Source organism: Anabrus simplex, chromosome 13, assembly GCF_040414725.1.
Source record: "Anabrus simplex isolate iqAnaSimp1 chromosome 13, ASM4041472v1, whole genome shotgun sequence".
Classification (NCBI taxonomy): domain Eukaryota; kingdom Metazoa; phylum Arthropoda; class Insecta; order Orthoptera; family Tettigoniidae; genus Anabrus; species Anabrus simplex.
Window position 1 is genome coordinate 35,582,076 of NC_090277.1, and position 72,089 is coordinate 35,654,164.

Genomic DNA, 72,089 nt, shown 5'->3' on the forward strand with positions numbered 1-72,089 from the left:
ACGGCTTCACTGGACCACTTCAGTCAATCATTCGCTGGTCATCATCTTTAATGGATTTTGTTTCCAAGTTGCCCAGCAGCTTTTGATTCGTTCTGATCTTTTCTGTCGTTTCACATCTGTAAATAAATTTTTTATTGTATGTCATTTGTCTCTTTTTGGCTTAAATCTTATTTGTATGTTTTTCAGTTTCTTTATATTTTCAGTTTTGTTTTACAAATCATCAAGTGTTATTTGTAGTTCTTCCATATCCTCTTTAATTTCCTTAATCCATCCTACTTGTTGCTTGAGATTCCAGAGTTTCTCCATAAAATTTCTTGGTAATCTGCTTTCTAATGTCAAAAGCTAATACAAGATTAAGAAAAACTAGGAAATACCTTACAACCTATTTCATATTTCTATTTATAGTATATAGAATAAAGTACTGTATACACTCTTTATATTCGGTGTTCTCCTATCCGTCCAAAATTAATCCAAGATAAAGAAAAACTAGAGTACCCGACATTAATAACATACGTAAATACCGTAGATTTCAAATCACTTTTTAACTTACCGTATATATGTGGAATTTTTTTATGTAAGGTCAAATTGCCAGTGATTACGAGTCGGTGATATGCCGTTGCCTCCCTGGCAGCTTGCCAAAGAGTAGAACTTGTTGGTAGAGGGTAGCTAGGGGAAAGATGCGTATGTGTGTGGCACTGTTTAACCAAGCAGGAGAGAGAGGCGATGTGTGGTTATAGACTCTGTCTTTACGTGTAGTAGAAAATTAATACACAGAGAACAATTCCGGAATAACTTCATGTGCGGTAATGAATTAAAAATGAGTACTGTACTTTGTATAACTTTGTTTAATGATAGAATCATGCCCTGCTTAACGGTCCTGCCCGGCATTAATACCGGGTGCCAGTGCCCAAATTCAAAGAATTCCAGACATTTAAGTCAGAGATTACATCCAGTGGGATTCATTAAAAGCTAAAGTTTACAAGAATGAAGAAATAATCGTCCTCTCCTTTATTAATGAGGATGCTTGCTGCTTATTGTTTAAATGGGCCTAACATCTAGGCCACAGTCATAGTCATTTCCTCTAGAGACTATTGTACTGGCTGCAGTGTTAATTGCTTCTGGCATAGTCAGTGCCTTTGAAGTTTCTTTTTAACTTTAAATTTCTACCTTGTGCATTGAATGCGCCTCTGAAGTTCAGTTTTCTTACTAACATTGCTCTTGTTCTGTGGTAAAGTTGGAATATGCTGTTCAGAAGCATTCAGAAGAGGAACTAACCGTTTCAGACTTTGGCTGCAGATATTGTATTGTTATACATTATTAACTTTAAGGAGAACATTATTAAAGTGCTGAGTCAAGTCTGCTCTTAATACGGCAGTATCGACCACAGCAGGCCTAGTTATTAATTCACCCTTCCCAACTTTGTTTAAAATTGCATTTCTTTCGGCAGCTGCAATATGTTCTTCGCCCATATTAGCATTTCCTGATGACTGTATGATACGTTCAGAAGCTGCAAATATACGACATAACAGGTGTATATGCTTGCAAATGTTCCACTTAATACTTGCATCAATGCAAGTGAAACTAAATTTGTGTATGATAGCCTTACAGTGTGTACATGTATTGGAACAATTGCAGTCTAGTTGCTAGAGCCTCACAGTATAATATATCTGCGCAAAATTTGACGATGCAATAGATTGTGGTTGCACAATCTCCATTTTCCGATACCAAATTGGACCTCAATTGTAATGATTGCTTATGACGATCCCTAAGATCCTTTAACTTTGCAGTCATTTTTTCTTTCTCTATAACAACCAGACGTTGAAGCAATTTAGTTTTACGTCGCACCGACACAGATAGGTCTTATGGCGACGATGGGATAGGAAAGGCCTAGGAGTTGGAAGGAAGCGGCTTTATACCATATTACTATGCTAAATACTAATTTTCAGTTATTACAGGTCAATACATATATTGGTAATTGTAGAATCGGTATATTCGTGTGGTTTTTTGATTCTTTGGAATTTTTGTGTTAATTTACAACAATAAATTTTTATTTGTTTCAAAAGTACGTGTTACATAATCATGTCATTATAATTTAAATATATCAATGCTAAAAACGATTTTGTATGTGTGTATCAGTATATTGTAAAACCAGTTCGTGGTTTCGGGGTGACCTTTTTCAAACGCCAATTAGCGCTAATGACTCGTTTTATACTTTTGATCGAAAGTTCATCAATCAATAGCACAGGAACATGGGGTTAAAAGTCATAACCCTGGCAGACATACAGGTAGAACACCACGCTCAAATGGGAGTTGAATTTGTAGCATTAGAGTAGAAGAATTAGAGGTGTGAGCAGTGTAGGGGGTGTCTGGGTTGGCGACATGTCGACGTCATATCAGAGAGGACACTTGCTCGATGTGTGATCCGTAATGAAAGTGATATAGATCGAACATGGATGGACGCGGTACGGGGAGACAGAAACTAGTCTGCCCTCAAAGAAATTTGTATATCACATTTGACAACTTTACATGAATGAAAAAAATTTATTTATATGGGGTTCAGTGAAATGAAAACTGAACACTTGTTGCAACGTGACCATGGAATGGTTTATTGAAAAGCAATTTCCAAAAGCGTTAACACATTTATCCCTATAAGAGACGAGTCTATCAATGTCAGTTTTGTAGAAAGAGGTATGTGGCTCATGAATCCACAATCGCATCTACTCTTACACTTCATCGTCCGAGTGAAACCGACGTACACGAATATCTTTCTTAACGCCGCCATAAATGTATCACAAGACGAAAGATCCAGGCTGTGCGGAGGATGTTGAAGTGTCTCTCAACTAAATCATTGAAGCGTAGAGTTCGCCAGATTGGAACTATGGGGGATGAACATTATCAAGCAACAGGATGATCCCGTCGACAGCATTCCAGGGAGTTCTGACTTGATAGCGCATCGCAGCTTCTGCAAAGTGTCTTCGTAGCGTTGCGCATTGATTGTGATTGCACGCTCGAGGAAGTCGACAAGCACAGGGCCCCTGCAGTCAGAGATAAAGGTCATCATGACTTTACCGGAAATTGTGTGAACAGCTTTGGATTTCTTTCTCGCGGGAGAATTGCTATGTTTACACTATCCGCTTTGCCGTATGCTCTCGTACTCGAAATGCTGGCACCACGTTTCTTCCCTTGTGACGATACGGAATAGAAACGCACACTCTTTCTCGTAGTACCGCTGTATATAAATGAGACATGACGCCATTCTGCCAGTCTTTTGTCCCTCGGTCAGTTGATGCGGAATCTAGACACAGCAGACATTGAAATTGTAATTTATTGAACATTACGGGCTTTATGCCCAGATACATGTTCACAATGCCAGCTTGCATAACACAGAAACAACCATTAAAACCCACAAAACTGAACACTTATAGACAGAACTAAAACTATATCTACTAAGAGGCCCTTACATGGGCAGATGACCAGTCCACATATAATGGCCAACCCTACTACCCTATATCTTACCACTAACTAGGTGGCCCCTCACATGGGCGAATACCAATCTCCGTGCAAGGCACTATCCTTAAACTAAATCCACTAAGCTGCCACTAACATGGGCGGATGACCAGTCCACATGTTACGGCAACCCCTACATCTAAATTAAACCTATAATTCTAAAATTAATTTGTTGGCCCCCTACACGGGTGAACCACATCATGAGTTTATGTTTAAATGCTTGACAACTCGAAATATACATTGTTCTTGTTAGTGACTTCGTTCGTGATAACCATGTCGCTCAAGTAACATGAACCATAATATCGAAAATGCCTATGATAAATTAAAGACGTCACAACCAAACAACCACTCAACGAGATTGAGGCTGAATCACCATTGAGGAGTAAAATAGTTTGGACCTACATTACCTTAAAAAGCTAGTGGACAGTAGGACAAGATGAACTGAAGCATGCATCAATTGTAGTTACTCAACTCTTCAGCAAGGTTTACATGGCATGGATATGAATAGTATTTTTTAGGTAATTTGTATCTCCTGATTACAAATATTGTCGTGGGAAATGCCCTACGCGTCATTTTTATACTCATATTTTAGTTAGCGAATCGTATAAAAATGCGTTACATCCTACACACTTTTAAAGGCGGTATGTCCTTTAACATAGATATTTTTAAAGAAATACGTATAATTTCTGTTCCTTTAAAGCCCATTTGAAGCACACTTTCTCTTTTGTGGTTTGAATGAGTGTTACCCTTCACTGTGATTTATTATTTTATTACCCTTATTATGCTTCTGTGCGGAGGGTTGGCACATCCTGCTATAACTGACTAATGGAAAGAAAAAATGGTTGCTTGCCGTTGTATTGGGGAAATACGATTGCTGTCTGTAGTATTGTGAGACTAGAAACGTTCAGTTGTGTTTGTGGAATTGTTGTGGGCAGTACTAGTTATTCTGAAATAGTGTTACCTGGATTGCAATCGACGTCATGTAAAAATACTCCAAATAGTTTCTGCTATGTTTGTGGCAAATTAACTTCGAAATCATGTCAATCAAATAGGCACATTACTTTATTTTGGCTGTAAAGTAAGGCCATGATGATAAAAATTGGGCAGCACAGGTTTGTTCTGTAACGTGTTATGTGAATTTAACAGAGTCGTTGCGGGTGAAAAATGTTTACTTCTGTATTACCAAAACAGTGGTATTTTCAAGGTAAAGTGTGACATACCGCATCCTAATCTGCCGTCAGCCACAAGACCCGCGCCATACTGTCCAGTTTCCCGCCCCTGTCCACCCCCCCCCCACAGAGGGAAATACTATGTCATTCCATAGGAATTAGTATCTTCAGACCACCCTTCAACTTCTGGTGATCCTACCTACAAACACATTCAACACCTCATCTGATACAACAGGCAGAACTTAATGATCTATTTAGGGATTTAGGTCTTTTCAAGCAACATGCTGAAGTATTAGGTTGTAGATTACAAGAATGGAACTTAATAGCAAGTGATACCAATATTTCACTGCTCAGAGAATGAAATGAAATTTTGCAATGGAAATTTCTGTTTATATGTGCAAAAATATGATTGGGCTGATGAATTAGATATTGAATACAATCCACAAAATGGGGACTGTTCATTGATTCATCAAAACCAATCATAAAAGCAGTTTATTTACACAATGGCAATACAAAACCTTCCACTCCAGTGCTTCTTTCAGTGTTTATGAAAGAAACTTACGAAAACATGTCATTAATTTTGAATGCAATAAAATTTAATGAATATTGCTGGGCAATCTGGGCGATTTGAAAGTAATAGCTTTATTCCTTGGATTACGAGGTTGGTTTACTATGTTTGCTGCTTTTTATGTTTGTGGGACAGTCGACCAACAACACAGCATTATGCGGAGGACTGGTCTAACAGGAATGGTTATATACCTGCTGAACACAAACTTAAATATCCTCCACTATTGCAACGTGAAAAAAGTCCTTACACCTCTGCATATAAAACTCGGGCTTATTGAAATTTTTCTGAAAGCCCTAGATAAGAGTGGAGAAGCCCTTCAATACTTAAAAGACTCTGTTCCCTAAAATCAGTGATGCTAAATTAAAAAGGCGGCATATTTGTCGGTCCATAAATTAGAAAAGTATAGGACACCATTTTTAGAAAAACCGTAACCCTAAGGAAATTTTTTGCATCTCAGGTAAAAGGATTTTTAGGGAATCACAATGATGATTATCATCGCCAATCAATACAGACGTTACTAAGAAACTACAAAGAAATGGGCTGCCGTATATCACCGAATATCCACTTCCTACATTCATTTATGGACTTCTTTCCTGAAAACTTCTAACACAATCATTACAATAACGTCAACACAGTACATGTATGAGTGATTAGCTATCATTCAAGATTACACTTAAGAGAAAATGTGTTAACAAATGCACAAGTCAGTTCAACCGGATTGCGTAATGTGTACGCAGGTGTTTAGCAAGCGTACCCTTTACACGAAACATTTTACCACATTCGTTACACCCATGCGGAGATTGTGTACTATGAGTTTCCAGGTGTCTAATTAACGTGGTTCCATGACGAAATCCCTTCCCACATTCCTTACAACTATGCGGTCTCACTTCACTATGAATGACCATGTGCATCCTAAGATTGTACTTTCGGCAAAATGTTTTACCACAATGGGTGCATCCATACGGACGGAGTTCAGTATGTGTGATAAGATGTTCCTTAAGCGTACCCTTCAACGGAAACCTCTTGCCGCACTCACGACAGACGTGCGGACGGTCTCCAGTATCTGTGACGTGTGCTAGGAAATTGCTCCTGTGGCGAAATCGTTTGCCACAATCGTTACAACGGAAGGGAAGTTCTCCACTATGAATGAGCAGGTGATCTTTAAGCGTGTCCTTCTTGCGAAACCTTTTACCACAATCTTTACAGAAATACAGACGGACTCCACTATGAGTAAGCATGTGTGCTTTGAGTGTGTCATTTACACGAAAACGTTCACCACATTCCCTGCAAAAGTATGGTCGTGCCCCAGTATGGATAAGGAGGTGTCTATTGAGTTGCCCCTTATCTGGAAACTTTTTCGCACACACGATACAAACATGTGTTGGTTCGTCAGTATGAGTGAGCAGGTGTTTTCGAAGATGAGATTTAATCGAAAACTTCCTACCGCATTCATTACAACAGAGCAACAACTCTCTAATAGGATGGTTTCGCCTTTCCCTAGGCCGGGGCAACATCAGCATATCATGTTCATTATGAGTTGGCAATTCGCACAACAGATCACTTCCTTTTTCCAATATCCTGCAGTTACTATCATAAACTGTATCCACTGGTACCCTAGAATAAAGAAAACTAAAAACTAATACTTTTTTAAGAAGACAAGGTCATATAGGGCATTCAAAAGCAAACTCTATTCTTGTCTTCAAATTTCAAGGCAACTCTTTCACAAACAGGAAATCTAAATAGCCTTACACCACCATGGGTAGAGAGATACACATGAAGACGAGGTTTTCTTGGAAGCATACTTCAAATATTGTACAAAGCTACAATAATATTAAATTTCCTAAAATATAGTAGTATAAAACTTACAGTAATCATTTTTCCTTTAAACACAGAGTTCATTCTTTATAAATTTATATTATTCACAAAATTCTACTCATAATACCCACTGTACTTACACATAATCAACTCATATACAGTATGTAGAATAACATCGAGTAAACTATACAATGGCTATAAGATTTAAATTACATTACTTCTTATCCAAATTTGGTACCCATCATGCATAACGAGCTGCTGTGTCTTAACCAGAACCAATTTTTCACCCCGTTTCAGAGTCCTGAAGGGCTTTTACAGCTAGCGTACAGGTCCCAGAGCCCTTAAAAAGTCACTGTATTTCACTCCTGTGGGCAGTCCCCTACTGAAGCTGTTCAATCTCGATAGACTAAGGAATGGAATTAATTTACTAACAAAAATTATTTATATACAATAACATGCAGAGGTCGGATGACCTCAAATGTTTCATTTCATTTCTTAGTTGCAGATTATTCCTTTCTTGAATATCTGCACAGATTTTGGAGAACAATCAAACACTTAACCTGGTCAACTGTACCACACATTCAAACACTTCCTAATCAATGAAAATTTACCTCAATCACTTGTGCTGAAACACCATGTAGTTTTATACTCTTGGAGAGCCATGCTGACATAATTAATTTCCAACTGAAGAATCTCGTGGATATCACCCCCTCATCTACTCTTCTGTGTAGGATCCATATAATTCTTTAAGACTAGTTCTCTTTCTTCACTTACTTAATTCTTCCCACTCAGTTTAATTCAATTTTCTCATACATCACTTTTTCTCCTGAAATCCACTGTCACAAATCTCGCTGCTTTTCCCTGCACACCATCTATTTATTTTATTAGGTATTCCTAGTTAGAACAGAAAACACTGTTTGCATATCTTAATAATGGACAAACCATATTTATGTAACTTCAGCTGCAGGTCCATTTCATTCAACTTCAAGCAAGATTAGATCTCCCCAATTATTACCATCATCATCATTATTATTATTGCTTTTATGAGTAAAATCTGTTAGTTTCTCGAACATTTCCATGTCTCTTTTCTCTCCTCCAGGCCTATATATTCCAATAATTCGCAACTCCATCATATTACCTCAAAACTACTTTTCTCCTTAATATTTCATCACTTCATTAGTAAAACATTCATGTAAGTAATAAGTTTCTTTTGCCAGAATAAACATCCCCTCTAATATCTTATATCCTCAGTCACTGTGATAGAGAGTATAAACTTCTGAAAATAAATATTTTATCACCCCTTCACTCAACAACGATCTATGATTCCACTCCTGTCACATGAATCTCATCAGATTCCACCAACATACTGAATTTTGATGGCTTATTTACTATGCTTTGACAGTTTACAAACAGCAAAATCAGAAGGCCTCCCTCCCTAAAGACTGACTGTGGCAATTGGGTAATTCAAAGTTTCTTACTTTTCTGGTTTGCTTCTTCAGTTTCACAACTCTGTCCTTCTGTATTTCTTTCAGTGCCTTCAATTAGCTTGTAAGAGTATGGAAGTGCAGTCATATTCTGTGGTATGGTAAACTCTTTAATACTGGGATATAGTACCTTAACCAAGCCCTACTGCAGATATAGATACGCATGGCATGCCTTCATATTATTAAAGTGCTTACAGATACTAATAATTTGTTTTTGAGTTTTGCTAATTTCCTTATTCACACAACACCATTCTGGAAGATCCTGCCTATGGGGAAATTTCATATCTAAGAAATTTGTTGAATCTAAGAGGGTCAGATTTAATTTCAGATGTTTAATACTTATTGTAAAGAATCACCCTCATCACAGATGCAGTAGCCCTAAGATATACACTACCTTGAATTGCCCGGACATTACATTCCCACTCAATTTTTACAGCAAGTACTCTGCCGTGACTCCCATTATAAATATCCACTAAAGGCCTTACTAGTTTCTTTCCTATAACACTATTTTCACTAGGCCTATTGAGAACTACATCACTATCAATAAAAAATCTCTGCTAGCTAACACGCTCCATATGTCTCCCGAAGCAGATGCCATCGCTTACAGGGAACACTTAATAACACACTGCTTCAAGATACTAGGTCCCGTCAATCAATCAATCAATCAATCAATCAATCAATCAATCAATCAATCAATCAATCAATCAATCAATCAATCACCAGTGATATGCATTTAGGGCAGTCACCCTTATAACTTTAGTAATGTTTGACAAATCCCGTGTACAAACCTTTTGGACTGATGTGTAAACTTTGAAATTTGCACCTCTCAGCTTCTTGCCAATGAACTCCTTTATTCTATTTAATGTGGTCTATCTTTCTACATTCACATCATCTTTGTGTGTATTGGAGTGCCGTGTCTGGTCGCTGCTGCGCCCCAGGACCCAGCACTGTAAATTCTGGTGGCTGTTCCTCTCTACTGTCTCAGCGAATCAATACACAGCTTGTATGCCACCTGGGGTACGCTATGTAGCTGGCGTGGGGAAGCCGCTGATTCTGAGTTGAACTACCATGGAGTGTAGACGTAGTGCGTGGCCTCGCAGCAGGTTGGCTTGGGCCCGAGACATGGAAGCTGGCTAGATCTACTGTTTCACATGGGCATGTTAGCCCATCCCACTTGTGAACTTGTCCTTGTGTCTCTGAATTCTTACTATTGGTGAAGTATTTTGATTCTCATCTTATTTCATTGAGTCGAAAGTACTGTACCTCATAACCATGTGGCTTCGCTGGTAAACCAAAGTGGCTGTAAGTGTATCCATTCCTCTTTTAATTTGTTGAGAATTTATTTCAAACTCTGATCCAATTTCTAGTGGTGTGTTTTTAAAGAAGGAAAGAAAGGTTACTTCACCGTGAAAGAACGAGGAATGACGCCATGACTTTGAATCTATCATTGATATCCGTCTTGGTATATATAACTGTCTCCCACTGGCTTGATGACCATTCCATTAAAAAATTCTGATTTAATTCAATGAAATAAGGAAAATGCACAGTTTCGACAATTCTTCAAATTTTATACTTAAATATTATTATTACTGATATGTAAACCCAAGGTAAAAGCTTAGTTTGTGAACCAAGGAGGTTCATGCAAGGTTTCCTAATCTTGTCTGATCCTTATCCAACTTAATTTATTCACGTAGAATTTTAAATTTGTTTCCTCTGTAATTCTTTTCTGTTTATTTATGCCCATTATATTGTGCTGGATCTGTTTGAATTTTGTTTTTTTGGACATAGTGTTGTTGTTGTTGTTGTTGTTGTGGTTTCCCTAGCAATGTGTTGTTTGCTGGGATGTTGTGTAATAGGGTGATTGCCTTGGCCAAGGCATTCAATGTATATCTACAAGATGGTGAATTTTGGATTGAGTTACAATGACACTGTGTGTATTAAAATATACTCCTCTCACCGTCTATTAACTCATTGGGCCCGAGCCACGGAACCGTTCCGTGCTTCGTCTCGGTGGACGAAATGCCGGACCACGGAACTGTTCCATTGTCTCATTTTACTACGTAATTCAACTTTTCCTCAAGAGAAGGCAGAATTAATTAAATTTGTGATTTGTGTAGGGACTCTTTCTTTGCAATGCTATATGCTCTTTGCTAATATATATCGATAGTGTGCTTGGTAATATTAGTTTGAAGTGGGCTATCTCTAGCTTTGAGATTCGCTTGTAAACAAGATGGCTGCCAGTATAGAACTGATATTTACTGATATATAACCCCATTTAGGAAGTAATGATGATTAGGAATGTAATTTTTTCAGTGAAATTAGTAGTAATATTAGTAATAGTGTGAGCAACACTCCTGAAGAACAAATAGATGTGGAAATCGAAGATGAAGTACAAAGAGAAGACTGTGTTACAGCTCAGCAGGCAGACTGAGCACGGTCCCATGATGCTAATAAAATGAAATGTTTTACTGTATTCCTTGTTCCGCAGTTTGTGGTATGAAAGCCTTTTGTTTTCATGTATATTTAAATTTTTAATTGTCTTGTAAGTAAGAAATTTCTCATGATATGAAGCGACACTATATTTCCGCCAAAATAATCCCAGTGCCAATGCAGTTTCAATCCAACAAATATGCAGGGCTCAATGGGTTAATCTTCTGTGTTGGTAATTTTGGGTGTTACTGATTTCTTATTGTCTGCTGATTAATTTAGCATCGTTGTGTTGACCCCTTGGTGGGTAATCAGTAAACTTAATCATTTAAAGGTTTTAATGAACTCGATGGAATATTACTCCTGTAAGATGAACAGTCTTGTAATGATTTCAAATTAGGAGTAGGGATTTTCAAACATACAATCTGTGACAATAAAGTTCGGTGAATGAAGTCAAAACGGTCGATCCGGCAATACTAGCGACACACAAAGCTGCAGGTTTTGACCACCTGCTCCCAATGTTGTTCAGTTGAGCATCGTGCATGTGCCGCGTAAGACCTGTTTGACACAATGCGTGTTTAGTGCATTGGTCCTGAACTGCGAACAGAAGTAAGAATGAACAAAAGATCAATGTACAATTTTGTTTTAAGCTTGGCAAGACACCGAAAGATATGCATGCAATGCTGGTACATGTTTATGAAGATCAAGCACTGTCCTTGAAGTGTGTGTATGAGAGGTTCGCCCGTTTTCGAGAGGACCGGGAAAGTTGTTTCTGAAAACCCCCGTTGTGGAAGACCGGTGGCCGCTGTCATTGATGAAAACATTGAGAAGGTGAAGACATTAATCATGAACGATCGGCTATTAACTGTGCTCATGATAGCGGATGAACTGCAGATTAATCGGAATTTGTGCAACAAATCATTACCCAGAACTTAGGGAAGAGGAAAACGTGTTCACTTGACTGATGATCAGAAGCAGGCACGTTTAGAGGCTTCACAGGATTTTGTCGAAACAGCGAATGTGACACCAAATTTGTTGAACTGTATTGTCACTGAGGATGAAACCTGGTGTCCCATGTACACTCTCAAACGAAATGGCAAAGTATGGAATGGCATTCTCCGGGATACCCTCGTCGGAAAAAGGTCAGAGCCACAAGGTCACGCATCAAAACGATGCTCATCATCAAACTCAAATTGAAAGGAAAGAGTTTGACAATATTCCTGACATCCAACAAAACATGACGAGGCTTTTGAACACCATCCCAAAGGAAGCCTTCCTGCAAAGTTTCCAGGAAATTTATCGCTGATCTCAGCAGTACATTGTTATGGGAGGGGACTATTTCGAAGGATAGTAAGGTCACTGTCGTGCATTGTTCATCTATGTTGATAGTACAGGACTATTCACTGAAATTTACTGTCACAGGTTGTATTTCAATCTAGGCAACCGGTTGTATTTTACGAGCTTTGATAATTTTCTTTGAAACTTGGAAAGAGCTTATCTTAAGTTTCAATTTGAGGGGAACCTATTTTCTTTTCTTTTGTTCTTGTTATCATAATTAAGATTTGATGTAAGAATTAAAGTTATCTTGTGTTACCTAAATGGTGTTGGGTCTCATTTCTTTGAATTGATTCAATACTGTCACTGTTTTGGTTTATTCTCTAAGGCCTTTGATCCCTTGCGTGCTTTTCCATGGTGATTTATTTTTCACCTCTGTTATGTGGTGTTATATTTGTTATCTGTGTTTTAACCTTATTTTCTTGTGTATCTCTGAATTGCTAGCTTTAACATCTTTCTGGGGCTAGTACACTATGAACCTTCCTTGGTTGTAGGTTCCTTACAGGTCAGTAAGGTTAATGCTGACCATTTGTGGGGTTATGAGTTTACCCTGTGGGTGGTGCACACTGGTGCCTAGCCTTTTCTTAAAAGATTGCAAAAGTTTGGAGTCAACAAAAAAATAATGTAAACAATAATTTGAACTTACTGTAAATTTGATAGGCTGATAAACTGTTGATACCAATCCACATCACTGGTGGATCAATTTAATCACAGTGTTGAAAACTCTAGAATTATCAACATAAACAACTGAATGTTGGTTGAGTAACCAAACTTCATAACACACACATTCTTGATGATAGCTGGAGTTTCCGAACACCAGGAATCACTAAAAAATTGATGCTAGAATCATCTTGTCCGAGAAAATAAAACATTTAGGACAACATATAGTTAGGTGATTTTTAATTAGATGAGAGCATAGTTGCGAAAAGAAGCAGTTTGAATTAACGGATAGTCCATGCCCCTGGTACAATAATAATGTTATTTGCTTTATGTCCCAAAAATACTATTACAGTTTTCAGAGATGTGGAGGTACCAGAATTTATTTCTGCATGACTTCTTTTACATGTGAGTAAATCTACCAATATGAGACTGATGTATTTGAGCACATTGAAATATCACCAAACTCAGCCTGGATAGAGCCTGCCAAGTTGGGGTTAGAAGACTAGCGCTTCAACTGTCTGAGCCACTCAGTAGGCCCCAAGGAATTAAAATCAAAGGAATTTACTTCAAGCTTCGTGTCACCCACTGAAATATATGACTTCAACCAATTCAATTGCCTGAAAAAAGTTGTGTCAAAGTACTCCTGCATGACAGAGAAATGTGAGTGTCGCACAATCATGAAGGAACAAGACACCTCTTAGTATGTGCAGAGAAACATCATTGAGAACCTCAGGCATCATTTCAATTATGAACTGCAAGTACTGTTGGCCTGTCAAATACAGTGGGAGTATGAATGGCCAATGATTCTATCCCTGCTGTCTGCTGAGAAACTATGCTGAACATGACTGAACAACACGATGAGGATTTTCATCACTGCAGATATCAGTGTTAAGAAAATTATGAAATCCATAATGTGTAAAAGATGATTCATCAGCAGGAATAATCCTCGGGAGAAAATCCATTTGTCCTTTCAAGAAACATTGATAAAACCAATCAATATCATTGAAAGAAGATATTTGCAAAGTGTCACTAATAAAAAGAAGTAGTAAATGAAATGGCGTATGGCTTTTAGTGCCGGGAGTGTCTGAGGACATGTTTGGGTCGCCAGGTGCAGGTCGTTTGATTTGATGCCCGAAGGCGACCTGCATGTCATGATGAGGATGAAATGATGATGTGGACGACATATACACCCAGCCCCTGAAATTAACCAATGAAGGCAAAAATTCCCAACCCTGCCAAGAATCGAACCCGGGACGCCTGTGACCAAAGGCCATCATGCTAACCATTTAATCATGGAGCTGGACAAAAGAAGTGGTTCAACGGAAGAATGCAGAGATGTACAGAGATGTGAAAGAGACAAAATCACATGTCTAAATCACGGCAGGTTGATTCACTGGACTGGACAAGTAGCAAAACACTTATTGCAATATGGAGAACAGATCTGTGATGGTAATATTAATAACCTTTTTACTGACTCAGGTACCAATTGGTGACATCTACGCGGCCTCCTAATCACTAGATACTTTTTGTAGAGTTACTTCAATTTTGTGGAATTTTCTATCACGCCACGATCAAACCAGTAAGTTAGTACCATGAGTTAAGTACAGGTGATAGAATTCAAGAATGATGTAGATTGACCTGTGCTGGCTTTGAAACCTCGATACTGGGTTCTCTATGTCTTCACTCACCCACATGTCTGAAGATGGAGCTACTGAACACATAAATAGCAAATTCAACATTGTTGAGGGTTAGGGGTGTAAAATCGAATGAAGCTTAAATGTACTTACTTGTCTTCTTCTTTGAGACAGGCAACCAGCTGACCAACTATAGGTTCATCTGTGCTTATTTCATGCTTAATATCAGTAGAAGGCTGTAAGGAACAAATATGCAAAGCAAAGTAAGAAATGTAGAGGAAGCAGATAACCAGATCAAAAGTTTAAAAAGTAAACATGACCTAGCTGACAATATAAATTTCATAGCTGCACAAGAAAACATCAACATATTCTCCCAATGTAAAAATGAAATGAACAACATGTGTCATGTCGTAATTATATGAAGAACAGGAGGCAGAAAAGGAACTCATAATAGGATAAAGAGGACAGTTCTGGAAGAGGGAGTAATAGAAGAAGACAAACTAGAAGTACAAGTGTAATCCCCACATCACTCCTTCTCACAACATCCTCTCATTCTATTCATCCTATTTAGTCTTCTTAAATGACTTGTTACTTGTTTGTGCATTGTGTTCCCACAGATGACTGATTGTCAGACATACATTGAATCTCAGTCTCTTGCCTACCATGTCCAAGTTTGGTTAACAAATTGTCAGTTGTCGGACTAAATACTGTAGAGCCATATAATATATTTCATTACCCAGAAAAAAGAGAATCTAAACTTTTAAGATGTGGATACGATGGTAAACGTAATTAATCTTGTGTGTTTTATTATAAGTTGATTTACGTCGCACTAATAGGGATAGGTCTTAGGGAGACAATGGGATGGGAAAGGACTAGGAGTGGAATGAAACAGGTGTGGCGTTAATTAAGGGCCAGCCCCAGAATTTGACTGGTGTAAAAAAGCTAAACCACAGAGAACCATCCTCATGGCTACCGGCAGTGGGGTTCAAACACACTGATATTGTGGTTGAAACATAATAAAAAATAAAAAAAAGAAGTCCTCCACACAAAGAACAGTTGACCTGAGTTCATTAAGACAATTAAAATGAAGAGGCTGGAATATATCAGTCACATTATGAGGACTCCCGAAAGGAACAGTCTGCTACAAATAATATTTCGAGGAAGAAGTTTAGATAAAAGAGGACCTGGCAATGGGTTGGATCTCTTCGACACGTGACAAAAGGAAGATAGCCATGCTTGTAGCCTACTGTAAATACAGTTAAGGTAAGGAAGCAGTAGCAGTGATTAAACCAGCTGCCATATGCCATGCAGTCGTTGAACGACATTATCTGCTATATACTACTCAGCATTAAATTTGGACTACATGAAGAAAATTAAGAGAGATCATCAAAAAATTAGATTACTTAAAATTTGTTCACCTGTGTTTGTCCTGGCTCTGCCAACTCTGATTTGGTTTCTTCCTTCAAATGAATCTCATCTAATGTCAGTTCATAATTGTCCTGTGGAAATTTAATATTTTAGGCACATTCTTCAGACACATTTATTTTCATATGATTGTGCTTAACAATTCATTATTACCTAGTGAATGAGTCAGCTTCAAATGCTCATTGTTTTTCAGAAAATTTCCATGTCAAGTATCGTTAAAATCATGACAACAAAGAGACCTTCAGGAGTGGAAATTGTCCTGTTTGAATGCTCAGGGATATTTTTGATGTAAGGAAAAATTATAGAACATAAAACCTTCTAGAGTAAAGTTATTTGTGTGCAATTTTTTCTTTCCTGTGTGTTGTACAGCGGTCATTATGGAAACTGAAATAGACATTGAGAACTTAATAACTGTAATGTCAGAAATACCAGTGGTCTTGTGTTTGAGAAAATGTGATATCATTTAGACCCATTATTGAGAGAATATCCTCAAAATTATACCCATCTTCTTCTCTAATGAAATGTGAAGGACACAGCATACATGAACTATTTTTGTATTTTCACAGGTATAAACAAAGACTATGATGGTCCATATTTATTACCACACTGAAAGGAGTGTTGAAAATGATCAGCTAGAAAGTGCAGGCAGTTTTTCACCACTTGACCTGTTATGTAACAGTCAGTGGAAGCAGTTGCACCCACTCATACACAAGGGCGCGTTTTACACCCGCACTATCGGAAAGAGGCCAGAGTGACTTGTGTATGAAAATAATGACTACTATATTTATGTGTGTAACAACATACAAATTAGGACTACTGTACTTATGCATAGTGGTTTGCAGGACATTAAGTTATGGGGAAGAAAAAAGCTAGACAAATTACAGATGATGTAGAATTAAAGTTTATTGAGAAAGTGGATGCTAAATGACACATGAAACTTGTGCTAATCGCCCAGATGTTGGACATTCCAGCGACAACTTTAAACATAACTGTAAGCGATGTGTACAGTTCATATGCTGGTGTTCATAAAATGTATTATTTATTTATTTCATTAATCAAAATTATAAACCCTTCTTTGTTTTTATCGCAATTATTTTTACGTTCAAACCTAACCTTAAATTTAACAGTGAAATTGTTTTTCATTTCTTTTTAGCACATTCCCTCTTGATGACTTATTTGTGGTCCCTCAAAAATGTACTAACCAGTTTTGGCTGCATTAGATTACTTCAGATGTGTTCACCTGTATTTGTCCTGGCTCTAGCAACTCTGGTTTGGTTTCTTCTTTCAAATGCATCTCATCTGATGTAAGTACATAGTTGTTCTGTGGAAGAGTAAATATATTAGGCACATTCTTCATACACATCAGGAAATTTGGTGATATATGAGTGAGTGTAACAATTCATAATTTCCTAGTAAATGAGTCAGTTCCAGTTTCAATTCTTCATTACCATTTCTTCAGAAAATTTCCATGTTGAGGATCCTTGAAAACATCCAGGAATGGAAAAATGTTCTGTCTGAAGTGTGGAGCAATTATATAATATAGAAACTTCTAAAATAATAATAAAAAATCTGGAAAACGTATAGATCTACTGATAAATATTCTGCTCATCATAAAGAAACCAATTCTGAAATATTCAGAACTTCAATATTTATCACTATCATCTTTCACCTGTTGTACCAGCAAGTAAGCTGAGCGCGAATTATGTATCATCCATATCTCCTGTTGTCTATGAAGTGTTCAGCCTGAAGGTAGGCAGGATACTCAACAGCTATACCATCAGCTGCCATAGAGAGCTAGGTGTCACTGAGGAGGCAAAGAAATGAAATGAAGAGTGTGGTAGTTTACCATTGCTTTCATTTCCTAGCTAGATAGTTCTGTTTCATACCAGTCTCTCATGTTTACTGAAATGTACCTACAGACCAACCATACGAACGTCAATTTTACACCCTTTCCTACAGGATGTGGCTATATTAGGTATGGTGTTACTAGCACTGCTCATATCTCAGTCACTTTCATATTGTCAGAGTCAAGGATAAGACTGAGACACAAAAGAGAAGTGAGAAACTTGTTCTGGGCCAATCCAGAAGACATCAGGCATTAAGCATGCAGTATTTCACCAGAGATGGATTAGGGTAGGCTGTGTCATATGAAATTTGGAAAGGAAGTCATCAGCAACATAAGCCCTAAACCACATGATCCATACAAACAATTATTCATATAGGTTATCTGAACCACACTGAACTACAGTAACATACAGGGGCTCTACGCCTGACATCAGCGCTCCTTATGCAGGCATGAGAAACATAATTATGATCAGCTGACAGGGAGATAGTGCATGGTGACTGGGCTTCATATGTTTTAAGAAGTGGAAAGTTTGATTTTCACCTTCGGGAATGCCAGCCCTATGTTCAGCATAAGGCTGCACTCATCAGTGTAACTAGACAAATATACATTTTGCTTTAACTAAACATTATTGAATTATATGATGATGATGCTAGTGGTTTAAAGGGGCTTAACATCTAGGTTATCGGCCCCGAATGGTACAAAATGAGGCGAGACGTTATGATAATTTAAAAATCCAGAATCCTCCACTGATCAGATTTGAAAACATGATGGTGTCGATGTTGATGTCTGTTGTTTAAAGGGGCCTAACATAGAGGTCATCGGCCCCTAATGGTATGAAATGAGATGAAATTGAATGACTACTTAAATTCCAAAATCCTGCACTGATCAGAATTCAAAACATGAGGATGAAGAATGAATGGATGGATGGATATGAATTTAAAACGATCAGTGGATCCGACCCATAGTGCCTCACATGCACAGAAGCTGGCACAAAACAATTGTATTACCGACCAAGGGACTGCTTCTACAGCACGATGCTGAATCGATTATGCCTATAGTCGAAACGAGTCCAAAATCCAGGTCGTCAGACCCCCATAATGGTATTTATTGCTAATAAAGTAGAATCATGGTATTTGTCATGCTGCGGTACTAATCAAAAGTAGCAGAGACTTGCGGTATTCCACACATTATGGTACTACTCACAGGTTATGAAATTCGACGTATACTACAGACCTATGGTTTTTCTCACATTGCCTCACCAATTACAGGCAACGCAGCCCTATGGTGTTCAGCACATAAGAGTACTAACCACAGAGACCTTCCCCTATCCCGTGGTGTTCTTCATATAGTGGGTACTAATCATAGGCAAGGCAGAACCACGGTAGCTACCATCCCATGGTCCCGCTCATATGGTGGTACAAATCACAGGTACTGCAAAAGCCGACCGCACGGTGCTCCTGTGTGCTACTAATTACAAACCTATTTGGTACCTAATATAGTGGTACTACTTGCAAGTACAGGCAACGTATGGTGTTCCCCGCGTGATGGTACGAATCAAAAGTAGTTTCATGGTTCTAATTCAATCATTCCTTGGTTGCCCCTTTTAGTCGCCTCTCACAACAGGCAGGGATACCGCGGGTGTATTCTACATGTGCGTCCGCCACCCGCAGGGGTAGTGTGTTTGGTACGCGAGAGGTATTTTATTTCCCTCAAGTCCGCCGGCAAGCCAGTTAGGACCCCCTATACACCACCTGGGACACGCCACATGGGAGTATCACCTCTCCCCCTGCCATGCCAGCATAGTAGATTTGTGGAGATTTGAAAATGTGAGGACTAAGAAGGAATGGATGGATATGAAGTTAAAACAATCAGTGGATCTGACCTGCAATGCCCCACATTCGCAGAAACTAGCGTTAAATGGTATTACTGACCAAGGGACTGCGTCTAAAGCACAATACTGAATCGATGATGCTTGTATTCGAAACGGGTCCAAAATCCATGTCATCAGCCCCTCAAAATGGTACTTATCACTAGGAAAATAGAACCATGCTATTTGTCATGTTGCAGTACTAATCGAAAGTAGCATAGACTTGCAGTATTCCACACATAATGGTACTACTCACAGGTAATGAATTTCACACATATAACACAGACCTATGGTGTTTCTCACACTGCAGCGCTATTTACAGGCAACAGAAACCTATACTGGGAATGCAAACCTATAGCGTTCCTCATATAAGTGGACTAACCACAGGGACCCGCACTATCCCGTGGTGTTCGTCACATAGTGAGTACTAAGCATAGGCAAGGCAGAACCATGGTGTTGCACATAGAGGGGTACGAATCAAAGGTACTGCAGAAGCTGCCAATGTACTCTATTGCTAATAATCACAAACCTATTTGGTACCTAACATAGTGCTACTACGCGCAAGTAAAAGCGACCCATACTGTTCCCCACATGGTAGTACTAATCACAAGTAGTCTTATGGTTCTCACTGGATCATCTCTTGGCCGCCCCTTTTAGTTGCCTGTTATGACAGGCAGGGGATACTGAGGGTGTATTCTTCATGTGCGTCCCCCACCCACAGGGGGTTGTGTGTTTGGTCCACGAGAGGTATTTGATTTCCCCCAAGTCCGCCGGCACGCCAGTTAGGACCCCTCCATCCGCACACCTGGGACGCGCCATGTGGGAGTATCACCTCTCTCTCTGCTATGCCAGTGTAATAGGTACGTGGTATTGAATTATAAGTGAGATTGTTTTTGTAATTCCTGTTTATAAATAAACCTATTTTAAGGTTTATTTCAGGTCAGGTAAATCCCGCTACCGTATGCAACATTAGACAGTACTACCTGCAGCTGTCTGGCCAAGGGATGTGCAGCCGTTACCCAACCTGGCAAACTAAGGGACAACCAATGGCTATGGGCAGATGAGTTCACCCTTAAGGGGCTTGTTGAAGCCATTGTGAAGGAAATGACACAAATTCAATTGGAAGCTGCTGCCTTGCAGATGTGACAGGGCACTGCTAAAGGATAAGGGAGATGACCCTGTCAGAAAATCTTCTCTAATGTTAGGCTTAGCAAGTCAATTGGAGAGTAACTGCAATCGCTTTCCATACTTATATGAGCCTCAGATGGAAAACGAGAACTCAGAGTAGATAACAGCACATGCAGACCCACGCCAGGTATGATGGCTTACAGCCTGATGATAGGCCAGGCTTTGCGATTGTGCAACAACACTGCAAAAAACAACACACTCGAATAAGAACAATCAATGTACTCAGTTTGACTGGGAAACGTGAGGAGATAGTGGACATCATGGGGAGAAAGAAATTATTAATCCTAAGACTGAATGAAACTACATGGTAAGGTAAAGGCAAGAAAGATTTGATAAAATGGCATACCCTCTACTGGAACGGTAAAAACAGAGAGATGAGAAATGGAGTAGGATTGATATTGTCAAAAGAGTTAGATGGAATTACAGAGTTCCAGTACATCAATGAGAGGATTATAAAGGCAAAGGTTCACCTTAGGAAAGAGAAGTTGTTACTGGTGCAAAAGTAAAACGGGTTGCAGTCAAGATGAAAAGAACAAATTTCTCAAATACCTAGAAGAGACTATCAGTGAAGAGAGGGCAATCATCATCAAAACCTCAATATACAGCTTGGGACAGACAGGAATGGCCATGAGAAGGTGATGGGACCACATGGCTATCATAGAAGGATTTCAAAAGGGGAAAATCTTCTAGACTTCTGCATAAGAAACTGCTTGGTAGTAAAAGGACAGTTGGTTCAACAAAAGAGTCAGTCACAAGATTGCCCACTACAGCTGGGATGGAAAGAGCAAGACGGTCATTGACTATGTCATTACAGATAAAGAACGAAGTAGACGTGTGACTGATGTCAAAATGATTGGAAGTGAGAAACTCAATAGTGACCACCGATTATTAGTAGCAGATCTGAAAGACATTAATGTATCAAAGATAACCAACAGGAAATTACCTAAGATTAACATATGGGAACTACAAGAGATTGGAAAGAGAACCGACTATCAGGACCATATAAGGGGACAACTGACAACAGAAGAAATGGAGAGTGGTGGGGTAGAGTGGACAGATTTAAAAACACCTTGATAAGAGAAGCAATAGAGGTTTGTGGGAAGACAAGTGCAAGAGTAAGGGAAAAAGTGACACCCTGATGGAATGAAAGAGTGAAATTCTCAATAAAGGAAAGGAACATTGCACAAAAAGGACGAGATAGAAAGAAATCCAAGCCAGAACAGGTATGGGACAATGGTAAGGTCAGTGACCTCGAGCAAGTATAAAAGACAAGAAACTGAGAGTTAGATGAGTACTACAAGAGGAGATGATCAAGTGCTGGGAGAAATTTAGTCATTAACTTAAGGAAGACAGAAAAAGAAATACGAAATTATTGTTCAGTGATCAAAAACAAAAAGAAATTCAGTTGAAACAATCCAAGCAATTGAGGATCGTATTGGAAACTTGGCCAGGAAAGAAAAGGACATCACACAGATTCTGATGAATCATTTTGATCACCTATTGAACAGGATAAAAGCAGATCAGTGAACAAAAGAACCAGCTACTGAAACCTGCACAGAGGAACCTCCCATTACATGGGCAAAAACAGAAGGCACCATTAAGAAGGTGCCGCAAGGGAAATCCCCAGGAATCTAATAAGTCAGCACGGACATGATTAAAGCAGCAAGAGTCCAGGGTTTACATTGGCTATACAGAGTCCTCAATAAAGTTTGGTAAGATGAGAAGATACCTATTGGTTGGAGCAAGGGTGTCATTATCACCCTGTTTAAGAAAGGAAATGACCGAAAGTACTCCAACTACCGTACCGGGAAATAACACTCCTTTCTCATGTGCTTAATATTCTTCAGATAACTTAGAGAGCAGACTGAGAGTCATCTTGAAGAGGAACAGTATGGCTACAGACCTAATCTTCAGTGTCAATATGTTAATGGACAAATACTGGGAGAAATGCAAAGATCTGTTTATAGATTTTGTTGATATTGAGATGGCATATGATAGTATTGCAAGAGAGATGATATGGGAATGTCTGAGAAAATGGAATATGAACTGGTGAGGGAAGTCCAGATGCTGTATGAGAACTGTACCAGCTGTGCGTGATTGGGCGAAGGACATTCTTTCTGGTTCCAACCAAAAGTGGAGACCAGCAAGGCAGTGCACTATCCCCATTGTTGTTTATCACCATCATGGATGACATAATGAAGAACATCGAGAAAACCTCTGGTAAACAAAATGCAATGGCTTTCGCTGGTGATATGATCTGGGGAGAAACCTGCGGAACAAGTACAGTTGAGACTCAATGAATGGAAGGTTAAGATTCAGAAGTTCAATCTCAAGAGAAGCAAACCCAACACAGTAATGAAGGCAATAAATAGAGAGGAACAAGTTAACATCATGTTAGGAAACCCGGCAGTGTGATATCTCGTGATACATTAGCCACAAAGAAGGTGGCAAATAGAGTGCAAAAGAGCTCTCACTTTTACCAGCAACTACGAACACTCCTATGGAATCCCAAAGTCCAACAAAATTAAAGCTGGTGATGTTCAATCAGTACTTCATATCAATCATAACCTATGGTATTGAAACCTGCACCCTCAGTAAGAAAGACTCATCAAGGTTGCTGGCATCTGAGATGAAGTTCCTTAGGTCCACAATTCAAAAAAAAAAAAAAAAAAAAAAAAAAAACTGGAAAAGTTAAAGAGTGATGTGGTTAGGTAGGAAGCTGTGATTGTTACATTATTGTTAGATCAGGTCAGGATGACCAGATTGAGGTCGTTTGGTCACCTAATGAGGATGGAGCCAACAAGGACAGAATATGTTAACTTGGAGAGACATGTGGCAGGAAAACAGATGGTGGGAAGACCAAGAAACCACTGGATGAACATTGCAGATTCGGTAAGGACACTGGAGGATGTCATTAACAACAGAATGCATCTCAATATGACCGAATAAAAGAGGCTTGTCAACAGTACCCAGGAAACTGGAACTGTAAAATGATGATGGTGATTAACTTTTATACAGAGGAAGTACTGGAAGTAGTGGTAATTATTTATTTGACTATGCTTCTGATTTCCTTTCAAGACCAAGGAATTTACTCCACAATGGGTTGTGAAGATGAAACACGACAAATGGTATCCCACCCAATACAGGCACTCATGCTCTGTACACTTCCAAAAGTAAGTGCATGTATCAAGTGACCAGGAGCAATTACTGCCAAATGCTGTTCCAACCCTTTTCCCTCACATTTGCAAATTAAAAAATTGAGTTCCCACTGCCAAGAAAACATAACGGTGATTAGAGATAAATAATTTGAAATTATGTAATACTTATATTTATTTATTATTTATTGTGATACAAAATTGTAGTGGCCTGGGTGACATTCTTTAAAATTAAATTATTTTTATTTTTCAAATTACCAAACTAATTGCCTAAACTAGAGCCTTTGTCCCAGCCCTAAGGTATAAAACAAGCATTTGGTGCAGGCTATAAGGAAAATGTCCCCCGTAAAACCAACCCGTCGTCCACGTCATGGAGGACAGTAAGGGCAAAGTATAGGGGGGCCATTGAATGCCCCAGGAGCGCTACGGTAGCTGAGAATGTCTTATAGGAACCCTGAAATGTAACAGCTAATGGGGCTCTGGTGAAGTCCTTAACGGCAGCTGAGGTAGAGAATGAGATCTTTGGTACGGCAAGGTAGGCAGAGGAGGCAACCTTCCCTCTTGGGGTTAAAGGAAGAGGGAAACCACTGCCTTGTGGTGAAGAGGGATGTTCAAATGCAAGGGGAGACAACCCCAACAGAAAACAAGGGAAAACAGGTGGCAGCCCCACCACCAGCTTCGGGTACTGGGGGCCAATAACTTGCACAACCCCTTGAATTAAACTATTACAGAAACATCAATGAAGGGAAACCAGACTGATCCATAGATGATGACTTTGGCTTGGAAAAGGTAACAAAAATTGGATTTTGGAATGTGAGAATTCTGCGGGAAAGTGGAAGACTAAGACAGGCAGTGGCATGTATGAAGAGTTATGGCCTGAACATCTTACGGTTAAGTGATGTGATATGGAGCATGTTTGGGGAATTAACACCCCTCCCCCCCACCCCCAATGGAGCTACATTTATATATTCTGGAAGACATGAGGGCGATGGAGTGAGCTGTGAATGTGTGGGTATATTGATGGACAAGCAGGCTAAGAGGAGCCTTATGGAGTGGTATCTAGTGTTGGCAAGGATAATTGTGGCACTTTCAAGACTAATATCAGAAATGTTGTGATGATAGTGAGCTATGCAGCCACTGAGACAATAAAGGAAGAGGACAAGGAGACATTTTATAGACATCTAAATAGCACAATTACGAAACAGAAGAGGAAGGATATTATTATAATTGGAGGAGATATGAATGCAAAAGTGGGCCAGGATAATGAAGGACTTGAGCACATCATGGGAAGGCATGGCCTAGGAGAACGAAATGAGAATGGAAAGCTCTTTGTGTGTTTCTGTGCCAGCCATAATCTGGTTATTGGTGGTATGGTTTTTTTCCACATAAAGATTGCCATAAAGTGACCTGTGTATCACCGGACCATAGGATGGAGAATCAAATAGATCATGAGGTGATTGGACGAAGGTGGAGGCGTTCACTGTTGGATGTGAGGAATAAGAGAGGTGCAGACATTGGTAGTGATCATCATCTTGTTGTGGCTACCTTTAGGATGCTGATCCAGGCATAGAAAAGGAGGACAGAATAGATAAGGGAGCAGTATGATGTTGGAAAGCAAAAGGATGACAGTAAGTTGAAGGAAGTCTTCAGGATAGAACTAAAGAATCGATTTCGAGCATTCACTGACGTGGAGGATGAAACTGTTGAGGAAAAGTTGGTGAAGATTAAATCTGCCTTTATAGAAGAAAGTCAAAAAATCCTGGGTTTTAAGGATAGAAGGAAAAAGGACTGGATGACCGAATAGACATGGGAAATCATTAGAGAGAAGAGAGTGCTAAGGGAGGCAATGAACACATGTAAGACACAAGCAAGAAAGGCAGAAGTGCAATCAAAATATGCTGCAAAGGGAAGGGAAGTAAAGAGAAGTGTGAGGAGGGATCAAAGGAACTGCACAGATGACCTGCCTAAACAGGCAGAAAAGGCAGCCAACAAGCAAAATCTCAAAGAACTCTATACCATCGCCAGAATTCGGGCAAGGAAGCAGATGCACTGTATGGGAGATTTGATACATTTATTATTCTTTGTCTCACTGTTTAGACATTCCCATTTTCCAACAGGTGTCCGCTCAAAAGACCTGCAAATGGCCACAATTATGATTATTATTATTATTATTGCTGCTGATTTTGACGATTATGTTGCTTGTTGTTTAAAGGGCCTAACATCTAGGTCATCGGCCCCTAACAATACAAAATGAGATGAAATGTCGTATGGCTTTTAGTGCCGGGATATCCCAGGACAGGTTCGGCTCGCCAGGTGCAGGTCTTTCTATTTGATGCCCGTAGGCAACCTGCGCATCATGATGAGGATGAAATGATGATGAAGACAACACATACACCCAGCCCCCATGCCATTGGAATTAACCAATTAAGGTTAAAATCCCCGACCCGGCCGGGAATCGAACCCGGAACCCTCTGAACCGAAGGCCAGTACACTGACCGTTCAGCCAACGAGTCGGACACAAAATAAGATAAAATGTAATAACAATTTAAAAGTCCAAAATCATCCACTGACCAGAATTCAAAATGTGGTGACGAAGATTGAATGGATAGATAAGAATTTAAAACAATCAATGGATCCGACCTGCAATGTCCCACATTCCCAGAGACTAGCATTAGACAATGGTACTGACCAAGGGACTTCTAAAGCACAATACTGAATCGATGATGCTTGTAGTCTAAAGACGTCCAAAATCCAGGTCATCGGCCCCTCATAATGGTACATATCGCTAGGAAAGTAGAACCATTATATTTGTCATGTTGCGGTACTAATCAAAAGTAGAGTAGACTCGCAGTAATCCACACATTATGGTACTACTCACAGGTAATGTAATGCGCACACGTAACACAGACCTATGGTGTTTCTCACATTGTGGTGCCATCTGCAGGCAACACAAACCTATGGTGTTCCTCACATAGGTGCACAAATCACATGGACTCGTACTATCCCACCGGGCTCCTCACATAGTGGGTACTAATCATAGGGAAGGCAGACCCATAGTGTCGCTTATATACTGGTACTAATCACAGGTTGTGTAAAACAAACCTGATTTACACACTCTCACTCCCAATCACAAACCTATTCCGTTCCTAACATATTGGTACTATGCGTAAGTAAAGCTGACCCATGGTGTTCACCGCATTGCGGTACCAATTGCAAGTAGTCTCATGTTTGTAATTCGATTATCCCTTGGTTGCCCCTTTAAGTCGCCTCTTACGAAAGGCAGGGGATACCGTGGATGAATTCTTTGCCTGGGTTCCCCACCCACAGAGGGATATTATTATTATTATTATTATTAATTCTTAAATTTTGGCCTAATTTGGACCACAGTAAATAACTGACTTGGTGGATAGGCCTTTTTTCTTCTCTCAGAACTTTGTCATAATTTTGCTGTGGTTCCTCCTCCTCTCCTCTGACCAAATGTTCTCAGATTTTTTATTTTTCTTTCCCTGGAATCTCTTGAATTTATCAATTTTAGCTCGAAACGTATCTCTAATAAAGATTGCATTTGGACTGATGCCAACTTCCTCCATGTCTTTTCTTGATTCTTCTGCCCATTTAGTAGTTGCATTTAATTTGATGTAGTTAAAGATCATCTTTGTTAGTTGACTCTCATTAATTCTTGTGAGGTGTCAGCAGATGAACTATGAAAACTATGAACCCCAACAAGTACAAGTAACCCAACTCTTTCAACTATCAATTCTTACTGCAGGCCAATTGCCAACATAAAGATCTTTGGTTGCTTTTAATAATCTACCCTTAATCGTACACTTGAACCACCTTCATAAGCGGAAACTTATCAGGAAGGAGAAGAAGAATCACATGCCTATTCCTCCCGTAGCTTTATTTAATTACTTACCTGGAGTATACCAAAATTCTGGTCCTGACAGCCCCTTGGTGGTCTGAAACCACACTGGGTTTTATCCAAATTCCTCTCAACCACTGATCTCACCCTACTTCTAAGATGCCAGGGACCGGGCGAGTTGGCCATGTGGTTAGGGGCACGTGGCTGTGAGCTTGCATCTGGGAGATAGTGGGTTCGAATCCCACTGTCGGCAGCCCTGAAGATGGTTTTCCATGGTTTCCCATTTTCACACAAGGCAAATGCTGGGGCTGTACCTTAAGTAAGGATATGGCTGCTTCCTTTCAACTCCTAGGCCTTTCCTATCCCATCTTCGCCATAACACCTATCTGTATCGGTGCGACGTAAAGCCATTAGCAAAAAAAAAGATGCCAGGGAACACATTGCTTGCTATACTGCTCAATGTGATACCTCAATAGTTGTTGCAATTTTTCCTGTCCTTTGCTCATAGACATATGCAATTACAGCTTTTGTCCAATCTGAAGGTACCTTAGTAACACTCAATGACAATTTTATTACAATATGAAGCAATTTTATCCATACCGTCTAACTAAACTTCAACATTTTGGATCTAATTTCATCTATTCCTGCTATTTTATGATAACTGACATTTTTACCATCCTTTCTGCTTCCTTAAGCATAATCTCACTAACATCATTTTCCTCATTGCCGTGTGCTCAGTTGTTTGTGACATCAACAGGAAGACTCATCTTATGTCAATAAAACTTTCAAAATATTCCTTCCACATCTCCAGTGATTCCCTGGGATCTATTATGAGTTCACACCATTTACTTACTTTTCCCTCTTGCTTTCTGTGTATGATTCTTTATTACTGTGCAGAAAGACTTCCCTGCTGCTTTTACCTGTCTATTCCAGATTATTACAAAAAAATTCTCACACATTCTTTTTGGAATCAACAACTATTTGTTTAGTTCTGTTTATTTGATTTATGTACAATTCCCTATCTCTATCAATCTTTAAAACTATCCATGGGGATAAATCATAAATCCAAAGTTCTAATGCAAAAAACTGCCCAACATTTCAAATAACAATGAATGACATCCAGCATGCCATCACCACACATCTTATGATCATGTACATCTACAACGTACAGCACACCTACCAGACTACCACCTAGGTGTGTCGTGCAATGAAATATCTGACAAAGTAGCTTTTAAAATTAGAAGAGTTTATGCCCCTTGTTATTCAACAAATATTATTCCATATGAAACAATGACTTATAGATCTGAAAATCTTTTGGATTACCAGTTAAATTCCGATCACTATACAGTAATCAGGAATGATACTTACAAATGATGTACTAGCTGCGCCTTCAAGCCAGACAGGTTCCTCCTTGATCTCTATTTTCTGGTCCATTTCACACAGCAACAGATGTCTTTATATGAAAATGAGCCCAAAATTACTTCCACTGACTTTTACTGAAAAAAATGTACAGGAAATATATTATTATTATTAGTATTGTTAGGGCTATCATTTATAGACCAACCAAACCAAGCAGGCCTGCAGTTCTCCATTATTGTCAACGTTTATATCACAGCCCCACAGCTCAGTCTTCCACGGAAATCAAATCACAGGGACAAGGCTTTTATTCCAAACATTGCACATGCACTGGCTGGGATTGAACCATGGGCACCTTGGTGAGAAGCCAGTTACAATGCCACTCCACTATCAGTGGCCGCCCTAGTTTTGTAGTCTAGTTTGATACAGATCTCCATGTCAACATATCTTGCACTACCCTGCAGGTCTCCAGACTATTTTAATACACATCTCCACTATGCACTCTCCTGTGCTTACCTACCCATTTCTACAGTACTATTACGTAATACAGCTATTCTTGACTGATAAAAAATTCCTACCAAATATACTTGCCTTTGAAATTAGCTGAACGAGTTTTGGGGTTCTCAACATGCATCCCATGAATCTAAACCTAAGGTCAACTTTTGCCAAACCTTTCTTCTCTTATCAATCTTATTCACAATCTACTTATTTGTGACCTGAACTAGCCATCTGACTTTTAACATATTTGGCTAACTTCACAATCCAGAGGATTCTATTCTTTCTTTTTGTGTCAGCTGTTATCCACATTTCACTTTGATACAATGATTGCTTGAGTGTTAAAAAAAGTCTTCATAATATGAGTATCTGAGTTGAGCACTGGTTTTCTACAATTATTACAGTAAAACTCTTCAATGTAGGGAAGATATTGAAGCTAACAGGAATAGGAAGCATCTGCTCGACATCAGTGCTAGTTGGGATTAGCAGTTACAAATACATTCTTCAATGATAATGCTATTCACTGGTGCACATAGGAGGGCAGAAGCACCAGATCCATAATGGAATATATCATAACCAACTTAAAATTCAGGAAATCCATTTGGAATGTGTGGGATTACCGGGGATTTTTTTATGATACATACCACTATCTGCTTCCCAGTGAACTAAGTATCTCTTGGCCTAGGATGCTGAAATTGAATTCTGTCTGCAGATGAATAAGGGAAGAAAATCTCCATGATGAGGAAATTAGACAGAAGTACATGGAAGTGATTAGCCAAAAGTTCCAAACAATGGACAGTATGCTGGTTAAGGATATAGAAAGAAGAAGGGAGGCATACAGTGATGCTGTAGTAGAAATAGGAAGGGAGTGCCAAGGAACAAGTGAATATAAAGATGAGAAAAAGTGAACATGGTCGTGGAGTGATGAAGTGAGAGCAGCTTGTAAACTTAAAAGGAAGGCATATCAGAATTGGTTCCAAACAAGGACTGATGAAGACAGGGATTTGTACACAGATGAATGAAACTAAGTGATACAAATAGTAGCTGGGTCCAAGAAGAAGTTGTGGGAAGATTTTGGTAATAACCTGGAAAGGCTAGGTCAAACAGCAGGAAAACTACGGGAAAATTTCATTTTATTTACGTTGGTCAATGTGGAAACACCATCCAGCAGTTCTGCGTCAGCTGGTGGTTGTTTACAGTGGCATCCAGTGGCTTGCATACTGCTAACACCACTCAAGAAGATTTGGTGACTGATGATCTGACTACATAATCAACATTTACCAGTTCCCATCTTGCAATTAAAATTGTAATGATTGGCATTGATGGAACTAACAGTTCTATGAATATCAATGCAGGAAAGAATCTCGATGATGAGCATACTCCAGATGCTAAGAATTTAGAGCCTAATTTATTTTTCAGATTTTATACTTAGTTCATCTCAGACTTAAATGTTAATTGTGTGTTTGTACATTAGTTTTCATGTGTTTTTATATTTGTTTGATTATTAGATGTATTACATTAAGGCTGAAGATGGCCAGCCAAGGCCGAAACTAGTCCCTAGTTCAGTAATGTAATTCAACAATATTGCATAATATAGTATTGAAAAAGGTGGACCATACAACATTACTTTAATAATTATTATTGTGACCACAGAGTTTGTTTCAATATTCACACACTGTTATAGGATACAAGGATATTTTTCAAAGCACAAAATTTTCCACTCTCTTCAAATGATTTTCATATTTATTACCCTTTTTTTTTTTAATTCATCCCACTGCCAACACAGTATTTAAAAGTTTACAATATTTGTGACACATACGACTCACTGCGGCGTTTTCCCTGAAGCATATATTGGGAAGTTTGGATCATACATTTGTATTATCATAAACAAACATAACGGAACCTCCACAATTTCTCCTTCACTGACACTGTAGTGAAATAGAAGAGTTGTAAAAGATCAAGCATGATCACAAGATGTTTACACAACTGTGGTGTCAGCTGACAGTGTGAGAGATACACACGAGGTGGAAGGAGATGCATCTTGTTAGTGGACAACAAACTTTATCCATCTACAATGCGAGATCTATCTTGCCAGTGACTTCAGTCCTAATCCCTCTTTGAGATATGTCTCACGAGATGCATCTCAGTTTTACTAACCCAATAGACGGATCTGGAATTGTGGTGGCAAGTTGTCTAGTGAATTACTGATTCAGTTATTGTGCATTTGCTGAGCAAATTGAGGGAAAGACTTCCTTTACTCTGGCAAAACCGAGCGCAATACTTGGTTTATCTACCACATATAGAGGACTGTTCATGACTAAAGGAAACAATCATGCAAATTTTGTATGTGTATCACACAAGGTTAAAAATTGGACAATTCACATAATGGATATTAACTACCTAAGTTATATAACCACAGGACATGGTGTTACAGAAGAATGCAGAAGAAGAGATGGTTAGATATTATCACAAATGATGAGATAATGAATAAAATTGGCGAGAGGAAAACAATTTGGTGAAATTTGATGAGAAGGGATAGAATGGCATGACACAATATTAGGACACCCAGGATTCGTTCCATTAGTTATCAAGGGAAGTGTAGGTGGTAAGAACGGTAGGGGTAGACCAAAATATGAATATGAAAAATAGATTAGAGTAGATTTAGAATGTAGTAGTTACATGGAAATGAAAATTCAGCAGAGTATAGGGTCGGATGGAAGGCTGCATCAAACCAGTCCACGGACTGATGACACAAACAACAGCAATTAATACCTTCGGGAAAACAATCCCTTAAACACAATTAATAAGTGTTACATTCCCACAATTTTTTCTAAGTAATATTTAATAAATCTGAAAGAGACATTCTGTTTATCAGGTTGCGTCGAGAACATCTACTGTAGTTTAGGCTATATACATTGCGGTACAAGTCAACTACACAGCCGTGGAGGTGTAACGCACTAAACTTGATGTCGACATACAGGAAACCAAAATACAATTAAATCCAAATTCTTGCAAATGGTAGCAGAGAAGTTTGAGGTTCGCAGTGAAAGGTTGCAGAAAACAAGCCACCACAATTCCGTAATGAAATGAACCGTGCATAAGAAACAGAATGGTGTGAGTAAAACTGCATGAAGTAAGGCGATACGTTCCAAAAACTAAATATTAAACAACAAAGCTACCACTTCGAAACCGAACCGGATACAGGTAATTGTCTTATTTGGAAATTTAAAAACTATTACGGTACGCTTGGGAGATACAATACAATGCTCTCCGTACTAATCGCTAAGTAGTGATTATACCCAGTATGAAGTTGGGTTATGCTAAAGAAAATAGACATTTCAGTACCAGAATAAAGCATCACTGGAGTATACTGTACGCGCACTTTTTAGTGATAGATTTTTGTACTCCGTGAGGAGTAAGAAGGGAGCACTGCCGGTTCCGGTAAATACTGCCAACTGAATGGAAATGAAATCTGAATTGAATCGATAATGTGATCGATCGATATGAATTTTCTAAACCTTTATTATCTTAACGCCAACAACTGTGTCACACACACAATACATAACACTATATAATATTTCCCGATGCGAAACGTGTTCCTAGCATGAATTCTATAGTTTGGTTTTGCTGTGTAAACAACAACTTTACGAGTACGTAAAGTGTACGCCAGATGTCGCACAGCGATGATAAGCGATTCTTTGTTTGTGTTTCATAGGTTGCCAATACGAATCTCGAAAGATAACCGAAGTCGACCGATTCAGCACTAGGGTGTAAATCTATCGCTAAAAAGTGCGCAGATAGTAAATCACAGCACAAACAATGTGTAACGACCAGTTAACCAATGGAAATGAATAGTCTACACATGAGAAACAGACTGAAGGTACCAGTAATAGATGCAACATTTCACTTGAGATAAAAGATCTGTAGGTGCCGTTAGATTGGGGGGAAAAGCGCTGATTTTCTTTTTTCTTTTTTTGCACAAAGGAAGCCTCAAAAACAGTGTTCAAACATTTCTTGCACAATCATTAAGCGTGGATTTATATTCAGCTTACCGATCGACAAGTGAGAAGTGTCTTCTAAGTTATCTGAAGTTCTAATTCTTCTTCTACTTCCTGAGAGGTGGGGTTGGACTCAAATAATAATTATCGTCCAGACCTTACATGATCCTTGGTCCAGACACCAAAACCTTACTGAGACCGACACGCATAAATCTATCATACGAGAAAATGTGGAGTAATTGGCACTGAAGGCTAATCAGTGAAATGACTCGGCCACAAATCAGCTATATGTATGATTATAACACTAAGTGAGCATCATCAAGAAACCGATTTAAAATGTCAATGAGGGCGGGAGTGAGGACTAATAAACACGATATAGGCCTACTGGTAGGCAAAGGTATAGATAAAAAAAGTTCGTCTGGGTACGTCGTAAGCCGGACATTGAAAGATGTGATTGCTATCATCATTAGACAGAACACACAGACAGTAAGCTTGGGAAGTTAGCTGAAAACGGGTTTTATACTGAGGGGTTAAAGCATGATTGAAACGTAAGCGGATGATATTTGTGACGTGCCGTCGGGAATACGTACCATAAAAGTACCAGGGTTTATGAGGAATAATGGGTTGGAGCTGATAATAAAAATTACCTTTTTTGCCTGACGAAGTGTTCCAATCAGGTTGCCATTTCTGGTAAGCATCAAAACGCACCTCCGACAATACATCTAAAGGCTAGTACACGGCTACACACCTAGCGACAAAGTCGCGGGACATTGTATGGGGACAGTTGCGAGACATTGTCTCTAGACTGTTGCGATACAATTCCCGCGTCCACATCTATAGAGCCAGTTGCACCACAGGTAGCGGCGCGAAATGGCGCAAGAAATTGCTTTATGTGCTTTTAATGTTGTTAATCTTTTTCTCCATCTCGTGAATGGACATAGTGAACCTTTTGTTTTTTCCCAAAGGCCATACACTCCTGCATTCTTTTGTCATTAACATTTTGACAACTGTTTAGGATTAGGTTCATAGCTTGCAGACATAAGCGTGTGGATACATGAGTGATGGATGTAGGTAAATAAGTGAGTCGTTTAATATTGAGTGAGTTTTGTATGGAAACTTTTTTTAAAAAATCAGGATAATTATACTCCTGATTTGTGACTGGGTAACATTCAAAAACCCCAAAACCCTCCCATCAGGACGAAGTAGTAGAAGAAGAACTACAACAAGAATTAGAACTTCAGGAACTAACCTAGAAGAAATTGGTAGTATTTCTTCACACTTGTCGATAGGTATTGTACGCGCACTTTTTAGTGATAGATTATTGTACTCTGTTGAGGAGTAAGAAGGGAGCACTGTCGGTTCCGGTAGTATCGCCAACTGAATGGAAACGAAATCTGAATCGAATCGATAATATGATCGATCGATATGAATGTTCTAAACCGTTATTATCTTACGCCAACAACTGTGTCACACACACAATATATAATACTATATAACATTTCCCAATGCGAAAACTTGTTCCTAGCATGAATTCTATAGTTCGTGTAAACAACAACAGTACGAGTACGTAAAGTGTACGCCAGATGTCGCACAGCGATGATAAGCAGAGCCATCTACAATTAAAGCCGGAAGGTACGCTTGGCAACGCTGTATCTACCTGTCAAGCGGAGGCCGAGAGAAAAGGGGGGCGTGTCCGATTTTGAATGACTTCACCCATATTCCCTACATTTAAACCAACACGATGATTGTGATAAATGCACACTCTTCGTAAAATGGTACTAAGAAACACGCACATCAGTAAATTCATTCACTGAAGTTAGAAATACACATTTTACATGAATAAAGGCAAAGCACTTTAAGAACAGTACTCACAAGCTGGATTACTGTGGAGCGTTGACAGCTTCCTCCGCTTAGTGTTTTTATCCTCACTGCTGACATAACCTGTGTTCTTCATCTGCTTTCAGCACTTATTTAACAAGACATTGGAAAATGTAGACAATAAACAATCTATCGCACCATTATTGTCACGCCCACAATGACGGCGTTCAAACCAGAACTGTTGGTTGTCATCTCTTCCGAAAGCAGCTCAGGACAGAGAAAACAGAAATTCTTTATAATTTTCACAACCCAAATGGTCTTTGTACACCACTGTTCTGCACACACACAAACAATACAATGTGATGGCACCCCTAAGCCACATCTTTGAAGTTCTTCAAAATAGGGATCACCTGTTTCATTACTTTGCAGGTGACCTAAACAAGTGTCAAAGCTTATCGTTCTAGATATTGTCCTTATTGTATATCCAGAAAGGTACAGCATATTACCCCTGACATCTCAAAATGACCACCAAAAAAATTCACATGATAAATGTGAGTCTAACTTGTTTATTAATTCCACATTGAGCCCAATAACATCTGTCTTGATGGAATCAGACATTTCTAACTGGCTACAGCCAAACCTCACTTTTCCATACCACCACCACCACCACCACCACCACCACCGCAACCCTAGAACACCCTTAATCCTAATTTTCATCTCACTTTCTAGGACTTGAGGTGAAGTAACATTGTAGTTACAACCAATAAGCTATAATTACTGACTGAACAGTAAATAATTTGCTTTCACAGTTCCACATGAAACTTTTTGAGAAGGGCCTAACTCTTTTTCCTTTTAGTGCTAATAATAATAATAATAATAATATTAATAATAACACCGGGCGAGTTGGCCGTGCGGTTAGGGGCGCGCAGCTGTGAGCTCGCATCCGGAAGATAGTGAGTTCGAACCCCACTGTCGGCAGCCCTGAAGATGGTTTTCCGTGGTTTCCCATTTTCACACCTTAATTAAGGCCACGGCGGCTTCCTTCCCATTCCTAGGCCTTTCCTGTCCCATCGTCGCCATAAAACATATTTGTGTCGGTGCGACGTAAAGCAAATAGCAATAATAATAATAATAATAATAATAATAATAATAATAATAATAATAATAATAATAATAATGTTATTTGCTTTACGTCCCACTGACTACTTTTACGGATTTTGGAGACGCCAAGGTGCCGGAATTTAGCCCTCAGGAGTTCTTTTACCTGCCAGTAAATCAACCGACACGAGGCTGGCGTATTTGAGCACTTTCAAATACTAACGAACTGAGCCAGGATCGAACCTGCCACGTTGGGGTCAGAAGCCCAGCGCCTCAACCGTCTGAGCCACTCAGCCCGGCCCTTTTAGTGCAAAGTTCGAATTGTTCCCTTAAACATATGAGGCAAGACAAAGAGTGTGCTTTCCCTGCTTGCCTCACGATACTCTATGAGATTGTGAAGCATTTTAATATATTTATTTGTACACATTTAACACTAACACTACAAGGAGTGGTTCCTATATAATTTAATAAATATGCATTTAGTTGAGACCACTTTGATATTTTACCATTTGCTAAACATGACATTTCTTTTACCAACGCCTGATAAGTGACAACATATACAGTGATATTCATATCTTGGTGAATTTGGAGTAAATGGGTTACATTTGGCATATCATCCATCTTCTTGTTTACCCTACTCTGCTCCTGCTTTCAGGATCGTTTCTTAACACTTTTCAATGATAAATATTTTGGCAAATTTGGGAAAATAATTGAACATGCATCAGGGAGAAGCTCATTAGGTTTAGTTGGTAGTATAGTTACGTTGACTTTACTGTCACAGATTTTATCCCCCGTTGAAAAAACTTCCGAGTATGGCATGTTTTATGCATACGACGGAATCCTTCCCAGGTTCTCAATTATCCCGTTTAAAATGAAAAATCCATTTTTGTTTTAATTCCTCGTCTGAAGGAAAATTAAACGAGGTACATAACAAAACATGTTTTAATGCTACAGTTGTTACGATACATGAGAACACATTTCTGGGCATCTGCGAATACACGAAACATTTTATTGATGAGCCAAATTCAGTCCGCACCATCACAAATAATAACGTTATTGATTTAAAGTCCCACTAACTACTTCACATTATTTCGATAATAGGCTGTACGTATGCTTACTCTATCACTTATCTTGTTATATATAGGTACTCGAACATTTTCGTGAAAAATTAAAGGAAACACGAGATGAAGTTCACTAGACATCAACATACACGGATAGATCCCGCACTTGCACTTTGGCCTCCACTGGACGTTGCCAAACTTACATGACTCCGGCTTGTAACTGTAGTCGGGTATGATGATAAGCGATTCTTAGTTTGTGTTTCAAAGGTTGCCAATACGAATCTCGAAGATAACCGAAGTCGATCGATTCAGCACTAGGGTGTAAATCTATCGCTAAAAAGTGCGCAGAAAATAAATATAATATATATATATATATATATATATATATATTCGGTTATTATAGTGCAATAATGGTTCGTATAGTGTTAGTAGTGCGATGATGTTACGAATTCAGCACTTTACCCGCCAAATTAACGGTCCAATTCTCCATATATCAAGTGAAATAGTGCATGCATTACTTTCAGTCTGTTTCTCATTGTGTAGAATATTTATCTCCATTAGTTACCTGGTCGTTACACATTGTTTGTTCTGTGATTTGTACTCCACTGATGCTTTATATTTGGTATTCAAATGTCTGTTTTCTTACATAGAAAAGCAGAAGGCTACCTTAAAATTCTACAAACAGTTGTTTGTTGTTTAAAGGGGCCTAACATCGAGGTCATCGGCCCCTACAAACAGCTACGAGGCGTAAATGGGGAGCAGAACCATCAACCGCATTAATGCTTTACCGGGCTACTACACGCTCCGATTTGGATTATAGTGCGTATATAATTGATATAGCACCTAAAACTACCTTATCACAACTCGATATAATACAACACCAAGCATTAAGACCTTGTATTGGTGCTCTTAAAACTACCCCCACAAATGCACTGCTAGTCGAAACCAGTGAATACCCTCTCTTCATTAGACGTTTAATTTTAGCAAAAATATATGTCCTGAAACACCTTACTCGATCAAATTCCATTATTATACCCAAACTTCAACTTCTGTACGAATATTATCAACAACGACTTCCAAAAAAACGGTAGATACCCAGCAATATATCTGGCTTACGCAGAGTTGCATATTCTTCGCTGCTCTGTACTAAGAACAACACAATTAATCATGCACGCATATTAATACGAAACCCTTAATTTTAAACCTCAGGTTATTATTCAATCTTCCTCCTTATCACCTCATCCCTCACAAAGTACCGCACCAATTATGCCAACAGTAAAGAAACTTAAAATATCACCAAGCAGAAATTACGTAAATATATATACAGATGGAGCGAAGTCCCTACATGGGGTAGGAGCAGCATTCTTTGATTCCAATACACGCACAATTTTTCAGTATCACTTACCGAATAATATAACTACCTTCACGGCTGAACTCACTGCAATTCGACAAGCTCTATTATATGTGCAACTACATGCGTTTCCGAAAGTAAACATTTTTACGGATTCCTAAAGTGTTCTTCACGCTCTGCATACTCCCACGCAGTCCTACAATGGATATTTATATGAGGTTAAACAAATGCTGTATCAACTTGAACATTACGGAGCCTATATTACTTTAATATGGATCAAAGGACATTTTGCACACTGATCTAGCCGCTAAAGAAGCAAGTACTTCCTTATCAGATCCCCTTCAAATCAAAATACCTGTTACAGATTATTTTCCAATTATCAAACATGAAGCACGTCAATCTTGGCAAAATTTATGGCAACGCTCGGCAAGTACCAAAGGGAAATTCTTTTATCAGTTGCAACACTATATTCCTACTAAACCATGGTACTTAAACAGATCCTATACTCGACGTCATATAATTAATACCGGTATCATACGATTAAGATTTAACCATGCATTAACGCCTGACTACAAATACCGCTTTAACATTTCTAAGCTCCCATACTGTATCTGTGGACATCCCAACATCACTTGCTCTTTGAATGCCCTCAATATGCTTCCCCTCAACGTATTTTACTCAAGCAATTAATAAAAATGAACATACCTCTGCCAACAAGCATCTAATGTTTATTATTTGAACCATCACCCCATATAATTTCAGTTTTAAACCAGTTTCTTGATCATACCAAATTAACATTGTAAACAAACGACTTTCTTTTGTTTCAGCTACCATAGGATTTACACTCAGACTGCATTCTTTGTAACCCTAACCTTCAAACACTATGCCTCGCTTTTGAATACAACCGCTAGTTAGCCTTTGATGTTAACAATAACATTATAAATTTATGTATGAATAACATCCCATAATGTGTCATACGTGTAAATAACAAGTCTTATTTAACAAATACGAGACGATAATACATATATACAGTGACTGGGTAATAATAAAAACAAACCCAAACAAACCTATCAGCAAGCAGTAGAAGAAGATATGTCTGTTTTCTTTAGCATAACCTAACCTTATACTTGGTATTATTATGTTAGCGATCTGTTAACAAGGGTATATATTGTATGGCCAAAGCATACTGTACTGTTATAGTTATATATTTCCAAGTAAGTCAATTACTTTTATCCGGTTCGGTTTCGAAGTGGTACGTTTGTTGTTTAATATTGCGTTCAAGCACGTATCGTCGTACTTCGTGGAGTTTTACACCCTTCATTATAATTATTATTTACGTATGTTTCGTCTCATTTAGGAAGTGTCGTGTGTTTGCTGTTCAGACTTTCACTGCCAACTTATTCTCTATAGTGTCAAACCATCTCGGCTACCATGTGCAGGACTTTTGATTTAACTCTATTTTGGCCCTCTGAATACCATTTTCTGAATGTCAACGGCGTATTACGTGAGGTAGTGCGTTACATTCCCACGGTTGTGTTGTTGACTCTGTTTGTACTGCAGTTCATATAGCCTAAGCTGAATGTCTTTGACGCAACCTAATAACCTGAATGTCTATTTCAGATGTATTAAATATTATTTAGAAAGAAAATTTGTTGGGGTGTAACACTTATTGATTGTGTTTAAAGGATTGTTTTCTTGGAGGTATTCATTGTTGTTGTTTGCGTCATCATTCTGTTAGGGGTTGTAGGATAAAAAAGTTTTAAAAAAATAATAATAGAGCACGACTAAGTAGTATTGTAGTGTAGTCGTATATTAATTACCTTATTGTTGTGTACTATCCCAGACAATATATCCCTCCGTTCATTTATTTTTTTGCAAATAATTTATTTTATTTTTTTAATTTAAAATTCCCCCCCCCCCCCGTAAAGAATGGCTAAGGAGCGCGAGTGTACTTATTGTGGGTGTGGTGAGGCATTGAGGGGTATGAGGGAGGAGTTGGAAAGTTTGAGGGAGATAATTAGGATTCTCACAGAAGACGGGAAGGAAGATAGGACTCCCTCAAACAATGTACAGGTTACAGTAGGTGTACAAGAGGGAGGGGAAGGAAAGGGAGGAGTTGTAGAAGACAGGTGGTCTAATGTTCTAAGGGGAAGGAGATTGCAGGCCAAGGGCTCTATTCAGGATCAGAATTCAGGACAGGTGTCTGTGCGAAATCGGTACGAGTCACTCCAGGTAGAACAACAGAGGGAAGATGAGGGACAGGGAACTGTTGCTGAGATGCGTGGAAGTAGGAGGAAGGGAAAAGGTAGGAAAGGGAAATGTAGAATAGAGGATAGGAAAAGACAGGTGGAACGGGGTCATGGGAAGGAAAAAAGGGAGGAGGAAGTAGCTTCTGCAGCTATCAGGAAAGATAGGGCTGACCAGGAGGGGAGGGGATCAAATGAGGTGGGTAGGGTTGAGGCTCTGGTCATGGGGGATTCCATCGTTAGACACGTGGGGAAAGTGTGTGGAGGAAAGGGAACCAGGGTAGAATGTTATCCAGGAATTAGGTTGAGGCAAATGTTGAGGAAAGTAGAAGAGAGGGAGGAGGGGAAGGAGAAGGTGGTAGTGTTTCACGTTGGTACCAACAACGTAAGGCAAGCTGATATAAGTACCAACATAGTTGGAGATGTGTGGGATCTGGTAAATGCAGCACGGGTGGAGTTTAAGAAAGCGGAGATTGTTATTAGTGGAATACTGTGTAGGAGGGATACTGACTGGAGGGTGATTGGGGATTTAAATGAGACTATGGAGTGGGTATGTGGGAAACTGGGAGTGAAATTTCTAGATCGTAATGGGTGGGTAGGAGAAAGGGATCTGCGCTCGGATGGCCTTCATTTAAACCGCAGTGGTACGTATAAGTTAGGAAATTTGTTTGGAAGGGTAATAGGGAGGTACATTCAGGGAAACGGGATGGCCTAGGGAGCGGTGATAAGGGAACAGGGAACTGGAAATCAAGTAAGGATGACATAAAATTGTTAGTGTTGAACTGTAGAAGTATTGTAAAGAAAGGAATAGAATTAAGTAATTTAATAGATATATATTTACCAGATATTGTAATAGGAGTTGAATCATGGCTGAGAAATGATATAATGGATGAAGAAATTTTCTCACGGCACTGGAGTGTGTATCATAGAGATAGGATAGGAAAGGTGGGAGGGGGAGTTTTCATTCTGGTGAAAGAAGAATTTGTGAGCTACGAAAAAGTTAAAGATGAGACACATGAAATTCTAGGTGTAAGGCTCATTTCTAAAGATAATAGGCAACTTGATATATTTGGAGTGTACAGATCGGGAAAGGGTAGCACTGATGCGGATTCGGAATTATTCGATAGGATAGTCAGCTATGTGGGAAACGACATGGAAAGAAATGTGATTGTAGCGGGAGATCTGAATTTGCCAGATGTCAATTGGGAAGGAAATGCGAACGACAGGAAGCATGACCAACAAATGGCAAATAAGTTAATATGGGAAGGACAGCTGATTCAGAAAGTGATGGAACCAACCAGAGGGAAAAATATTTTGGATGTGGTGCTGATAAAACCAGATGAGCTCTATAGGGAAACTGAAGTAATAGATGGTATTAGTGATCATGAAGCTGTTTTTGTGGTAGTTAAAAATAAATGTGATAGAAAGGAAGGTCTTAAAAGTAGGACTGTTAGGCAGTACCATATGGCTGATAAAGCAGGTATGAGGCAGTTTCTAAAACGTAACTATGATCGGTGGAAAACGGTAAATAAAAATGTAAACAGACTCTGGGATGGGTTTAAAGAAATTGTTGAGGAATGCGAAAACAGGTTTGTACCTTTAAGGGTGGTAAGGAATGGTAAAGACCCACCTTATTATAATAGAGAAATAAAGAGACTAAGAAGGAGGTGCAGACTGGAAAGAAATAGAGTTAGAAATGGCGGTGGAAGTAAGGAGAAATTGAAGGAACTTACTAGAAAATTGAATCTAGCAAAGAAGGCAGCTAAGGATAACATGATGGCAAGCATAATTGGCAGTCATACAAATTTTAGTGAAAAATGGAAGGGTATGTACAGGTATTTTAAGGCAGAAACAGGTTCCAAGAAGGACATTCCAGGAATAATTAATGAACAAGGGGAGTGTGTATGTGAGGATCTTCAAAAGGCAGAAGTATTCAGTCAGCAGTATGTAAAGATTGTTGGTTACAAGGATAATGTTGAGATAGAGGAAGAGACTAAGGCCAAAGAAGTAATAAAATTTACGTATGATAACAATGACATTTACAATAAGATACAAAAGTTGAAAACTAGAAAAGCGGCTGGAATTGATCAGATTTCTGGGGATATACTAAAGACAATGGGTTGGGATATAGTACCATATCTCAAGTACTTATTTGATTATTGTTTGGCCGAAGGAGCTATACCAGATGAATGGAGAGTTGCTATAGTAGCCCCTGTGTATAAAGGAAAGGGTGATAGACATAAAGCTGAAAATTACAGGCCAGTAAGTTTGACATGCATTGTATGTAAGCTTTGGGAAGGCATTCTTTCTGATTATATTAGACATGTTAGTGAAATTAATAACTGGTTCGATAGAAGGCAATTCGGTTTTAGGAAAGGTTATTCCACTGAAGCTCAACTTGTAGGATTCCAGCAAGATATAGCAGATATCTTGGATTCTGGAGGTCAAATGGACTGTATCACAATTGACATGTCTAAAGCATTTGATAGGGTGGATCATGGGAGACTACTGGCAAAAATGAGTGCAATTGGACTAGACAAAAGAGTGACTGAATGGGTTGCTATATTTCTAGAAAATAGATCTCAGAGAGTTAGAGTAGGTGAAGCTTTGTCTGACCCTGTAATAGTTGAGAGGGGAGTTCCTCAGGGCAGTGTTATCGGACCTTTATGTTTTCTTATATATATAAATGATATGAGTAAAGGAGTGGAATCGGAGGTAAGGCTTTTTGCGGATGATGTTATTCTCTATAGAGTGATAAATAAGTTACAAGATTGTGAGCAACTGCAACGTGACCTCGAAAATATTGTGAGATGGACAGCAGGCAATGGTATGTTGATAAACGGGGCTAAAAGTCAGGTTGTGAGTTTTACAAATAGGAAAAGTCCTCTCAGTTTTAATTACTGCGTTGATGGGGTGAAAGTTCTTTTTGGGGATCATTGTAAGTATCTAGGTGTTAATATAAGGAAAGATCTTCACTGGGGTAATCACATAAATGGGATTGTAAATAAAGGGTACCGATCTCTGCACATGGTTATGAGGGTATTTAGGGGTTGTAGTAAGGATGTAAAGGAGAGTGCATATAAGTCTCTGGTAAGACCCCAACTAGAGTGTGGTTCCAGTGTATGGGACCCTCACCAGGATTACCTGATTCAAGAACTGGAAAAAATCCAAAGAAAAGCAGCTCGATTTGTTCTGGGTGATTTCCGACAAAAGAGTAGCGTTACAAAAATGTTGCAATGTTTGGGTTGGGAAGAATTGAGAGAAAGAAGAAGAGCTGCTCGACTAAGTGGTATGTTATAGATGTTGATTCCCATAGGGAATCTGAAATATTTGTCCTGAATGAGCAAATTTATAATACCAATATAAATGGTCCGTTATTGGACATTATAAATTTTCCAGCTAGCTCATTCTTGGTTGCCAGCGTTTCGCCCTCGTGTGCTAGGGTGGGCTCATCAGTTGGTACCTAGCACACCTACCAATACGCTGGCTAGTGCATACCGTGGAGGCCACTGCGTAGGCCAACTGGAGCCACCGGCAGTGCCAATGCACCAAGAGACCTTGTCTCATCACTAAAAATTGATGCCTGCTTGGCCATCAGATGATATAAATGTTGATTCCCATAGGGAATCTGAAATATTTGTCCTGAATGAGCAAATTTATAATACCAATATAAATGGTCTGTTATTGGACATTATAAATTTTCCAGCTAGCTCATTCTTGGTTGCCAGCGTTTCGCCCTCGTGTGCTAGGGTGGGCTCATCAGTTGGTACCTAGCACACCTACCAATACGCTGGCTAGTGCATACCGTGGAGGCCACTGCGTAGGCTAACTGGAGCCACCGGCAGTGCCAATGCACCAAGAGACCTTGTCTCATCACTAAAAATTGATGCCTGCTTGGCCATCAGATGATATAGATGTTGATTCCCATAGGGAATCTGAAATATTTGTCCTGAATGAGCAAATTTATAATACCAATATAAATGGTCCGTTATTGGACATTATAAATTTTCCAGCTAGCTCATTCTTGGTTGCCAGCGTTTCGCCCTCGTGTGCTAGGGTGGGCTCACCAGTTGGTACCTAGCACACCTACCAATACGCTGGCTAGTGCATACCGTGGAGGCCACTGCGTAGGCTAACTGGAGCCACCGGCAGTGCCAATGCACCAAGAGACCTTGTCTCATCACTAAAAATTGATGCCTGCTTGGCCATCAGATGATATAGATGTTGATTCCCATAGGGAATCTGAAATATTTGTCCTGAATGAGCAAATTTATAATACCAATATAAATGGTCCGTTATTGGACATTATAAATTTTCCAGCTAGCTCATTCTTGGTTGCCAGCGTTTTTAGTGATGAGACAAGGTCTCTTGGTGCATTGGCACTGCCGGTGGCTCCAGTTAGCCTACGCAGTGGCCTCCACGGTATGCACTAGCCAGCGTATTGGTAGGTGTGCTAGGTACCAACTGATGAGCCCACCCTAGCACACGAGGGCGAAACGCTGGCAACCAAGAATGAGCTAGCTGGAAAATTTATAATGTCCAATAACGGACCATTTATATTGGTATTATAAGTGGTATGTTCCGAGCTGTCAGCGGAGAGATGGCGTGGAATGACACTAGTAGACGAATAGGTTTGAATGGCGTCTATAAAAGTAGGAAAGATCACAATATGAAGATAAAGTTGGAATTCAAGAGGACAAACTGGGGCAAATATTCATTTATAGGAAGGGGAGTTAGGGATTGGAATAACTTACCAAGGGAGATGTTCAATAAATTTCCAATTTCTTTGAAATCATTTCGGAAAAGGCTAGGAAAGCAACAGATAGGGAATCTGCCACCTGGGCGACTGCCCTAAATGCAGATCAGTATTGATTGACAGTCCGTGTACTAGTTGGATGCAGCGTACCAAGGCCACTGGATCCACGGTGGCGCTTCCGCAAGCAGGCAGGCATTGGTAATCATTAGTAAAGATAGAAAAGGAACGTTTTACAATACCTGGAGTACTAGAGAGGAGAGATCCTTCCTCTACGCTTGCTATAAACCCACCATCGCGCCCCAAAAACCATTCTTTCTCATATAGGGAAATTGAAAGCAAGACAGCATGAAAGAAGAAATTGCCACCATTATCTTTACTCCGATTGGCCATGCCCGGCCATTTCTATATATATATTTCTATATAACTACTACATTCTACATCTACACTAATTAATTTTTCTCATTCATGTTGTGTCTACCCCTAATTGTTCTTACCACCTGCACCCTTGAAAAGAAAACTGACTGAACAAATCCTGGGTGTCCTAAGATGTGTTCTACCATTTTACCCCTTCTTCTCATTGAATTTCACCAAATTGCTTTCCTCTCACCAATTTGATTCATTACCTCATAATTTGTGATAATATCCACCACATCTCTCATTCAGCATTCTTCTACAACATCGCATCATGTGGTTATATAACTTAGGTACTTAACATCCATTACGTAAACTGTCCTTTTTTTTATTCTTGTGTATACACATATCAAATTTGCATAATATTTTTCCCTTTACTCATGTACAATCCTTTGGCTGTGGTAGTTACACTAAGAATTGTACTCAGTTTTGCCATAGCCAAGAAAGTCTTTTCATCATTCTTCTCAGGAAATGCACACTAACTGAACCAGTTATCCACTAGATAATTCACCACCACAGTCCCAGTTTGATCCAACGGGTGATATGAGCAAAAATGAGATTTATCTTGTGAGACATAGGTTATCTCAAAGAAAGATTGAAGTCACTTGTTGAATAGACCTCTCTATGTAGATGAATAAAGTTTGTCCGCTAACAAGATGTGGTTTTTTTTCAGCTTTATAAGTATCACACACTATCAGCTAACTCCACTGTTGTGTAAATGACTTGTGATCCTTGCTTGGTGTTTTACAACTCTTGTAATTTAGAACAGTGGCGATGAAGGAGAAATTGTGGTTGTTCTGGTTTGTTTGACTAAGATTATACAAATGTACGGTCTGAACTTCTCAGAATGTGCTTCAGAGAAAATGCCGCACTGGGTCGTATGTGCCACAAATATAGTAATGTTTTAAATACTCAGTTGGCAATGGAATGAATCCAAAAAGACATAATAAATATGAAAATCTTGTGAATAGAGCAGTAATTTTGTACTTTGAAATATATCCTTGCATTTTATAAGAAAGTGTGATGATTGAATCAAACTGTATGTTGCTATGGCTCTATTGGGTCTTGGCCTATCAAGTGACTGCTGCCCAGCCCGAAACCTTTAGGTTACAAGGAGATGCGTGTTCATCGAGACAGATTCCATAGTCATTCTTTAGACCGAGGCAATATCTCACTTTTAGATAGCTCTTCAGTTTTTCTTGTGTAGGCTGAGTGTATCTGGAACCAGCCTTTATATTGAGATAAAAGTCCCTGGCCTAACTGGTAATTGAACCCAAGACCCCAGTTAAGTGGCATGGCTTGGAACCATGACAAAGGATAGTTGCATTTTCTAAGCAGGAAACTGGTGGCTTAAAATGGAATTTCAAAATTGTTGTGGAGGCAGCCTACATGGCATCAAATTAACATATCTTCAAGCGGATGTTGAATGATTATAATCATTAAATTATCTCCTGCCTGATGTAACAGGTATTTAAAGGGGTTTGCTACCATGAGGTCCTTAGGTGACTCTGGGATTACTTCTACTTAGTTATGGCATTCTTTTCATGTTCATCTTTACTAGCTGATCTCCTTTGGTTAACTCTTCCTCTTTTCTCACCCCAAAAATATTACTTTTTCTAGTCCTTCATTTTCACGTTCTTACTCGTCCGTCTCTTCATTCTTCTAAGGATTGTACCTCATTCTTCCTTCCTTTCTTTCTTTCTCTTTCTTTCTTTCTTCCAAATAGAGTTAGGAGAGTACAGTTGCCTAGTTGCATTTCCTCTTCAAACAATAATTGCTACCACTACCAGTATGTTGGCATCATCAAAAGATAAGTAAGGGCCAAGACAGGCATGAAAATACTCCCCAGGTCTTAAACGGAACAAGATTTGACTGAAGGAGATAAGATAGGATAGATGAATATGAGGAGCCTGGTAACAGTTCAGAACAGAACCTAGACTATAAAGTATATCTAGAAAAGATAGTCAAAATTAGAAAATGAACTAAAAGAAAATAATGGTCTGGTTTAAGCTTCATGTGTATGACATTTATGCTCCAGCTGTCAAGGTACTGCTTATATTTTCCTTTACCATATGAAGCTCCATTTCTAAAAGAGGAACCTTACAAGTACTATGCTTACAATGTAATGTATCTTATTTCCAAGACATTTGGTTAATCCATTTGAGCACATGTAATGCCATACATGGAGGCTATACTTTAGCATGTTGTTATATTTAAAATTATTTTGGATAATCTTTTGAAAAGATTTTAAGTTTTAGTAGACTTCAATTTTAATACCGGTACATGAATTTGTATCACGTACCATCACAATGTTTGTACAGTATTATCACTGTCGATCTGATACACCTCTTATAATGTCAACTTGTGCCTGTACAGTTATTTGAGTAGTTCTAATATGTTGTGTCTAATTATTGTCTCTCGGCTAATAATGTTCACATGTGACCGAAACTAGTAGTACCAAGATAGATGTAACGTATTATTTACAAAATATGAATGTATTGAATAGTTGGAGCAATACATTCATTCTTTTGTTGTAGTTGCAATTCAGTATGGACCAACATGAAGTTGATAGCTGATGATTATAGCCTTGTCTTACCCCTGTAATTACCTTCAACAAAGAACTCATTCGACTATAAAATCTCATTGCAGCTCAACAGTCAACATAAATGCCTTTGATTGCTTTTGATAATGTACACTTATTCACCTAGTCCCCAGTACAGTGAACAGCTTTTCCCTCGGTAGTGTGTCATATAGCTTCCTTCCAAAATGCCAGTGATGACCTTGCCTGGTGTACTGATTATTGAGATATCTTGATAGTTGTTGCAATCCTTCCTATTCCCGTACTTATAGATGCATTTACTGCTTTTGTCCAATCAGAAGGTTCCTTAGTAACACACTATACTCATCTTGATACTCCATGAAGCCATTTAATCCCTACCTTCTCACTATATTTTACAATTTCAGGTTTGATTTTGTCTATTCCTACAGTTTTATGACAGTGGAGTTTATTTGCCATCCTTTCCACTTCCTCAAGTTTAATTTCAACAACACCATTGTCCTCTCTCCAGAATTCATGAGAAAGATTTCCTTCTACACTGAGAGGTTTTTAAAAAATATGCTTTTCACCTCTCCAGTAAAGTAAATCCATTTCCTCCTCTCGAGGTGGTGCAGCTGTTTTCAGTCACACCCCGAATGGAGGTGAGCTATATGGACCAATTCAACCACATACCAGCCCTCCTGCCATTCTTAAATTTCTGGCAGTACCGGGATTCGAACCCGGGCCCACAAGGATGGCAGCTAATGACACTAACATTTATGCTACGGATGTGGACACCTCTGATGATACAGATGTTGATTCCCATAGGGAATCTGAAATGTTTGTCCTGAATGAGTAAATTTATGATACCAATATAATGGTCCATTATTGGACATTATAAATTTTCCTGCTAACTCATTCCTGGTTGCTAGTGCTAGATACCAACTGATGAGTCCAACCTAGCACACAAGAGCAAAATGGCAAGATGGCAACTCAAAACACCATTCATTTCCTTTTGTCCTCACTTTTTAAGTTTCTTTATTACTGTCCAAATAGGTTTTCCTGCTAGTTGACCTTGCCTTTTCAGTTTATTACCAAAATCTTCCCACAACTTCTTCTTGGACCCGGCAACTATTTGTATCACTTAATTTCATTCATCTACTGTATCCACAGATCCCTGTCAGCATGAGACCTTGTTTTGAGACATTTCTGATACACCTTCTTTTTAAGTTTACACTGCCCTCAATTCATCACTCCTCCATCACGTTCGATTTTTCCCATCTTTATATTCAGTTGTTCCTAGGCATTCCCTTCCTATTTCTACTACAGCATCCCTGTATGCTACCCATCCTGTTTCTTTATTCTTAACCTGCTTACTATCCGTTCCTTGAAACTCTTCGCTAACCATATCCATGTACTTATATCCAATTTCCTCATCATGGAGAATTTCTACCCTTATTCATTTGCAGACAGATTTCATTTTCTCCATCCTAGGCCTAGAGATACTTACATCACTACAAATCAGGTAGTGGTCTGTATCATCGAAATATCCCCAGTAAACATGTACATTCCAAAAGGATTTCCCGAATTCTTAGTTGGTTATAATACCTTATATTACGGATGTGGTGCCTCTACCCATCTATGTGCACCGATGAATAGCATTATCATTAAAGAATGTACTGTATTGGTAACTGCTATTCCCAAGTAGCACAGATATCCAGCAGATGCTTCCCATTCCTGTTAGTTTCAACATCTTCCCCACATTGAAGAGTTTTACTGTAATAATTGTAGAAAATAAGTTCTCAACTTGTATACTCATATTATAAGAACATACAAGCATTCATAGTATCAAAGTGAAAAATGGATAGCAGCTGTCACAAGAAGAAAGAATAGAAACCACTGGATTGTGATGTTACCCAAATATGTTAAGTCAGATGGATAGTTCAGGTTATGAATAACGAGATTGTGAATAAGGTTGATAAGATAAGAAAAGGTTGGCAATAGTTGACCTTAGTTTTAGATTCATGGAATGCATGCTGAGAAATCCAGAACTTGTTTGACTAATATCAAAGGTAATATATACGGTAGGAATTTGGTATCAGTCAGGTAATGGTACAGATTTGAATATATGGAGGATGTAATAGTTCTGTAGTAATGGGTAGGTAAGCACAGGAATGTGCATAGTGGAGAATAATATTAAACTACTCTACAGACCTGCAGGGTATTGCAGGATATGGTGACATGGAGATCTGTATCAAACTAGACTACAAACCTAGCGGGGCCACTGATAGTGAAGTGGCATTGTCACTGGCTTCTCACCAAGTTGCCCATGATTCAGACCCTGGTAGTGCATGTGGGATGTTTGGAATAAAAGCCTTGTCCCTGTGATTTGTTTTCTGTGGAAGGCTGAGCTGTGTGGCTGTGATAAAGATGTTGACAACAATGGAGAACTACAGGCCTGCATGTTTACATAGTTGGTCTATAAATGATGGCTGTAATAATTATAATGTATTTCCTGTGCTTTTTTTCAGTAAAAGTCAGTGGAAGTAATTTTTGGCTTATGTTCATATAAAGACATCTGTTGCTGTGTGAAATGGACCAGAAAATAGAGGTCAAGGAGGAACCTGTTTGGCTTGAAGGCACAGCAAGTACATCGTTCGTAAGTATCATTCCTGATTACTTTATAGTAATCGGAATTTAATTGATATTCCAAAAGATGTTCAGGTCTATATGTTTTGAAATATTTCGTAGGGAATAATGTTTCGTGCATAACAGGCTCTTCAATTTTTAAAAGCTACTTTGTCAGCTGTTTCATTGCATGGCAGATCTAGGTGGTAGGCTGGTAGGTAAGCTGTATGTTGTAGATGTAAATGGTCATAAGATGTGTGGTGATTGCAGGCTGGATAACATTCATTGTTATTGGAAATGGTGGGTAGTTTTTGATATTAGAACCTTGGATTTATGACCTCTCCTCATGGATAGTTTAAAGATTGTTTAAATAACACTAATTATTTTCAGTGTAAATTAACTAAGTTGGTCCTATGCTTTGGAGAATGATTGCCCTCGTTTTACCTACAGGGCCCTGGTAAGATTCCCAGTGACTTTGGGTTATCATTACCTGACCAGTGACTTTGGGATATCATTACCTAAAACTAAATCCTGATTCAGGATCCATTCAATGCCGTGGACTTCATGTTCTTTATTTGGGAAAACCACTGACAGTTACAAAATTTGGTACTGGTCACGCCCTTTTCGCCTAAAATCATGAGACGGTAGGAATGAATCCACTATTGCACTATTGATCATTCTGTATTATCATGTTTTTTGTCAACAGATTTACTGCTACTTTTCTCACTGGCTCCAGGTTTTATTGGTATGTATATGGGGAGTTTTTTAATTATTGATTTTTGCTCACCTTTAACTCTTGATTGCCTAAATTTTATGATGTTGACGTTAGTTTGTATAATTGATTTTTCCAAATCGTTACATGTGTCATCATGAGGGTAAATTTTTGCTCTGTGAGTTTTTCAAGTTTTTAGTAGATTTTGTAAAATTTCTCATATTGTATTCCCTCTACTTCCATTGAGTTTATTTTATCTCATTTTTATATCAATAATTTGTTTCTGAATTTGTTTACTTTATGATTTGAAAGTTTGTACTGGCAGGTGGAAGATGTACAGCCATCTCTAAGGTCAGAGCTACATTAATTTAACTCTGAAAAATTCTGTTGAATTTTTGGAATTTATTCTCATGAAAAACAACCAGAACCTCCAGCAATTATTGAGCCACTGAAGAACAAAGTTAAGAGAGAGCTATGGGAGGGAGATGATGATTATTTGTACTCTTCTACTTGATCAACCTATGGCTTGCTCAGGAAGATCATAGCTTATTGGCAATGCTGATGGCACTCCAGAATGGAATAGTTGGAGCAATTTTTAAAAGTATTGTCCTTACAAATGTAAGTAACCAGTAGTGTTTTCTAATGAATGCCTTAAATATGCCCCCACAATACAAAAAGTTATGCAACCTACAAGGATATGTAAACACCACCCAGTCATCCTCAGTACTCAGTCCAATCCAGCTTCCTGAGGATTACTCATCCAGGTAGCAATACAACATCTATTCATCCGTAAGATGGTGTCCCAACTTGTTGGAATATTGAAATTATGAGCATGCTCCTTGGAAACAACTTGGTAAGTGGAATGGAATTTGATGGGGAGATTTCTATATGGAGGGTTGCGTCAGTTAAGTTTGGATGATTTTAACGTACCTTTCATGCTAGGTGATTGGTTTTCTCTAACCTAGTCTGCTTAATGTGATAGGCACGGGCCAGAATTATTGCTTTGCTCTGTATCTCAATTTCCACTGTAGAAAAATTTGACGGAGTACAGGAAGAGGAATATCGTCCCATACCTCCTTGCACACTTTCTAAAGACCCTGAACATTGGTGGGAAATTTAGTAAACTGCCCTCCTTTCTGGAAACCAAAGGCACACAAATCAGTTGGCGAGGCTTCTGAGGATTTGACAGGGATGTCACTAAATTGTATGACACGGACACCCATCTCTTCTTTCTATTATAGTACCTGACTGATATTCAGTCAGTATGACTGGATGCTTTATCCATGTGGATCAATACATTTAAAGCATCCTGTCTGTACAGCCAAGGGATATCTTCATGTCCATGACATTCTTCTGGAAGAAAGTAGCATTAATCTTCACATTTTTCTGCACTCTGAGAATTCTGACTTTACCCCATGCGCAATATCCTGCCGCTACCATGAAACCACTAGCAAAATTTTTTCTTTGTTTTCCTTGCCGAACTGTGAGTGCCCCGTTATTTCCTTTTGCGTGAAAGTAAATTGCCTGGGGCTTGTTGGTTTCATACAAAGAGACCAAGCTTCTTCCAGAGTAACAACTGACTGCTACTTACCCCTGATTGGTTATTTTCGTATAATTTTCTGGAATTAAGGAACCACTCTTTAATATGCCTTGCTTTCAAAGCATGTCCATGTGCATTATGCCACTTACTAGGTTCAGATCTTCTTGAATTATACAGTAGATGTGCTTGTGTGGCTGGCAAGGTGTTGTTAAATTGATGAATTTGGCAGCATTTACCTTCTTAATAATGTCCAGAGCCCTGGAGGGTTGAACTCTCTTCTGCAGCAGGTTTTTCAAAGTTGTTGTTTCTGGCGGGAAATAATTCTGATGCAGTTTTATCCCATTACTGACAGAGGGCTTACTAGTGTTGAGGCCTTCCATTTTCCAATATTGTACAATACTCGATAATGAAAAATAAGTATCGGAAAGGCCAACAATGTTGCTTTGCCTTTTATCAGCAATTCGGAAGTCTATGAGGCAACATTGGTATATTATGACTGTATGCGGAAGTTCTCTAAATCGCACTCGCCAGGCAACAAAAAAATCAACATGCAGATGCTTCCAGGTGTAGCACATGCACTCAAGTTTGCGTCCTGTATTAATTAGGGCAACCCTCTGTATTAATGAGGCTTCTGGAAGAAAGAAAGTAGAACTGGCTGAGTCATCAAAGAGGGTGCATCTGGATGTGTTAGGGGTTAATGATGTTTGGGTTAGGGGAGAAAACAAGGAAGTGGTGTAAGATTAAAAAGTATACTTGACGGGTTTTAAAAAGGGAAAGGCACAGTGTGGGGTGGGACTGCCTATCAGAAATACTATTGCACACAAAGTAGTTTCTGTAAGGCTCATGAATGATCTGGATAGGTTTGGCAATTGCAGGAATTAGGATGAGAATCGTCTTGGTGTACTGCGCATGTGAGGGTGCAGATGAGGATGAAGTTGATAAGTTTTATGAAACATTCAGTAACATTGTAGTTAGAATAACAACAAGGATAGGATATTTCTAATGGGCAATTTCAATGTGAAAATTGGAAATCAAACTGAAGGATATGATTGGCTAATTGATAAGTGTGGGGGAGATATGGAAGTTAATAGGAATGGTAAGCATCATAAGACAATTTACTGCTACAAATGAGGAGGTAGGGGAACCAGGTGCATAATAAAATGAATCATAACCGACCTTGAATTCAGGATATCTGTTAGGAGTCGTGGGTATTCCGGGGATTTTATGATGATACGGACTAGTATCTGATCTGTAGTGACCTAAGTATTTTTACGCTTAGAATAAGGAAAGTGAAATATTCTATAAAATCTCCAGGATGAGGAAATTTGACAGACATACATGGATATTCTGCCCCTCCAGCCTATGATATTGAGCGCCAGCTGTAATCCGAAGGTCGTACACCGGTGATCCCTGGTGATATCTTCAAATAATATAAGCTAATCTTAAACCACTAAGTAGGAAGTATAAGAGGGGGAAAAATAATTAGAAGATTATGAATGAGAAACTTTTTGCAAACAATCTTACTGGAAAGGAAAACTCTGGCAAAGCGAATAAAAAAAATGGCATCCCTTCAAAATAAAAATTATCACTCACTCTCACTAGATCAACCACAACCCATAATAATTGATCCAGGTTACAAATCTATTTGATCCATTTAATATTATTTGCCATTAAACACCAATGCTTTGTTAAACTTAATAAGTCGGCCTATTAATCCAATCCCACTTATTAATTTGGTGACATAAAAGCAATATTCTTTCATAAACTCCAACTCCATGGAAATGCATATTGAGTGGTTGAAATATCATTAGATCATTCAATAAATTCATATTTACGACTTCATTACAACAAGATGTTTCCGACATCAATTTCTTTTATTCGTTTATTTATTTTAACTACATATTATCGGGTTATGTCCTGTGATACCTTTATCAATTAATTTTAGTGATAATCATTATTATTATTTTATTTATTTTAACTACATCTTATCAGGTTTTGTCATTGATTTATTAATGTTATTTCCAAAATATACTTGTCCTGTGATACCTTTGTCAATTAATTTTAGTGATGCTTCATTAAAAATATTAAATTACATTTATTCACTGTAGATTGATTTATTAGTCATCGTCATTAAATCATCATCTATTATGGCTTACTGCATTCCATCCACCACACCTATCACGAATTGAACGTGGACTGATTGGTACATCGGATATGACTACTAAGTGACGACGTGATTTTTACAAAAACACTATCTTCACACATACATAATAAGAAGTATTATATTCATAGTCACACTAAATAAAACACAGTCTGTAGCGAAGGGCTCCGCATAATACGAGTAACACAGAATCTCCCAGAGACTTACATCTACACTGACTACTGCATCTGGAATAGAACCCCTGCCTTGAACATAACATCCACATGAACCGAATCCACAAATCAAAATTTGATTTGCCAAAATAGACAATGAAAACAATTCACATATAACCACAAAATAAAACCAGCAATATTAACCATCAGGAAATCCCAAGTTCATTGACCTGGTCGAGAGTCGAAGTGGTATTCATCGAGACATTTCATTACAGTGACCTGAAAATCCCTACCTTTAACTAGAGTATTACAAATTATGTTAAATCCTTAATTACCTCTATGCTGTAGTCTGCCTTATCAATTACAATTATGTAATAAATGACATCTTAACTATTCTCTGATGACCTTATCTCAATGGGGTTTATTCCTTTACATAAAATTGCAGAATAGTGGAGAAATCCCGACTTTGAATATGAACACAACTATTTCCTTCGCACCTCAGCTACATAACTGTCATCACTTGACAATACCTCCGTGTTCTCGGCTAGCTGATTCAATCTCTTCCAAATAATACTTCATATAATCCAGCCTTCATTGGGCTTGTGACCAAATATTCCTTGCAATCTACTTTTTGGAATACACAATGTCTTGCCTTTAATCATCATATCGACTGGTTCAAACCTCACCAGGTATCACACTATTATTTGACGAGAACACTTAATCTCTTTACATTCAAATATACTTGACGATATCTAGTTCCACATTATCATTCTTTCACTTCCTCTCACTAGCGTTCTGAGTGTTGAAGTATCCTATCTCAACCAGGGCTCGAGAATAAACTTAAGGATGAAATAAGTAAAAAATTATAAATTAACTCAGCACATATCATTAACCTGACAAAATCAAATTGCTTATCGATGAACAAAGGCACTGTAATGTTTGTTGATGGTCGCTGTTTCAAATCCGCAGCACAATATAAATGAACTTCTCTCAGAGATTGGGAATACTCATGTAACATGCCATTAATACAGATAGCATGCCCCAAATTACTCAAATGTACTAAATGCCATCTATCCTTATTAAAATATTAACATGCACTGATATTATTTCAAAAGATCACTACGACATGCTTATATCATTTCAGAAGATTGTATAACACAACACACGCTTAGGAATATATTCTAAAGATGAATCTATATACATAAAAATGAATGTTTGTATGTTTGTATGTAAATGACACATCTCCTCCTAAACCACTGGAGCAATTTGAATCAAATTTTGAACACTTATTATTTGCTATCCGGAGACGAGCACTATGGGGGTAAGCCACCTCTAGCCCCCTTAGGGGTGGGGGATTAGGGGGGGTCAGTTAAAAACATAATCGAAAATAGTGTTGAATCCATAGTTTTTGGGGTCGCTGAGGTGAATAGTGACACTCCCGATTTTTAAAGTCAAAATTCTGCTCCCATTTGGGTGGGGGGCGAGGGGGGACTGATGATGAACGTATGTGTGTAAATGACACATCTCCTCCTAAACCACTGGAGCAATTTCAATCAAATTTTGAACACATATTATTGGCTATCTGGAGACGAGCACTGTGGGGGTAAGCCAACAATACCCCCCTTAGGGGTGGGGGGTTAGGGGGGTCAGGTAAAAAAATAATCGAAAATAGTGTCGAATCCATAGTTTTTGGGGTCGCTGAGATGAATAGTGACACTCCCGATTTTTGAAAAGTCAAAATTCTGCTCCCATTTGGTTGGGGGGCGAGGGGGAACTGATGATGAATGTATGTATGCAAATGACACATCTCCTCCTAAACCACTGGAGGAATTTCAATCAAATTTCGAACACATATTATTTGATATCTGGAGACGAGCACTGTGGGGGTAAGCCAACACTACCCCACCTTAGGGGTGGGGGGTGAGGGGGTCAGGTAAAATCATAATCGAAAATAGTGTCGAATCCATAGTTTTTGGGGTCGCTGGGGCGAGCGGGGACTGATGATGAATGTATGTGTGCAAATGACACATCTCCTCCTAAACCACTAAAACAATTTCAATCAAATTTTGAACACTTATTATTTGCTATCCGGAGACGAGCACTGTGGGGTAAGCCACCTCTAGCCCCCTTAGGAGTGGGGGTTAGGTGGGTCAGGTAAAAAAATAATCGAAAATAGTGTCGAATCCGTAATTTTTGGGGTCGCTGAGGTGAATAGTGACACTCCCGATTTTTTAAAGTCAAATTTATGCTCCCATTTGGGTGGGGGGCGAGGGGGGACTGTTGATGGATGTATGTGTGTAAATGACACATCTCCTCCTAAACCACTCGAGCGATTTCAATCAAATTTTAACACTTATTATTTGCTATCCGAAGACGAGCATTGTAGGGGTAAGCCACCTCTAGCCCCCTTAGGAGTGGGGGTCAGGGGGTCAGGTAAAAAAATTATCGAAAATAGTGTCGAATCCGTAGTTTTTGGGGTCGCCGAGGTGAATAGTGACACTCCCGATTTAAAAAAGTCAAATTACTCCTCCCATTCGGGTGGGGGGCGAGGGGGGACTGATATAAAAAAACGAAAATAGAGTCGAATACATCGTTTTCGGGGTCGTCGAGGTGAATTCTACACTCCGGATTTTTATGATCAGGAGACAAACCACGTGGAGATAAGACAGCGCAGAAAACCTTAGGGGGGGCAAGGGGGTCAGGTATACAAATTAACGAAAATAGTGTCGAATCCATACTTTTCGGGGTCGCTGAGATCAATAGTGACACTCCGGATTTTTAGTATCAGAAGAGACCCCACGTGGGGGTAATACACCCCAAGAAACCTTAGTGGTAGGGGGACAAGGGGGCTCAGATACAAAAATCATGAAAAGTAGTGTTGAATCCATACTTTCCGTGGTCGCTGAGATATATAGTCACACTCCGGAATATCTTAAAATCCATGTTCAGCCCCTTCGTGGTAGGGGGCGATGGGAGAGTGGTATATGAAAATAATCGAAAAGAGTGTCGAATCCATAGTTGTCGGGGTCGCTGAGATGAATAGTGAGACTCCGGATATTTTATAAGCTCATCCCCCTTTGGGGTGGGGGGCGAGGAGGGAGTGATACGTAAAATTAATCGAAAATAGTGTCAAATACATAGTTTTCGATTTCGCCGAGGTGAATTGTACACTTCGAAATTTTAGTATCAGGAGACAAACCACGTGTGGTAGGACACCCCTGGAACCCTTAGGGGCGCGGGGACGGGGGGCGAAGGGGCTGAGATATAAAAATAATCGAAAGTAATGTCGAATCCGTACTTTTCAGGGTCGCTGAGATGAATAATGGCACTCCGGAATTTTTTAAAGTTCAGCCCCCTTCGTGGTGGGTGGCAATTGGAGAGTGATATATAAAAATAAACGAAAATAATGTTGAATCCTTAGTTGTCGGGGTCGCTGAGATGAATGGTGAGACCCCGGATGTCTTACAAGTCCAAGTTCATCCCCCTATCTGGTAGGGGGTGAGGGGGATTCAGATTTTAAAATAATCGAAAATAGTGTCGAAGCCATAGTTTTCGGGGTCGCTGAGATGAATAGTAACACTCTCGATTTTTAGAAACTCAAATTTAACCCCCTTTAGGGGGGGAGAGTGAGATATAATAATAATAGAATATAATGCCTAATCCATAGTTTTCCGGGTCGCTGAGATGAATAGTAATATTCCGGATTTTTAAAGTCCAGCTTCAGCACCCTTTGGCATAGAGGGTGAGAAAGGGTGAAAAAATAAAATGTCAAGGATGCCCAAGGTAATAGACGTGTGTATGTTCCAGTATGACTTTCAAGTATGACTTACTACCTGGAAAACATATTGTGGGAGTAAGACGCCCCTAGAACCACTTCGGAAGCGGGTGAAATATGTAATCCATATTAATAAATAGAAGTCAGTTTGGCGCGATCTATATATACAGTACTATACATCTATAAATTAAGGCATAAAAGTGAAAACAGACATGAATTAATGAGACCATTCTAGGCATCGTAGAAACTTAAAACTTGGTACCAGACAATCTAAAATTCTCAAAATTCTTTGAGAGGGACACGTTGGGAGTTTCAAATCTACATAAGAACACAGTCGGTGATATTTATCCTGAACGATAACCTATAGGTTTCATGGGCTTTAAAGTTTCCTGAAAGTCCTAATTTTGAACCCCCTCCCCCATACCAAGATGGCAGCACAATCTCCCAGACGAGTTAGAAAATAGAAATTTGGCCAAATTATAGCTTTTTGCCTGTAACCGATGGAAAATTTACGAGATGTTTAAAAAATTATTTTTTTACCCCCAAAATATATCGAAATATGGAGGCAATTTTAATGACGGTGCAGACCTTCCTTTCGAGGTATTAGGTGGCTAAACGGTAAGTCGTATCACAAAACAGATGGCACAATCTCAGTTCAATTTGGAGTGATCTACAACTTTGCTCCTATGACTTTTTGTCGTATCTCTATCCCTTATGTTAAATTTGGCTCTATTTCTGGATTTACGTAAATTTTGCACTTTGTACACGTATAATTGATGGTTTGATTCACTTATAGGAAAGAGGGGATCATCAAATTCTACACGAATATTGGCCCACCAGCCAAATTCTATGTTTGAAGCTGTCGCATAAGTATCTGAAAAGTAATTCACTGTGTGAAAACCTTAGACAAATTTTACCCTATTCAACGTTTCTAAAATAATCTAACCTTTAAATAGATGAGATACGAGGAAATATCGTAGGGCCAGCCATTTAGATTGCTAAATGAGGCCAGAGGTGTCTTACCGTACAATCCACTTTTCGATATCATGCACCGTTTAGCAGCAGTTATTCTGTAAATGAAGGTGAACATGCATATACTTCCGTATGTCGATCTACATTTATTAATTTAAGTCGATTTGTAGCGATCTAGAAAGGGGTGTGTATTACATTGTAATTAATACTTTACAAATCAATAGTGACGCTCAGCAGGTGGGCGTCTGCTGTTGTAATCAGTACTCCCCACATCGACTTTAACTAGCAATAGGAATAGGGTAGTTCTCCAACGCCTGTGTACCATTGTAATGTATAATTCCCTTCTCGATTTGACTAGCAGAAGGCAAGGGAGCGTGCATTTTTTAAAACTCTTTTACCTGATTCTCTTTATCATTAGGTATAGGTGCCCCCGATTATAAACACATTCACCCATCAAAATGTGACTGAAGTTACGCATAGTAAATTGCGGCAGACAAGTGGGCCTGTCGTTATCATCACAACTCTGCAACTCGCACTTCACATCGGAAACAACGTCTGCGGACCTCCCTATGCTTTTTCTCGGATAACGCCAAGTGACATGCAATTAAAATTTTTTTATTCACTTCTTGTAAAGCAATTTACTTCGATATCCGTATACATTGTAGAATAGCGTAGCGAAGCATGGGTACATTTGCTAGTTATATATACAAAATACACACTACAAAATTAATTATTTAAATCTACATTTAAAAATGAGTAAAACTTAACCATCACATGCAAGAAGTTATTTACATCTTTACAAAACATGCTGATTCATGCATTGTGAAGTTAGATAAAATGAGAAGTACTCATCTTAGTCTGGTTCGCTCCATGTTCAACCACGCACCTCCTCAGCCATCGGGTCTGCGCTTTGATGCGGTGCTCACTCCATCATGATGGAAACATAACCGTGGACGAACTTTCTCCTGTTGAGGTCCAAGTTCTTGTCACAATTGGTACACATCAGTGTGCACACAATTGGAAATTACTGAACTTACAAAAAATCAAATTAATTATGAGACAAATTATAAACACAAAATTACATTCTTTTCTCTCTCACGTTCAGTTCCCAGAACAGTGTAATAAATATCCTATTTCAGAAAGGATCAGTGATTTAGTGGTAAATCAAACTCCAACTTGCCCAGCAACTTCATCTATAACCATGTTTACTGCTACTTGACGAACAACTCTATCGGCGCTTTACACATAATAATTCAAATCTAAGACAATTTGAATATAATTCATTCCCTTATGGGAAGAATTCCTGCTTATTAAACCAACAATTAAACAGGTTACTGCTCCTTCACATCAATAGGCGCTCACTGTCACAATACGCATCCGAACCGTTCAGTCCCGAAGTTAAGAGTAGAGTGCTGCTCCTCACAGCTTATCGTCCTCCTGTCCGCGTGCTTCGTGGAACAAATGTCTGGGGATACCCCAGACCAGTTTCATCATATCCAGCTTCCAGTAGCCACATATCTAATTAAAACGGTTTGCCAGGATATCTCAGTTGCATAATTAAAATTACATAAATGCCTTATCTGTCCTTAATAATCACTTCTTTTGTATGTAAGCTTGTATCACAGCACATTCATATTGGTATCCCTGCTGCTGCCTCATTTCTTTCCTCGTTCACTATCTTGTGATTTGCTGGTTTGGAAGTTCGAGCAACTTAATTTAATATCTCTGTTGCATGTTGATATTCGATTTCTCTCTCTAGGGTGGAAGATTCCCTGCCCTTCTTTCTGATGCAATATCCGCTGTTCCTTACACGTGTGCTGTCGAAGATATAATTTTAGCAAGCTGTATTACAACATACTTCTCATATACTGTACCTAATATAATATTACTGTTGTCCAACTACAATTCTTCTGTCTGTCTCTGAGCCTTTTATGCATAACTTTCAGTTCAGTAACTGCTTTCTCTATTCCCTTGCTGAATTGCGTTTTGCTATTGGTCGGACGATACTCTTATTGTAGCCAATTCCTCAGCATATTTCCTTGACTCATTTCTTCGTGCTTGGATCTCTGTTCCAAAATCATCTTCCCTTCTTGGTCTGCCTCTTCCATCACCTGGTCCGTTGTACTGTGGGTTAGATTGTTTCATGTCTCCAAATCTTCCATGTCTGTATCCTTGCCTTCTGTTTTCTCCATAGCTTGGATTGTAATTAAATTCACGGTCCCTGTCATTTATTCTTCCTCTTCCGAGAGATTGACCTCTCAAATTCCTGCCTTAGTATCCCCCATGATACTCTCTATTCTGAGTCTCATAATTTCTATTATCATGAGTGTTTGTTCCCTGGGTTTTCGTTTCAGATGTAGAATCATCCTTAGTTAAATCGACTGTGTTGACTACTTCAATATTCCTATTTCTCGGATGGCATACGTTCGATATCAGGTCAAATTGCCTTAAAAATATTTCCGCCCCTACAGCTGTTTTAACATTTGCGACGATCAGTGTCCCTCGTACATCTACTGGTAATTGTCTTTCGATGCATGCTATTAATTCTTCTTCCGGCGGCGGACTATCGAATTTGCGAAGTTTCAAAACTTGCCCAATGAAGATATCTGCATATCTATTAGGTTCTCTACTCTGGTATTTGCTTGAAAATAGCTCAAGGCTATATTTGAAACAATATTTGAAAGCTTTGAACCAAATCAATGGGTGTCCATCAAGAAAACGTTCCACGGTTCTCAATTGCCTATCTGAATATACTCTGTTATTTCTTTAAGGAAAATTGTTGGCGTTATTTTGGGACCATTTGTGCACTTTCTTGTCTTTCCATCTGATAATCTCATAAATTCGAAATATGGAATTGGTCCCATGACTTGTGGTGTCGAAGTTCGTTCTTAAAATGGCTGATTCGTAGTCTCAGATAAACGAGTATGATCCAGTCCATTTACCAGTCCTACACTACTAGAATAACTCCCGGTCTGCTCCATGACATTCTGCTTATTCATCGTTGATCTCATCAGCAGTTCACCTTTAGTCTCCTGTAGTTTCAAAATGTCCAGGGCCGATGACCTTTGGTGTTAGGCCCTTTTAAACAACAAGCATCATCAAAAATGTGCACGTCTTCTTTAGTTCTTTTTATTTGTCCTATCTCTTCTTTCATCTCATTCATTAGAGCTCCATCGATATGCATCTTCACTTCAGTCTTGTGACCCTTGTGCGCCAGTTCATTAACCTGTCTTTGTTTAGCTCTAAGATCTGCCTGAATTCCATTTATTTCTTCCAATACTTCCTTTCTATTTTCGGCAATCTCTTCCTTGACCTGGTCTTCCATCTTCTTAACTTCCCCATAAACAGTATCTCTTAATTGCAGTAGCCAGTCACTAAATTCATTAGCAGCCTTGACAAAAGATTCCTGTGTTTCCTTTTTCAACTTCGTGATTTTAGCATCCATCAAAATAATTACTTCTTCCATGTCGATTATCTTATCCTTAACAGAATCCACGACTTTCTGTTGATCCTCTACTTTAGTTTCAACTTGAATCAGTTTCTCTGATAACCTGGCATCAACCTGTGCTACTGTCATGGCAACCTAGTCTATTTTTTCTTCTAACTTGTCACTACGAGTTCTAGCTTCCACTTGTTCTTCCTCTATCTGTTTTACTAATCTCTGAGCATTTCTATCACAACTTTCCATAAATAGAGATATTCCTGTCAATAACTGTTCTTTAATATTGTCCACTGATCCCTAACTTCTTTAAACTGTTCATTATTTTGTGTAATAACCTGTTCTAGCTGTTCCTTCATCTCTTCTTTAATTGTTTGTTATTGCCTTGAAATTGTTCATTAACACCTTCCTTAACTTCCTTACATTGTTCATTAATGCCTTCAAATTGTTCATTAGCGCCTTTCTTAGCTTCCCTAAATTGTTCATTAATGTCCTCAATCATCTCCCTCTTAAGTTCGGTCACCAGACCCTTCATCGCCTCTATGTCAGCCATATTCTTCTCAGAGAGAACAAGCATCCCCTCTGGCCTACTTGTGCATTATCCTTGATAGATGATGATTTAATGTCATATTTCCACCAAACAAGACTGCATAATTTCGATTCTAGCTACTTTACTTTACTTTACGTTAATCATGTCAGTCCAAGCTTAGGCAAACAACACTGCCATTTATAAGCTGTCCCTATCTCATCTTACATTTTACCAAAGTTATACAATAACAATCACCAAAAAGAAATTTACTAAATATAATGAACTTGTGCCCCAAAATAACTTAAAATCCGAATAACTGGATATTGCGACACTATCATTAGACTCTCGAATTACAACGTACTTCACATGTAGTATATACCAGTACCCAAACACATGCCCTCAGCATTATGGCGAATACGACCTAAACAATGGTCTGTACTGTCGTAAATTGACATTATATAATTTGTTACTGCCATTTTTCACAAAATGAGACCGAGGCCATCTCACCATTCCACGAAAAACTACGAATATCATTTAACTACTGCCCCTGGCTAAGTTCTTTTGAAGAATAAACTAAACACTCGTTTTGATTTTACACAATACTTTTATTTGTTGGGCATATCTACTACATGACTATCATGTGTCTGTGTCCAGATAATTTGGTGATAATGATCTGTTATCATTCATTTTGCATATTAAAATTACATTTACACGTCACTTATTAAAAATTATATCCAAAATCGTGAAACCCAAAATTAAGGAATTTCCAAAATTTTCCCAAATTTCTGTCATCACCATGATCGATTCGGCTCTACGTTCTTGGCAACAAAACTCCTCTCTCTACCATTCCAGCCTATGATATTGGGTGCCGGCTATAATCCCAGGGTGGTACATGAGTTTACCCCAGTGATATCTTTGAATAATATAAGCTAATCTTGAATAACTAAGCAGGAAGGATACCAGGGAAAGAGGATTATGAATGAGAACCTTTTCAGCAAGTAAATTTATTGAAAAGAAAAACTTCAGCAAAGCGTATATGAAAATAAAAAATTATAACACCAAAAAATAAATATTAGCACTCACTCTCACAATATCAACCAAAACCCATAATTATTGATCATGTTACAAATTGATTTAATCCTTTTAGTATTATTTTCCATTAAGCACCAATGCTTTATTTGTTAAGCTTAAAAAGTTGGTCTATTTCAAATTTAATCCAACGCCACTTATTAATTTGCGGACATAAAAGCAATATTCTTTCGTAAATTCTTACTCCAAAGAAATGCATATTGTGTCGTTGAAATATAATTACATTATTCGATAAATTAATATATATGACTTTGTTACAACAAGACTTTGCCAATGTCAATTTAATTTATTTTTACTACCTCTTATTGAGCTTCATCATTAATTTATTAACATTATTTCTAAAATATAGTTGACCTGTGCTAATTTTATCAATTAATTTTACTGACATTTCATTAAAAATATTAAGTTATATTTATTCACTGTACATTGATTCATTACTTGTCATCATTCAATCATCATCTATTATGGCTTACTACATTCCATCCACCACACCTATCATGAAACAAATGCAGATTGGATTCAACTACTACGTGACTATCTGATTTTTACAAAAAAACCAATAACTCCACACATGCATAATCAGCATTATTATATTCATAGTCACACCAATAAAACACATTCTGTAGCGAAGGGCCCCACATGATACGAATAACACAGAATCCCCCAGAAACTTACATCTACATTGACACTACTGCAGCGACATTAGAACCCTTGCCTCGAACATAGCAACCACATGGAACTGAATACACAAATCAAAAATTACTGCAACCACAAATCAAAATTTGCATTGCCAAAATAGACAGTGAACACAATTCACATATAACCGCAAAATAAATCCAGCAGTAATAACCTTCGAGAAATCCCAAGTCCATTCACATGGTCGAGAATCAAAGTGGCATTCATCGAGATGTTTCAGAACAGTGACCTGAAAATCCCTACCTTTAACTAGAGTGTTACAAATGAAGTTAAATCTGTAAATCCCTCTGTGCTGTGGCCTACCTGATCAATTAGAATTATGTAATAAATGATATCGTAACTATCCTTTGATGACCCGATCTCAACAGGGTTTATTCTTTACCACAAAAATGCAGAGCAGTAGAGAAATCTCGACTTGGAGTATGAACACATCTATTACCTTCGCACCTCATCTATATAACTGTCATCACTTGGCAATAACTTTGTGTTCACAGGGAGCTCATTCAGTCTCTTCCAAATAATAGGCCTACTTCATGTAATCCAGCCCTCACTGGGCTTATGACCAAATATTCCTTGCAATCTTCATTTTGGAATACACAATATCTTGCCTTCAATCACCATATCCACTGATTCAAACCTTACCAGGATTCATACTGCTATTCATTGAGAACATTTAATCTTTTCACATTCAAATATACTTGGCAACATCTTGTTCCACATTATTGTTGGTTCACTCCCTCTCACTAGTGGTTTGAGTTTCAAAGTATCCTATCTCAAACGAGGCTCAGGAATAAACTTAAGGATGAAATATTAAAAAAAATATAAATTTATTCACAGCACATCATTATTCTGACAAAATCAAATCACATATCGATGAACAAAGGCTCTAAATGTACACTGTAATGTTTGTTGATGGTCACTGTTTGAAATCCGCAGCACAGTATAAATGAACTTCTCTCAAAGATTGGGAATACTCATGCAACATGCCATTACATGTCCCAAGAACTACTCAAATGGACTAAATGCCATCTATCCTTATTAATATAATTAACACACACTGATATTATTTCAGAAGATCACTACTACACACTTATATCATTTCAGAAAATCGTATACCACAACACATGCTTTTGAATATATTCTAAAGATGAAAATAACATTAACACATGCAGATTATATATACAAACTAAACACCCCCAAGGCATTAATACTACAAGATTAATTATCTAAATCTAGCTGATCCTTGCTGCATTTTAAAATAAAATAAAACTTAATCATCACATTCAAGAAGTTATTATTTACAAATTTACATAACAAGCTGATTCATGCATTGTGACATTAGATAAAATCAGATGTACTCATCTCAGTCCGGTGGCTCCATGTTCATCTACAGCACCACTTCAGGCATTGGGTCGACCCATGGATACGATACTCACTCCATCATGACGGAAACACAGCTGTCAACGAAAATTCTCCTCTTGAAGACCATGTTTTTGTCACAATTCCTGTATGCACAATTGGTACACACGAGTCCGCACACAGTTGGTATTTACTGAGCATACAGAAGTTACAAATTAATTATGGTACAAATTATAAACCAAAAAACATTCTTCTCTCTCTCACATTTAGTTCCTGAAACAGTCTAAATAATATCCTATTTCAAATCAAATCAAATTCCAACATGCCATGCAACTTCATCTATAAGCATATTTACTGCTGCTTGACGAACAAGTAATAATTCAAATCTAAAACAAATTGAATATAATTAGTTCCCTTATGGGAAGAATCCCTGCAGATTAAGTACAGAAATACACAGGTTACAGTTCCTTTATGTCAATAAGTGCTCAATCCATCTTTTTTGAGCGACAATCACAATACGCGTCCAAACCCTTCAGTCCCGAAGTTAAGAGTAGAATGCTGCTCCTCATCGCTTGGCGTCCTCCCGTCCACTTGCCTCGTGGAACAAACGTCTGGGGATTCCCCAGACCAGTTTCATCATATCCTGCTTCCAGTAGCCACATACCTAATTAAAAAGGTTTGCCGGGATGTCTCAATCGCATTGTTATAATTACATGATAATCTTATATGTCTTCAATAATCACTTAGTATTGATTTAAGCTTATTTCACAGTGCATTCATATTGATGTCCCTGCTGCTGCGTCATTTCTTTCCTTGTGCGATATCTTGTGATTTGCTCGTGTGGAAGTTCTGCGAACTTATTTTAATATCTCTGTCGCATGTTCATCTTACGTTTCTCTCACTAGAGTGGAATGTTTCATTGCCTTCTTCCTGATGCAATATCCGCTGCTCTTTACATGTCCACTGTTGTAGATATAATTTTAGCAAGCTGGATTACAACATACTTCCTGCTACCCATATAGACTCTACCTCATATAATATTACATTTTTCCAACTACAACAATTATATACCAATGACATGAACCAATTGGGTTCAATATGATTAGTAAATAGTTCCATTCAGTGGACAGTAATAGAATGGGAGGCATACAGGTATGCTTTAGTACAAACAGCAAGGGAATACTTAGGAACTACTGTGGAAATGGAATAAAACAAACATCTTGGTGGATTGATAAAGTGAGACGGTTAGTAATCATAAAAGTAGGCATAAGAAATGGCTACAAAGAAGGATTGATAGAGGCAGGGAATTGTACATAGGTGAAGGAAACAGAATGAAACAAATAGTTGTTGAATCCAAAAATAATTTGTGCAAAAATTTTAGTAATTATCTGGAAGGGCTAGGTAAAAGCAACAGAGAAATCTTTCTGAACACTAATAAAGAATCTTAGAAAGGGAGGGAGAAAAGGAAATGAATAGTGTGAACTCATAATAAATCCCAGGGAATCACTGGATAGGTGGAAGGAATATTTGGAAAATCTTATTAAAGTAAGAGGAGTCTTCTTGTTGATGTCTCGAACAACACAGCACACAGGAAGGAGGTTAATGATGTTGGTAAAATTATGCACAAGGATGGGGTCATGTGAGTCAAATGGATGAGGATACGGTACCTAGTAGTATAATGGACTCTGTTATGTAGGGTAACAGGAGTGTAGGCAGACCAAGGCAACGATAATTAGACTCAGTTTCTAATGATTTATGGATAACAGATATAGAACTAAACAAGGCCACAGAACTAGTTAGAAATAGGGTATTATGGTGGCAATTGCCTAAAAGCATATTAATGGGTTGTAAAACATAGTGACAAATTATGCTCACAATGACATGAAACATTTTGCACTTTAAGTAAGTTCTTGGTTCTGGATTGGAAATACTGCCAAGTGTTTGTGGAACACTGAACAGCCTTGTTTATCTTGTTACAATATACTAGAAATAAATGCACTTGTTGAAAATATACACATTGACATGAAACACATGGCACTTTTAAGAATGTTCTTGGATTTTGGTTAAAAAATACTGTCGTATGTTTGTATAACTCGGAACAGACTTGTCAGTCTTGCCACTATATCTTGAGAACATGTGAACCTTTTGAAACAAAACTTCATGACTAATTATACCACACCATCACATGAAACGTTTGGTACTTTATGAAAGTTCTTGGATCTGGGCTAAAACACTGCATGTGTGTTTGAAGAACACGGAATGGACTTCTTGGACTTGTTTCATCTACTTGGAGAAATGAAAAAGTTGAAATATATACAATGACTTGAGGTGCTTAGTATTTTAAGAAAGCTTTTGGATCTGGTAGAAAATTAGCCCAGATCCAATAATCTAACTCCAAGATTTTTAAGAGCCTACAACGTAAAACATAGGTCAACATTCTATACATGAAACCCCCATAATAAAACCTACAAAATTTGGCTAAAAGAAGAAATTAAGTTCCTATACAAGAAAAGAACATTTTTGAACACCCAAATCTACGTAGCTCACTTAGACGCAGCTCGCAACCTTCCCCCAACTTATTGGGACAATTTTCTTAAATACACTGTACATAATGAAAAACGTTGCAGCTAAAAAACTAGACAATCTCAACAAGAAAATAGATACCTCAAAAAGGCACATGTCAGTAACATTCACTCCACATATCCTAAGTTAAATGAAGGAGGTACCTCACTGGACCGTGTCTTCTCTAACGCCGGATTACACGCAAAGTACACGCTGCCTGAGGTCCCATTTTGAATGGAAAACATCGCTTAGCACCCTGGGGAAAACACTGTATCTGGCTCATTTTCATGCATAAACTAGCTATAGATTAACTTGTATACAGACTGCAGCCACAATTTCTTAAGTTAGAGAAGACAGACATTTTACCAGTAAAAACGGAGTTTGAAGTCCTTCATGTTCTCTTTAGATTTGTAATTTGTTACGTCTTAAGACTGGTTAAGCTAATTTAATGACTGATCTTTCAATCAATGGAAAAACAAAATATTCTTGATTGAAGTTCTTTACATTTGCACCATTTATTTCAAGACTTTCAAATAAATATTTTCATGAAAAAGAAATATGGTGTAGGACTTTTAAGATAGTGATATGTTATTGTCATCGGCTTATTGTTAATCAAGCATACCTGTCAACTATTCCGGTTTTTCCGTAAAATGTACGGATTTTGAGTGCGTTTTATCGTTGTACGGATGAACAACGTTATTGTACGGATTTTAAATATCCGCGCTTGGTTTCGCTTCTGCGGTCAAATCGGATTTGTTTGACTTTCGATAGTAGCTGGTAATACGAGATGCAGTGTTCGAAATTCGACCAGTAAATGTATCGATAATCACATTATCAACGTGCTTTTGTCACCTGTTCGACCTCAACTGCTACTTCATTCCAAGAAACTTAGACTTCATTCAGTCAGATGTTCCCAAACAAGTAGCAGGCTGCGAGTTTGAGGAAAAGAAGTCCGTGTAAAGTAGCAGACTGTGAATTTATATAAAACAACTTTGGTACCTGCGTCGTGCTTCGTGGGTAGCTGAAAGGCTTTGTTTATGTGCGTGTGTAACATTGGCGGTAGTTCTGAAACTCGTGGAATTGTGAGACGAATTTCTAAGCGATTTAGTAATGTACGTAATGAGTTCAACTAAGAAACTATATTATCAGTCTTTTCGTGAGGCATATTCTGCTTAATTTCCTTGTTTTATACGATCACTGAAAGTGGTCCCAGTGTAAAGTGAAAACAGATGAGCACTCATCAAGATGTAATTTCGTGTATTGTATTTCAGGGTTGATCATGACATATACAGTAAAACCTCGATGCATCGCTTTTCAGGGGGCAGGGGGAAAATGACGACGGATATGGGGAAAACTATAAATGCGGGCAACATAAAAATAGGGGGAAAGCAAAATAATAAAATACGG

General features: G+C 38.5%; 1 protein-coding gene across 2 annotated transcripts; it reads right to left on the minus strand.

The window, feature by feature from the left end:
- Nucleotides 1–5,361: 5,361 nt before the first annotated feature.
- On the minus strand, nt 5,362–39,943 carry LOC136884895 (gastrula zinc finger protein XlCGF57.1-like). 2 transcript variants are annotated; one of them, XM_068230101.1, is made up of 6 exons: nt 39,825–39,943; nt 29,311–29,438; nt 17,265–17,345; nt 16,018–16,098; nt 14,753–14,835; nt 5,362–6,858 (listed from the first exon to the last, which is right to left on the minus strand). In XM_068230101.1, exons 2-6 carry the CDS (start codon nt 29,374–29,376, stop codon nt 5,949–5,951), a joined length of 1,221 nt encoding a protein of 406 aa, XP_068086202.1. In that variant the 5' UTR covers nt 29,377–29,438; nt 39,825–39,943; the 3' UTR covers nt 5,362–5,948. The 2 variants fall into 2 exon arrangements, with proteins under 2 accessions (XP_068086202.1, XP_067013297.2); XM_067157196.2 differs by lacking the exon at nt 39,825–39,943 and having other exon boundaries at nt 29,311–29,557.
- Nucleotides 39,944–72,089: the final 32,146 nt, after the last annotated feature.

What these genes read in the sequence shown, in the direction of transcription:
- LOC136884895 (XM_068230101.1), bottom strand. Translation starts at nt 29,376, where the DNA reads ATGGACCAGAAAATAGAGATCAAGGAGGAACCTGTCTGGCTTGAAGGC. An exon ending in GCGCAGCTAGTACATCATTT is followed by an intron (nt 17,346 to 29,310) that starts GTAAGTATCATT and finishes ACTCTTCCACAG; the next exon opens with AACAACTATGTACTTACATC. An exon ending in TGTCTCAAAGAAGAAGACAA is followed by an intron (nt 6,859 to 14,752) that starts GTAAGTACATTT and finishes TCTTTATTCTAG; the next exon opens with GGTACCAGTGGATACAGTTT.